Source organism: Pleurodeles waltl, chromosome 3_1, assembly GCF_031143425.1.
Source record: "Pleurodeles waltl isolate 20211129_DDA chromosome 3_1, aPleWal1.hap1.20221129, whole genome shotgun sequence".
Classification (NCBI taxonomy): domain Eukaryota; kingdom Metazoa; phylum Chordata; class Amphibia; order Caudata; family Salamandridae; genus Pleurodeles; species Pleurodeles waltl.
This window is the reverse complement of record NC_090440.1, coordinates 914,955,094-915,027,182: the sequence shown is the minus strand read 5'-3', so window position 1 is coordinate 915,027,182 and position 72,089 is coordinate 914,955,094.

Below are 72,089 nucleotides of genomic sequence, written 5' to 3'. Positions count from 1 at the left end.
CAGTATTTTCAGCATATTAATTCTGCATTGGTGATTATTTTCCATCCATTCTACTACCAGTTCAGAGTCTGGATTCTCAAGGGTTGGAATTGTGAAAATTCTTAAACCTCTGAGAATTCTTCCACATTCAATGTATTTTTGTAATGTAACTGCTTCCCACCATTTAGATTGTTCTTTCTTTGAATATTTCCACATCATATCCCATAATGCTTTACGGCTTTTACATAACCTTCCAGGATTTGTGTTTATACCTTCCTGTGTATCAATCTCTTTCTGACCTATATTTTCAAACAGCTGTTATGCAGCTGCACAACGCAGTATTTCCTTATCTGTTGCCATATTTGTTAATTAATTCAACCAGGACATCTGCCTTAAGATTTCCTCAAATCTTAATGCTCTGTTGCCCCACTTTCATACAGTTTACTCAGATTGGAACTTGTATATATATATTGTTTTTAATATATATATTTTTTTATTTTTTTTATTTTTTAATACACAAAAACACCGACATCATCCCCCACCCACCCACCCACAAAAAAACACATGTAAAAATATCATACCCTCCACCCCCTAACCCACTTATACTAACTAAACTAACAGCCTATTCTAACCTAACACTAAGCCCCCTAAACCCACTAAATATAAGAACCAGGAAAGGGGTGGGAGTGGAGGGAATGATGGCTGAGGGTCCAACAGTTATAAATTTGCCCTCTGCAGGATCTTTTTTATCCCACGCACTCTCCTGTTAATCTGGGACACCTACTACTGCAGCCTGTTCATTCTGCGCAACATCCATTGCATGTCACGTTGCATATTCCTAAATTCAACATTGTCAATGACTGTAGCAGAGGTGGTCTGTGTGCCAGTTGTGGAGGGTTTTAATGTTGCCGGTGCCATGCTTGGAGGAGGAGGTGCAGGGGTTGCTGTCAGTGGTCCATGAGCGGATGATGTTGAGGGACCTGCAGTGGTGGCTGTCATCCTTGGTGCACTTGGGTTGGAGTGGTGGTGCTGGTGGTGGCGGCTGTTGTGGACAGGGATGGGCCCCCTTGGGCAAATGCCCTCCAGACCCCTGTGGCTCTCTCATGACGATAATGCCTTGCCATATGGCAGAACCCAGAACCAACATCCAGAATGTGGCGATAACGCATCGCCCTACTCTGGAATTCGTGGATCTGATTGGCATCCATATCGGCTGCTGTTAAAAAAGATGAAGCCAAACATTAGTTACATCATTGTGTGATACAGCTACTGATGATATTCAAAACATTCATCAAAATTAGCTTAAACAGGCCAAATCACAGTACAGATCACAGATTGTCCCTGAGGACATACATGCCAAAGCAGCCTACACATGTCCTATCTAACAGCTCAGCAATGCTCTAAAAGATGTGTACCCACTTAAATGATCTAAGCATCATTGTTCTGCCATTAGTCACATAACAAATGCTGCAAGTCCTCCACATGTGACAGGCCAACTAATGACTATCTTCTGGATGACAATCAAAGGCCACAAGATCTGTGATTTGTAAATGGAATTGCCAGGATGGTATGCAGTTGGTAATCATGAGTGGGTATCCTAGGTTGGAACAAATGAATTTCTCAATTAAATGTCTGTGTACTACACTTGGATCCTCACACCTAGGTACACATATTTCATAACCCTAAGTCTGTGCCTCAGGGGGGGATGGACATGCAAGACATACTTTCAAACATCAAGGACAGCCAGGAAGCTTTGGACAGCTGTCCACGAGTTTAGTCAGTCCACCACAGGTAAGGAGGGTGTCCAACTAGGATAGACACAAACATTGTACAATCACATCCACATTTATGTTCCTAGTTGCGGGCAATTGTCAACATCATTTGACATCACAAATACCTGTCCTACAAGAAGCACATAGATGCAAGCACCCATCTGGGCTTGAGCTGCATGCACACGTATGACATTGTACTTAAGTGCCTCATAAACATAGCACAACATGTGGAGCTAGATGCTGCTAGGAAGTCAAACATACCGTCCTACATGTTCATTACTTAACAGGAAGGCTCAAGACTGTGGGTAGTACTTCGGCATCCCTGCTCTGTGTGATTCAGGGTATGACTTGCTGACTAAATCATGAAAATGGCTACCTCCAAATTTTTAATTACAAGAAATGTAACAACAAATGTCACCCTATTCACATGGCCATGCCTAAAGCGCTGCACTACAATCAAAAATGATGACTCTGCGCCACTGATTGTCCAACTCAAATATGGAAAAAAAAGTCAAACGCCAGTCAAGTCATATATCAGATCATGTGCCAGCACATCATACCTTGATATTTGTCCAACACACAGGAGTCAACAACACAACATCTGCAAACACAACACAGAACTGAAATATCAACACTTACTGGATATGTCTGGGTCCACAAATCGAGCCACTTCTCCAATTGTGTAGAGGGCAGGTCCACCTGTAAAGTATGGAAGGGTGAAATGTGCTCAATGACTGTGCACTGTACAACACTTTGAAGAAATAATTACTGTGTGTGACATTGTATCTGATAGTCCAGCCCCTCAGGCATGATGACACTCCAAGAGACATATAACTGGTTATTCCAAACATAAGAATTTGTCCTTTTTCATAGTCCTTCAGATCGCTCACAAATTGTTGTTGTTTCTTTAGTTTTAGAGTTTCCTCAACTTTTTGTAATTTTTCATTTATTCTCTCCGTTTCTTTGTCATATTCCTCAATAGAATCCTTTTCGTTTAATTCTTTCATAATGTTTTCAATTTCTACATTTAACCTGTCTCATTCTTTCCATGTGTATTTAACCAGTATTTTCAGCATATTAATTCTGCATTGGTGATTATTTTCCATCCATTCTACTACCAGTTCAGAGTCTGGATTCTCAAGGGTTGGAATTGTGAAAATTCTTAAAACTCTGGGAATTCTTCCACAGTCAATGTATTTTTGTAATGTAACTGCTTCCCACCATTTAGATTGTTCTTTCTTTCTGATTGGCATCCATATCGGCTGCTGTTAAAAAAGATGAAGCCTAACATTAGTTACATCATTGTGTGATACAGCTACTGATGATATTCAAAACATTCATCAAAATTAGCTTAAACAGGCCAAATCACAGTACAGATCACAGATTGTCCCTGAGGACATACATGCCAAAGCAGCCTACACATGTCCTATCTAACAGCACAGCAATGCTCTAAAAGATGTGTACCCACTTAAATGATCTAAGCATCATTGTTCTGCCATTAGTCACATAACAAATGCTGGCAGTCCTCCACATGTGACAGGCCAATTAATGACTATCTTCTGGATGACAATCAAAGGCCACAAGATCTGTGATTTGTAAATGGAATTGCCAGGATGGTATGCAGTTGCTAATTATGAGTGGATATCCTAGGTTGGAACAAATGAATTTCTGAATTAAATATCTGTGTACTACACTTGGATCCTCACACCTAGGTACACATATTTCATAACCCTAGGGCTGTGCCTCGGGGGGGATGGACATGCAAGACATACTTTCAAACATCAAGGACAGCCAGGAAGCTTTGGACAGCTGTCCACGAGTTTAGTCAGTCCACCACAGGTAAGGAGGGTGTCCAAATAGGATAGACACAAACATTGTACAATCACATCCACATTTATGTTCCTAGTTGCGGGCAATTGTCAACATCATTTGACATCACAAATACCTGTCCTACAAGAAGCACATAGATGCAAGCACCCATCTGGGCCTGAGCTGCATGCACACGTATGACATTGTACTTAAGTGCCTCATAAACATAGCACAACATTTGGAGCTAGATGCTGCTAGGAAGTCAAACATACCGTCCTACATGTTCATTACTTAACAGGAAGGCTCAAGTCTGTGGGTAGTACTTCGGCATCCCTGCTCTGTGTGATTCAGGGTATGACTTGCTGACTAAATCATGAAAATGGCTACCTCCAAATTTTTAATTACAAGAAATGTAACAACAAATGTCACCCTATTCACATGGCCATGCCTAAAGCGCTGCACTACAATCCCAAATGATGACTCTGCACCACTGATTGTTCAACTCAAATATGGAAATAAAAGTCAAACGCCAGTCAAGTCATATATCAGATCATGTGCCAGCACATCATACCTTGATATTTGTCCAACACACAGGAGTCAACAACACAACATCTGCAAACACAACACAGAACTGAAATATCAACACTTACTGGATATGTCTGGGTCCGCAAATCGAGCCACTTCTCCAATTGTGTAGAGGGCAGGTCCACATGTAAAGCATGGAAGGGTGAAATGTGCTCAATGTCTGTGCACTGTACAACACTTTGAAGAAATAATTACTGTGTGTGACATTATATCTGATAGTCCAGCCCCTCAGGCATGATGACACTCCAAGAGACATACCACTGCAAACGTGTATTGACCCTGTCACTCCAGTGAGTGAAAGACACACATATGCACACATGCAGTGGCCCTAACAATCATGAGCTGACAAACATGATTCCTCAATTGGTTGCAGATTCATTTGTAGAGTATACTCCATTTATTAATTTGTTGTTATGAGAGACATGTAAAGCCATGTTCCTGGTGCACTGCAATACCAGTCACTCAGGTATTGTGGCTTGTGCATGAAGGGACACTCAGTTACTGTGTGATGCTCATGTGGGTTGAGTTTAGCTCATGAATTATTATGCTTTCTATGGTCCATTATATGTGGGCCTGTGTTGTCTGTAGGTTACATATGCTACATTGACAGTGTACGCTGAGCCAGATATGCCCTCTATCACACCATAATGGCAGGGATCCTGTGTGTTACTTGATGACAATCTGATGCTAAACATGGATTGGCCATTTATCTAAATTAATACCACAAAGAAATATATGTTGACTGTGTTTATTTTGGTCATCCGTGACAGAATGCATGGGCACAGGTGTAGTCATTGCACCTGAAATGTGTTACTCATTGCCCTGTGTACCCCTATCGGGTATTGGAATTCACAGTTAGCCACATTCATCATCTTACATTAGCCAAGTTGGGTGATCTGCGGGTATACAACAAACTGACACTGTCCCATTATTGAAACATGGTTTAGCAAATGTCCTACCTTGGCAATCTTGATGATGTAGGTTTCAATTTGTTTGTACCTTGGGAATGGCATCAGTCGCAGGAATGCTGGTCTTCTGATCTTAGCATACACCCATGTCTGTGATAGCCTTCATACTGGGAAGATAGCTCTTGTACATATGCTGCATTAGATCAGCAGGGGTGTACCAAATGTAAAGTAGCAAATTATTTGGGCACTTTATATGCATGATGGAATCGGTCAGGGGTCCCTTGCACAACATCATGCAAGTAATAAATTGTGACCATGCAATCAGCAACTTCAAGCATCCCATGATGACCCGATAACTTATGAGAATTGCATGGCTATAAAGTGGCACAGATGTCAAATGCATCAGCTCTGTTCCAGCTATTGTGCCCAAGGCAAATTAAAACACACAGGAACAATGAACAGAGGGCCAGATATATTTTTTATTCTTCAATTTGTAGCATTTGCTTCATGTTTTACGCTACAGCTATGGAAAGTAGCACCAAACATTTAGATATGAACCCATGTGCATTACTTTGGCATCCATTTCTAATTTAATTGCGGCACAAACCAAGTCAAAGTATCAGCCTAAGATACTACCTGAGGTTAGAAAGAACTTTGTAGGTATGGCCAGGAATACAGTTCAGATATGTATTCCCAAAAATTGGGGACCACATTAATTCCTTGCTTTAGATTGTGAAATACATGTCTTTCATGGTACACTCACAGAACATGTATGAAACATAGGTTTGAGCCGCATTACCATCATGTATTAACATCAAAGCAGCACTAATTTACAAGATCAAGTTGTGTTTTGTAAGTTTGTGCAGCTGTTACGTCAACAAATGACAGTAATGTGTAGCAAATACTGTATAAATCAGGGCCACTGTATATTTAATTTGCATTCCACATGTCCAAAAACATTGCAAGCAGCATATCAACAAATCTTCTACTGTCACTACAGAGCATTTAAATGTGCACATTACTCTGAATTGTACTCACCAACAGGGCCACCAATCACCACACCCAGGTGGTCCAGCAGGTCTTGCTCTCTGGCAACAAGGTCAGCCCAGAGATGCTTGAGTTGGTGGTTGTTGCGCAGTGTGTTGAAAATTCTCCTCAGATGGTACAGCAACTTGGACCACCTGAGCCTCCTCGCCTCTGTGTAATACCCCTTTACCACTCTGCCATCAGCCTCAATCATTTGGGGGAGGAAGTGGCACACCAGCCAAATGAATGCCCCCCGCTTCTCTTTACCCATTTTACCCAGACATGGCCGACACAACATGACCGAAATAATAGTTATAGGAAAGGGTACAGAGGAAAATACAGGGAAAGGAGGGAGGACAATGAAAGTTAAGTAACCCACAAACAGCCGAACAATCCCCAAACTAACAATACCCACTACACACTGTCCAACAGTACAAAGACAAAATTAGACACCAAATATGACAAAAACACACTTACACTGAACAACTGAGACAATTACTAAAACAACAAATGACAAATAGGATGGCACACAGGAGACAAAAGCACAATTTGGACAGACAAAACTTTCAGCACAGCCACACAGTCTAGAAAAATCATAGACTGCAAAGTGAAAGTGAAAGTACACCCAATGTACCATTTCTGGAAACAGGATATCCTATTACATGACTTCCTGTCTCTAATGCGGTGCATTTTTATTATGATGCGTGAAAAGTTTATGATGCTTACGGGCTGTCCGTCAATTTTGTTTGCGGCAAATGCTTCAAAATTCCCCGCAATTCCCCCGCCTTCATAGTGCCATATATTTTTCATTGGTAACCAATTTCATGGGGTACAGTGTAGGAATTACCGCTCAAGCCCAATGGATGTATAATGGCTCTGAGCATCATTTTTCAACACGTTTGCGTCACATACTGTCTTTAACTGTGTTTGTGTCATTTCTCTCATTTTTAACGTACATGAAAGCTGTAACTGTACAGAGATAGGCTGTCTGCACCTGCATTGTGTGTTCCAGTGTTTGGGCACATGTGGCAGACCACATTACTGCAGACCACAATACTCATGTTGTTGTACCGGATGAGCACTCTTACCTGACGCAACAGCTACCCAAACATTTTGAATAAAAATTGGTATTACCTAGTTTGAGCAGGTGGTGCGTCAATGGAGGATAGCAAAGCTATGCAATGTAATACATTCACTTATGGCCTGTGTGTTTATGTCTGTGAATTGTCTATTTCAATTGTTGTTGGGCCTCTGAGTGAACGTCACAAGACGTGCTTTCATGAATGTGGTTGTATGCATGCGTTGTAAATGTGGATAACCATCAGATGCTATTCAGTGTGGAAATGAGTCAGGATATGTGTTTGTCATACATGTAGCATCTAATGCTGTGTGAACTTCCCTGACTTTTGGGACAAAACATCTCCCATGACAAACTATGCACAGGATAGATAGATGCCGGTTGATAATGGCAATGTTACAAGAGTAAGCCATCACATGTACTGGAATGTTGGATACCACTTCCTGGTCACTTGTTTGTATACTACCCATGAGTCAGGCATTTGAAAATGCTATGTAAGTACAGTGTTTGTGATACAGAGTCCCAAAACCAATCCAAAAATGTAATGTCACTCCACAGTTTGAGTCAAATAAATGACCTATGTTTCTCTTGTGGCAGTGGAGGACCAACAGACCAAGCTGCATGTGTTCACATATTTCCAGAGGTTAATTGCACAAAGGTGTCCAGTTCAAGTGTGTGGCCATGTGTACCCTGTGTCATTATTGGCCTCCATGTTGTCACAGTTACATGCATGTCTAGTCATGAGTCTGTGGAGCCATTCCCTGCATTAACAGAGTATCCTTCAAAGCAAAATTGACTGAACGCCAAAGAGGAATTGACAACACACATGGGGATAGTCCAGTTATGGCACTGCAGAAGTTTTATGAGGCTGACAACAGGGCAACCTTGGTGTGCTCACAAACTTAATGGATCAGTAAATAGAAACCGGCAGGTTTCATCACAACATTTGTACACAGGGTGGCCTCTAAAATTCCCACTATAATAGGGAACATCAGTGCCTCTGTGCTGATTAATCTCACAGCTAGTCACCACGCAAGCACCATCATTGGGTTTCAGCCAATGTGAATCTGTGTGTGGACCGTCAGGGCACATACATGTTTTGTCCTTTCATGCACATTAGCAAACGTTGTTTGTTGTGCTGGAGGCACCATACCCAATCCATGCATACAGCCATAGTACACTGTCATTGTTTGTCACTCATGCATACATGAAACCCAGACAAGGGATATGGCCGGGATTAGGCTATTTGAATACATGTCCCAGACCATGATACGTGAAAGTAAACTGATTACACTATACAACCTATTTGAGGATTCATCGTAGACCTACCAGACACAATACCCCAGGAGGAAATTGAGGGCATGGAAAGCAACTATGAGACAAATGTAGCCACAGGGAACCTCTATGGTAACACAAAGACAGGAACCAATCAGGCTAACAGGATGCAGGCTCTGTCAGGAACTAACATGAACAAGGCAAATGCACAGTGAGCAGACTCTGACTGGGAAAAGCTGGAACAACACTGTGGAAAATAAAATCTGTATTTGTGCTGTAGGCTGCAACGTTACACAATAACCCAAGGCCTGTGTTACACAAATGATTTATACGGCAATGCACAACAAGAACATACATAAAATGGCAGATTCTAAGCCATTCCAGGCAGCAGCAATGGCAGTGCAGGTTCAAATGGCTGGTCTGCATGGAAGTGCTCACAGGTGTGGGCAGCTTCAGTCTCTCACAAGTCCTGTAGGTGAGAATCCAGTTCAAAGGGCCAACAGTACCTTTCACATGGGAAGCAATGGACAGGTGATTACAGATCCTACAGACTACCAGGCAGTGCATTATCGGACCTGAAGTCCATGCAGACAGATGAACTAGGACTATAGCATGCCATACTTAAGAGGGAAGCACACTGGAGTCAGAATGTGAGTCTTGGTGTGTGTAGATGGAGGATTATCAGGGTACAAATAGTTCAGTTATAGGGCCCCCTAGAGAAGGGTGGGGAGAGACTGAAAACATGCCTGTGGCAGGACTTATAACCTGGGATGGCATGCACAGGGCATGTCTTGTCATACCTGGGGCACTCGTGCTATCCATTTTCAGCTTACATGGACTTCTTGTCACACATGCTCCGTGCAGTGATAGCTGATGTCACACTTACTGCTGTCAAAGGTCTGGTCTTACATTCCTGTTACCAATGCAATAGCACATCCATTGCCTCATGCATGAAGCAGTTTTTTAACTTATGATTGATGGTGTCTTAGTTGTGTGCCATATGCTGCAATGAATCAAGTAGCCAACATGGATGTGTGCCATAGCTGTACTACTCTGATATTGCCCTTCAAATGTGAAATGGACAGGGTATATGTCATTTAAAGTGTGTGTGAAGTTGGGTGTACATTCATACCCATCAAATGTGATGTGGCCTTTTCAGTATCCTAATCTGTATATCTGCAATGCTCCATGAGTCTAAACTCTGATTATGATGCCTAGGTATCATGTGATGCATAAATAATTACCCAGACCATGATTTAGTGATGAAGTGAGGTGTCTAATGACATATGGTAAGACAGTGTTGATGGTTACTAGAGTTAAAAGACGTTTTGTACAATGTGTTGTCTCCGACGCAATCCTGCTGCAGTGTTTGAATGGTCCCCCTCATGTTGATGGACAACATCCTCCTCTTCAGGCATTTGTGGCTTTGGTTCATAGAGGGGAATGTTCCTCCTTACACACATGTTGTGCAGGATGGCACAGGTCAAAATGATCTTGCCTACCATTTCAGATGAATATAAGAGGATGCCTCCGGTGATGCCGAGGCACCTGAATTGTGACTTCAGGATGCCAAAAGTCCTCTCTACTATGGTGCGTGTCCTCCCATGTGCCTCATTATAGGCACGCTCTGATGCTGTGCTTGGGTTGGCAAATTGGGTCATGATCCATGGCTGGATCCCATACCCCTGATCAGCTGAAAGAGAAAAAGTGAAAAAATGTTGATGTAGCTTGCGCCATCATTATCACTTTGCATGGCAGTTGTTATCTTGTGACTCATCTGTGTTTGTGTTATTGTGTGGAATCCTAGGCTTCTAGGATGTACCATCAGCATTGGGTTGTTTAATTATCTAAACTGGTGTTTGGCTGATTGACCAGATATCAGCGGTATTTTTGTACACTTGCAGTACATTGTATACTCCCATACATTATGTCAGGTGAAAGAAGTGTCCATGTGTCTTCACTGGGGGTGACATGATACTTCCACACACAGAATCGATTCCACAGTTGATCCCTTCCAATTCAACATATGTAATAGAATGTGAAAAACAACAGTGAGGACCTTTGATTTGGCTAGATGACAATGTACAACACATCTCCATTAGTAGGCAGCACTGAAGAGTTGACAACTGACAATGCAAAAATAACCCATGTGTGATAAGTTCTATGCAAACCTATTTTTGTGCTCTCACTGAGTTGGCTCGTATGCAAACGTGTACGTACACTACTGAACCTGCTCCAGGTAAGCTGGCTATCTTGGTTGTGGGGGTGAAGGTTTAATTGTTTAATTGTCAGAAGGTCCATATGCCTGTACATCTGTTGTGTATATGTGTAATTGTCTCAATCCATATGTGGAGCAATGTGCACTTTTCAATAATGTCACATCAATATGTGTTCTTAGCACAGTCCACTTGCTTATTGGTAGCGGGCAATGTCACCCCAGGAGTGATGTGAGATGTTGGTACTGCCTGAATGATTCCATGTTACCTTCATTAGAGTCATCATCATCATGTTATGTGTCTCATGGTGTTTGACCTACAGCGAAACACATTACACACCCCTTACACACTACATATTGCTTGAAGGGTGTGTGATTGAGTGTTATTGATGTGATATTGAAAGATTCACCTTCCGAGTTGTACTGCCAGTTAAGGCCGTGTCATTGTCACTGTGTGGTTTTAAATTGGTCCCTTGTGGCTCTGGAGTGGCATCTGTTATTTGCATCTGTCATTTGTCAATAGGTGTGTATCTCATTGGGTCAGGATATCAAACATGACAGGCAGTGTCACAACCTCAGTGTCTTCCTGGCCACGTGTCAATGTAGTGATTTATGTGTTGAGTGTCCTACAGGGTTGCTGTGCATTGTGTATATTACTGGATTTCTGTACTTACCAACAAGTAGGCCATTTCCATATCGTCCATCCTGGAAGTGCTGATTGATGGTACATTGGTGGAAGATGAATGAATCATGTACACTCCCAGGATACTTTGCCACGATGTTGGTGATCAATCCCCGGTGATCCACAATGGCCTGCACATTGATGGAGTGTGTGTGCTTCCTGTTGCTGTATATATGCTTAGTTGAAGCAGGTGGCACAATCCGTACATGTGTGCAGTCAATGGCACCTAGCTCGTGTGGGAAGCCGTTGGTTTGGTAGAACCCCTGTTTGGTCTCCTGCTGCTTCTGCTGTGTGTTGGGAAAGCTGAAGAGGCGGGGTGTGAGGGAGATGATGGCATCCAGTACCTGTGGTGAAGGGTGTTTACAAAAATAACACATCCACCTTTGCTCAAGGGTGGGCACAGCAAATGTTGGCTTCTATTTCTAAATGATCCCCCTTAAATTGGCAAAATCCAGTACTGAATTTAAAAGAGACTCCATCTCATATTCTTGGGCAAGAGTGGAAAATATAACACATACCACTGGGCAAAGCAGGGTCCAAAATGGAACAAATGCACAGCACCCCCTGGCATATAGCCTGTCAGTGTCAAACAATCCACTCGCACCGTTAGCCAAGGCTGAAAAGGGCTGCAAATACCCCTTCTAACCTGAAGCACTGCAGAAGGAGGAAGATTTCTAGCTACCACCCATCCTTGAGCAAGGGGGAGGGACAAAACAAGTTGAAATGATATTTCAAGAAAAGCAATGAAATTCCCTCAAAAACATAACTTGAGTTAAGGTAGGAAGAAGGTGGCTACAGACCAAAACTTTAAAAAAAAGGAAATTCACAAATTAGGGTTCTATTTTAACCTTGTCTTACACCCTACCATACCCATTAAAAATTCACTCCCACCCCACCCAATGCTCTTTCCAATATCAGAGATTATCATTAATACAAGTTACATAATGTGCACAAAATTCATTAACCACAATTACATATGGTGCAGCATCACACATTACACGGATGTCTTAAAGAAACTTAAAGAAGTTTGCAATAAAGTCAAAATGAAGCCCTCAATTCACAGCAAATTGGCGAACTACAAATGCATTACTATTCGCTGCAAATGCATCTTGTATCCCCACTGTGTCTTGAAAGGTGTTTGAAAGAAGCTATCACTAAGAGGGAAGGAGCTTGCTTGACAGTGGCAGGGAGTGTTATAACATCAGATTTGACAATATAACACAATGCCTTGACGCAAGGCGAAGGTGAGACCAATAAGTAGTTCACGGGGACAATGTTGATGATTACAATTCAGACAGATGAATAAGTCTGAACAAGGTAACTAGGTTTTTATGTTCACATCCACAGCAGCACGTGTTCGCTTCATCAATCATCTTTCCACCACAGAAGTAAATCAATGTTTCTGCATGCATGCATAGAACATGTGAAGAGATTTAGAAAGTGTTCGGCAGATGGTACAAAACTCTGCCATAACTTGTTTTAAATTCAGGATTCTCATATGGCTGAGAAGGGGGTCTATTTAAGGCACTGCGGTCCAGATTTATGTTAAAGTGGCGCAGCATGGTGCTGCGCCAAAAGTAGCAGCACTGCGCTATGCCACTTTAGAAATGCAGAGGTGCACCGTATTTAGGGGAATACGGCGCAACCCCTGCGTTTCCCCCTTCGATGGCGCTGAATTAAGCTGCCTAGCACCAACACAGACATCCTTGAGCCATAGTGAAAGGGTGTCTGCGTTGAGAGGATAGATTGTTTATGTGCAAGAAGGTATCCCTTCATGCACATAAACAATCTGTAATGGCGAATGCAGCACACATAGAAGTACCAATTGTCATTTTGAGTGATTGTTTATGTGCAGGAAGGTGTCGCTTCCTGCATGTAAACAATCGTCCATGGCATTTTGCTTCTTCTATGTGTGTGCAGAATGCAGCACACATAAAAAAATGCAAAAAACAAAGAGGAATAAAAGCATTCCTCCTCATTGCGCCATGCTATGGCCACTCCCCATGGAGGGCTTTAGTTTTTGGCACTGGCTCAGGTTTACGACAACTCATAAACCTGAGGCAGCGTCAAAAGCAATGGGTGTTGCGGTGGCCGCTTTGGCTTGTTAATGCTAATACTAAAAAGCAACAGCATTGCCAATAGCTTGGTACTTTAGAGGTGAGATCTATTGGCTTTGTCAATGCTTGCTTTATTCTAAATGTCTGAGTTTTCTATAAAAAATGACAATATGAGTATAAGGTACAGGCTGTGTGGCCTTAAATTCCCCTTTGCTGTTCAAAGATAGGAATCACTCACAGGGGTCTAACCACCACAGGTGCCGTTCATTCTGTTCCAGCCTGCTGTTGCTGGCACACTTGTAGAGAAAATAAGCCTGGTACTGGGGTGTTATGAGATTTGATATCTACAATACGGAAACACATGTGCAAATTGGTATTACTGCACCATTTTTGCATGTTTTCCCCAAATCCCAGCTTGTTTTCTGGGTATATGCCCACCTACTTTTTACAGGTAGCTATAACAGTTGCAAATACATTTCTACTGAGGAAGGAAGTTTTTGTATGTAAACTGAAACCAACTCTTGATGGGTTTAGCTGCTCGTCATGGTTCAAACCTGAGGCCAATGTGTGACACAAAGGGGCATATTTATACTCTGTCTGCACCAAATTTGTGTCAAAATAAGGCAAACCTAACATCATATTTATACTATGACGCCCACCCTGCGAACCTCAAAATTCCTCTGTGTGCGTCATTTTCTGGATGCGTTAAACCGCCTCGTGTTAATGACATTCAAGGCGTTCCTGTCCAAAAAATGACTTTAAGGCCTGTGCACCTTATTTATTCTCTTGTGTCATTTTGATGCACAGGAGGGGGCGGGCCTTAAAAAATGGCACACAGCCTGATGTGTGCCGTTTTTTAACGCCTGGGTGAGGGCAGGCGTTAAGGGGCCTGTGGGCTCACTTCCATGGTCTCTGACCATGAAAGCAGTCCAGAGGTGCCCTTCCCTGCCCCCAGGGACACCCCCTGCCACCCTCGCCCACCCCTGGAGGACAACCATGGATGAAGGGAACAATCCCGGGTAAGTAGAGGTAAGTAGAGGTAAGTATAATTTTTTTATTTTTCTAAAGTGGCATAGGGGGGCCTAACTTGCCCCCCCCCACATGCCACTGTGCCCAGGGGACAGAAGTCCCTTGGGCATGGCCATTGGGCAAGGGGGCACGACTGCTGTCTTTGCTAAGACAGGAGTCATTTCAATGGGGGTTGTGCATCAAAAAATGGCGCAAGCACCGTTAGAGCCATGATTTTTTACTTTAACCTGATTTGCACCATTTTTTGATGCACAACCCCCATTTCTCCCTACGCCTGCGCTGCCTGGTTAGAGTCATTTTTTTTTACTCTGACCAGCCCGCAGCACCGGCTAACGTCAATCCATAAATAAGGCGCCCACCTGGTGCGTAGGAATGGCGTTAGCCGGCGGCAAATTTTTGGACGCATACCATCGCCAGCGCTGGTTTGCATCAAAAAGTGTAAATATGGGCCAAAGGGGCATATTTATACTCTGTTTACGCCGAATTTGCATAAAAATGTTTGACGCAAATTCGGCGCAAACCTAACACCAGATTTATACTTTGGCGCTCGACCCCGCGAATGTCAAAATTCTGCAGTGTGCATCATTTTCGGGATGCGGGAAACCGCCTTGCTTTAATGACATGCAAGGTAGGCGTTCCCATCCAAAAAATGAGTTTAAGGCATGTGTGCCTTATTTATACTCCTGCGTCATTTTGACGCACAGGAGGGGGTGGGCCTTAAAAAATGGCACACAGCCTGATTTGTGCTATTGTTTAATGCATGGGTGAGGGCAGGCGTTAAGGGACCTGTGGGTTCCTTTCTGTGGTCTCTGAACATGGAAGTATTCCACAGGTGCCCTTCCCTGCCCCCTGGGACACCCCCTGCCATCCTCGCCCACCCCCGGAGGACACCCATGGATGGGGGGACCCATCCCAGGTAAGTACAGGTAAGTTGAGGTAAGTAAATTTTAAAACAAACTTGGGCCCCCCTACATGCCACTGTGCCCAATGACCATTCCCAGGGGACAGAAGTCCCCTGGCATGGCCATTGGGCAGGGGGGCATGACTCCTGTCTCTCCTAAGACAGGTGTCATTTCAATGGGGGTTGTGCGTCAAAAAATGGCACAAGTCCGGTTAAAGCCATGGTTTTTTACTCTAACCTGACTTGCACCGTTTTTTGACGCACAACCCCCATTCTTCCCTATGCCTGCGCTGCCCGGTTAGAGTAATTCTTTTTTTACTCTAACCACCCGGCAGCGCCGGCTAACATCAATCCATAAATAAGGTACCCGCCTGGCGCATTGGAATGGCATTAGCCGGCTGTAAATTTATATAAATATGGACCATAGTACTCTGTGTGTACACCTGTCCATTGCGCTGTCTTCCAAGAATTGTATATGCAATGTAAAATATATGTTTCCCTTTGAAGCCTGCGTCATGCCCGACCCATTTTAGTACTGCTATAATAAAACCAGGTAGGTTTACTTTATTTGGTCCCATTAGGTTGTAAACACATAATCACTTTTATATAAACTAAAAACAAAAAAAACAGTTGTCACTGTTGCCTCACCCTTGATGCATTAGAGTAGGTAGTATTGTACATTTATGTTATGTTTTGTTAGTCTTAATGCTCTTAAATGCTACATCCATTATGAGATCCATACATCTAATTCCCTAATTCTTAATAGTGCTTTAAAATTATTTAGTTTGCAGTTTGGGCTTTACAAAACGATATACCCACCCGAGGTCCTGTGAATAATTTAGCTGATGCCCCTTACTCTACATTGTGTTAGGGCAGTAAAAACCGTAAGAGAACAGCACGCGGAGAAAACTATAGTTGTGGCATCTTCACAATCGGTACCTTGTAAAACTTCCGACTGAGACTGCATGTACCATCAGATTTTCTTTATATATTTCATATTTTCTGTGTTTTTCTCCAAATTAGCAGTTGGCAAACGTGTGATGTCCACCCTTCAACTGCAGGTTTATTTTCCAAATCCCGACTTTTGAGACCCATCTTTGCGTCATCCTAAGAAAAGCAAGGGGCATATTTATACTCCGTTTGCGCCGAATTTGCGTCGTTTTTTTCGACGCAAATTCGACGCAAAACTAACTCCATATTTATACTTTGGCGTTAGACGCGTCTAGCGCCAAAGTTCATGGAGATAGCGTCATTTTTTTGCGTGAACACCTTCCTTGCGTTAATGAGATGCAAGGTAGGCGTTCCCGTCTTAAAAAATTACTCCCAGGCATGTGCGTGGTATTTATACTCCCGGGCAAAAATCACGCCCGGGAGTGGGCGGGGCAAAAAACCCCGCATTTGCGCCTCTTTTTAACGCCTGGGTCAGGGCAGGCGTTAAGGGACCTGTTGGCTCAGAATGAGCCCAGAGGTGCCCTCCCCTGCCCCCAGGGACACCCCCTGCCACCCTTGCCCACCCCAGGAGGACACCCAAGGATGGAGGGACCCATCCCAGGGAAGAAAAGGTAAGTTGTGGTAAGTATTTTTTTTTTTTTTTTTTGTGGCATAGGGGGGTCTGATTTGTGCCCCCCTACATGCCACTATGCCCAATGACCATGCCCAGGGGACACAAGTCCCCTGGGCATGGCCATTGGGCAAGGGGGCATGACTCCTGTCTTTGCTAAGACAGGAGTCATGTTAATGGCGTCTGGGCGCCCAAAAAAAATGCCGCAAATCAGGTTAAGACGATTTTTTGGCCTCAGCCTGACTTGCCCCATTTTGGGATGCCCAAACGCCATTTTTCCCTATGCCGGCGCTGCCTGGTGTACGTCGTTTTTTTTCACACACACCTGGCAGCGCCGGTCGGCTAACGCCGGCTAACGCCATTCAATAAATACGGCGCCCGCATGGCGCTTCAGAATGGCGTTAGCCGGCGCTAATTTTTTGGGCGCAAAACTGCGTTAGCGCAGTTTTGCGTCAAAAAGTATAAATATGGCCCTAAATGTGCCACAAATTCATATCTGCTAACGAAGAGACATTTATGCACAGTTGCTAAAAGCCAGCTGAAATGGTACAAACTCAAGTACACCAAACATTTCGGAACTTCACAGCCTAATATTTAAGTCTGTAAAAAGTTTATGGCAGGAACATTGGCTACCCGACAAAATGAAAAACCGGAGGCTTTAGAGATTTTGATATCAGCTTTTCGTGTCCTAAGAAAAAAAGAAATGTTATTTTCTTATTGCCTTCCTATGGGACAACGAAGTCAATAACCTGGTTTTCCCTTTTTTGTAGCATATGCTCTGTCTCTGCACTGTTGCCTATGAGGACAGAGCTAGCATGTGAATTTATAGCAGGAGGCTATTTCCAACTTCACAGGAACAGAAAGCACCTGAGTGATGCTATGGGTTTAAGTATAATCCCTTCTTCTTCCAGCAGGGGGGTCAGGTTTATGCCCCTGGCTGGAGGATGAAGTCTGGGATCCACTCCTTCCTGCTTCCCCTGGGAGTTCCCACCTATACTTTACAATACGCCTTCTAAGTTGTCTCTCGTAAGGGAGACCCCTTCTAGAGCTTGGCCATCTATTTCCAGCTTCCAAGGGGGTGCACAAGCTTCGGGCATATGCAGAGTTATTAGGGGTAAGCGGGTATGAAATAACCTAGCCCAACAAATAGATAATGGAAAGTCACTGCTGGACAACCAAGCGGTAAGGTGTTATGACAAAAATAGCAAACACATTTCATGAAACAATTTGAATCAGCAATCTAAGCATATTTTAATATTCATGTATAATTTATAATTAGGGTTCCTGATTTTATGGTATTTTTTAAACATTTCTGTCTACATTTATCCATATTCATTTTTTACTAATTTCACCTGTATTTATTTGTATTTATTTTGGGTTTTGTGAAAACATTAAGCTGAAACCTGTATATTTCCACCTTTATTTAACCGATCAATATGCACTCGTCGTTGAAAGTCTGACAGGTTTCAATGATATGAACACTGCACTTATATGAAAACATGCACATTTTAACATTAACCTTGTAAATATCTACTGCTGTCTAAGCCGCTTTACTAAAATTAACTTCCCCACCAGTCAATCTGTGCAGCTATTGCCCTAGCAGTCATGACTAAGAGCATTTAGAATCATTAAAACAACTCAATTAATGTTTTTGTCCACATTTAAAAATAAGTACTAGCACGAAAATACATGATTTTCAGTCTCTATCTATCTTGAAAAATCAGTAAAAACAGAGAGGCTTATTTATAATCCAGAGTGCAATTTTGGATTTATTAACTGTAATACCACTGGCCATAATATTTAGGCTGCCCTTTCGGGGTACAGGAAGGGAACTTAATGCCAGTGCTTCATTTGAAAAATAAAGAATGCCAGTGCCCACATCTCTGGTCAGTATCCCGGAGATGGAGCTATTAAATGCCTGGCCTCTTTAACTGGCAACCAGACACTGCCTTCCCCTTTAGCTCACTCTTGTTGGCCCCTGCTTTCTCCCTTAGATAAGTTTTTTCGATATAATCTCTTCCTCGTTTGCTCCTTTTTGTGTGTGTTTTCCTCTCTTGTTTTCAGTCAATATCTGAATAGGAAAAATAAGCTCTGCTTCCCAGAAATGGGTGCCAGTGGCCCCAGCACCAACCACCAGCACACATTAATCACAGCTTAAAGCATATTTGGGGCAACTCTTTGTAATACAGAAGGGCATACAGTGTCTACTGTGTTTGTACTGAATGTTGAAAACATCTCTCAGTTTGTATAACATATGCCACAATGCAGATGACAAAATGCTCTTTGCACCTCCCAGTACTCCCATTATGGAAGCATAGATTTGAACAATCAAGCTCCTGAGGGATCATGGGTTGCATTGAAAGTCCACTGGCCAAAAGGCGGTTGACAGGACTACCAATGACCTTACAGTGAAGACATGTAGGGTGTTTGTGAGCGATCTCCATTATGCTATGTTAGAAAAGGGGTCTTTAGTTGGTAGTCAGGTTACCCCCTGTCCAAACAAGGACCCTCACTCCAGTCAGGGCAAAGGAGAAACACACCTGGTTAAGCTCCACTGACCCCTTTGGTAGGTTGGCACAAGCGGGCAGGTTTAACTCAGAAGCAATGTGTAAAGTATTTGTACCAACACACACAGTAATACAGTGAAAGACGACAAAATGGACACCACACCATCTTAGAAAAATAGGTAATATTTATCTAAATCAAACAAGACCAAAACATCAAAAATCCAACATACACAAGTCAAGATATGAATTTAAAAAAGAACAAGAACCTTACTCCATAGAAAACAATGGAAACGTTGATTTTTCACAAAGTACCTGGTTAGCAATAAAAATAAAGGTGCATGGGCGAGCGTACATCGGAAAAGGCAGCAATGCTTCGCTTCCTTCCTCACAAGGGGGGCCGTGCATCACTTTCTTCTCTGGTCGGGCGGCAGTGCGTCGATTTCCAGACAGGGCACCTCGAATCCGCGTAGAGTCTGGATGATTTTGACGCCCAGGGATGATGTGAGAAAATCCTGTCACACGGTGTTAGAAAACGGTGCTGCGTGGGGTCAGCAGCCGCAAGTGGGTGTTGTGCATTATTTGTCCAGCCGCGATGCACTGATCTCCCAGTGCGATGCAGGAAGAGCGTCGATTTTAGTGCGAGGCCGGCAGCATGTCATTTATCAGCCACGTTGCAGATGGTGTGTCAAAACTTTCCCCGCATGGCGTTCTGTGCTTGGATTTTCAGCTCTTGCCTACTCACTTAACCTTTCAAGTGCCCAGGGACTGGATAGGATACCACTTGGCAGGACAGGAGTCTCAGCAAAAGGGCCAGGTGTTAGCAGAGGGAGTCTTCGATGGCCCTGAGACTTCAAAACAGAAGGCAAGCTCAGTTCAAGCCCTTGGAGATTCTTCACAAGCAGGAATACACCACAAAGTCCAGTCTATGTCCCCTTTCACAGGCAGAAGCAGCAACCACTTGATAGCCTAACAAAGCAAAGTCACAGGCAGGGGCAGCACTTCTCCTCAGCTCTTGTCCTTGGCAGAGATTCCTCTTGAATCTAGAAGTTATCTCATTTTCAGAGGTTTTAAGTCCAATACTTATACCCCTTTCTGCCCTTGAAGTAGGCCTACCTCAAAGGAGAGTCTCTGTTGTTCACAAGATCCTGCCTTGCCCAGGCCAGGCCCCAGACACACACACCAGGGGGTTGGAGACTGCATTGTGAGAGGGCAGGCACAACCCATTCAGGAGTAAGTCACCACTCCTCCTTCCACTCTAGCACAGATGGCTCATCAGGATGTGCAGGCTACACCGCAGCTCCCTTTGTCTCACTGTCTAGAGTGGATTCACAGACAGCCCAACTGTGAAACTGACCCAGAAAGGCAATCCACAAACAGGCAGAGTCACAGAATGGTTTAAGCAAGAAAATGCCTACTTTCTAAAGTGGCATTTTCAAACTAGCAATCTAAAACCAACTTCACTAAAAGATGTATTTTTAAATTGTGAATTCAGATACCCCAAACTCCATATTTCCATTCGCTCTCAAAAGGAATCTGCACTTTAAAGTTATTTAAAGGCAGCCCCCATGTTAACCTATGAGAGAGATAGGCCTTGCAACAGTGAAGATTGAATCTAGCAGTATTTCACAGTTAGGACATGTGACAACATGTAACACACATCCGTACATGTCCCTCCTTTAATATTCACTGCACCCTTCCCATGGGGCTATATAGGGCCTACTTTAGGGGTGCCTTACATGTATGAAAAGGGATGGTTTAGGCCTGGCAAGTGGGTACACTTGCCAAGTTGAACTGGCAGTTTAATACTGTACACACAGACACTGCAGTGGCAGGTCTGAACCATGTTTACAGGGCTACTCATATGGGTGGCACAAACAGTGCTGCAGGCCCACTTGTAGCATTTGATTTACAGACCCTGGGCACCTCTAGTGCACTTTACTAGTGACTTGCTAGTAAATCAAATACATTTTACCTAGGAGCACTTGCACTTTAGTACTGGTTAGCAGTGGTAAAGTGCCCAGAGTATCAAAAACAGCAAAAACAGAGTCCAGCACACATCAGCAACTTGGGAAGCAGAGGCAAAACGTTAAGAAACACCACGCCAAGGATGCCAAGTCTAACATGTGCCCCTTCCAGCAGAAAGTGGGGAGAAACTACCCAACCTCTTGGGAGTTCTCATCACTAAGGTGGAAGAATCGGGACAGACCATCAGCAATGACATGTTCCATTCCAGGGCAGTGTTCCACCATGACGTCCATCCTCTGTAGGGAAATGGACCACCTCAACAGTTTAGGGTTCTCACCCCTCATCTGCATTAACCATCTGAGGAGCCTGTGGTCTGTCTGAACCCAGAAGTGAGTCCCAAACAAGTAGGGTCTTAGCTTATTCAGAGCCCAGACCACAGCAAAAGCTTCACTCTCTATTGCACTCCACCTACGTTCCCTGGGAAGTAACCTCCTGCTATGAAGGCTACAGGTTGTTCTAGGCCCTCTTCATTTAGCTGTGATAACACTGCTGCTATACCTTGCTCTGAGGCATCAGTTTGCACAACAAACTGCTTGGAGAAATCAGGTGCCATCAGCACAGGTGCTGTGCACATAGTTGCCTTCAGAGCATCAAAAGCTGTCTGGCAAGACTCCGTCCAGATCACCTTCTTTGGTTGCTTCTTGGAAGTCAACTTGGTCAAGGGAGCAACAATGGTGCCATAACCTTTGACAGACCTCCTATAATAGCTAGTGAGGCCTAAACAGGCCCTCACCTGTGTCTGGGTCTTGGGAGGCTCCCAGGCCAGAATAGTGTCAATTTTTGGCTATAGGGGTGCCACCTGGCCACTCCCGCCCTGGTGTCCCAAGTACACCACAGTACCCTGCCCTATTTGGCACTTACTAGCTTTAATAGTCAGGCCCCCCTTTTGCAGGGCCTCCAACACTTTACAGAAGTGCTGCAAGCGTACCTCTCAATTAGAACTGAACACAGCAACATCGGGTTAACATCTTTGATACCTCTTCTTTGTTGCTAGCCCTGACCTTATTAGTCAATCTGTAATAAGGTGGACGGTTCCCAGTATCTATCTCATGTGTACACAAGTGTGTGACCTCTGGGATCAAGGAGAAAAGGGAGGCAAACTGACCCAACACCTGACAACAGTCCCTCTGTTGTTCTGGGGTCAGGGAGGGGGAGAGGTTCACACCCTCCACGGACCCATCCTTCTCTCCAGCAGACAGAAGGTCAGGAAGAGGCTCCCTCTATTCCTCCACTCCATCATCTGTTGCTAGGAGCATAGACAATGCAGTTTGTTCAAAGTGTGGCTTGAGGTGGGTCACAGGCAGGACCATCAAGGGGTTCCTGGAGGTTCACAAGCTCACCAGGTAGGTGACTTCGCTCTTACACTCCACCACCTTAAATGGCCCAGTCCACTTGTCCTGGAGCACGCTGGGCTCCACTGGCATCATCACCCACACTTTTTGGCCAGGCTGGTTCTCAACCAGAGTGGCATTCTGGCCGTACCACCCCTTTCAATTCTTCCAGACTTGCTTCCAGTTATTCTTGGGGGGGCTTCCTGAAGCAAGCTGTCTGGTTTCTAAAAGCCAGCATGTAACTGAATACATCCTGGTGGTGCTTACTGGAGGCTTTCTCCAAGCCTTCCCAAACCAGACTCAAAGGTCCCCTAACATGGTTGCCTTCCAGTAACTCAAAAGGACTAAGTACAAGCCCTTTTTGAGACCACCTCCCTGTAGACGAACAGAAGGCATGGCAAGAGGATGTCCCACTGACGCCTCAAGGACTCTGACAGGCCCATGATCATGCCTTTCAAGGTGCGGTTGAACCTTTCAACCAGACCATTGCTTTGGGGGTGGTAAGGACTGGTGAACTTATACATTATCCCACACTCCTACCACAGAGACTTCATATAAGAAGATATAAAGTAGGTACCCCTATCAGATACCACTTCCTTGAAGAACCCCATGAGGATTAAAAAAAACATCAAAGCACATCCGACCACTGGGGAGGTGATTGACCTCAGAGGAATGGCTTCTGGGTACCGGCGGCATGGTCCACCAAGACCAGGATAAACCTCTTCCCCATGGCTGTCTTGGGATCCAGAGGCCCTACAATGTCAATACCAACCCTTTCAAAGGGGGTACTAACCACTGGAAATGGTTGGAGGGGAGCCTTGTACTTCCCCCACTCTTCCCACTTGCCTGACAAGTTTGGCAAGACCTTCAATGTGCATCTGAGTGCTGGAGTATTAGGAGCAGTAAAAGGGGGTGGCAAGCTTGTCAAAGGTATTGTCCCTCCCCAAGTGTCCAGCTAAAGACATATTATGAGCCAGACTCAGAAGAAAGGCTCTAAAGCACTGGGGTACCACAAGCACAGGGGCTGACCCAGGCACAGCAACCCTAGACTCATTATACAGGAGGCCGTCCTCCCAATAGAACAGGTGTGATCCTGGTTCCTTGCCAGCCACTTGGTCTGCAGCCTGCTGCCACAAACCCTCCAAAGTAGGACATATTCTCTGTGCCTCACAGAATGCCTCCCTTGTGGGCACCCCTTCCTGCAGCCACTGTGACAGCTCAGGGACATCCCCTAGCTCAGCCACCTGTTCCCCTGTAGGCTCTGGGGTGTCACCCTCATGTTCAGACTCCTCCTGCACTGTGGGGAACTTCTGGGGCCAGTTTCCCACGACCCATGCCCTTCCTCCTTTTGTTAGACACCAGGGGTGCTGTTTCAGGCTGCCATTGACCGGGTAGATATGCATACACACCCAGACAGACCCAACATCTCTAAGTGTCACCTGTGTTCCACCTCTTTCCAGAGTGAATCCTCCAAATCATTGCCAAGCAAACACTCTACAGGCATGGTTGGACTCACAGCTGCTTTCAAGGAACCTAAGACTCCCTCCCCATTCAAAGGGAACCTGCGCCACACTGCACAGGCTCTCTGAGGTTTCCACTGCAACTACTTGGTGAGGTACACAGGGATCTATCTGCTCTTTAAACAGCAAGTGACTCCTCACTATAGTCACACTGGTTCCTGTGTCTCTCAGATCCTCCACCCTCTGCCTGTACTTCTTAGTGTTCTCAGGCACTAGGCTTTCCTGGACCATCTCACTGTCCCCTAGTGAGACAAGGGTCATCTCAGCTGGTTCCCACCCACTGGGAACCAACTCCTCCCCAATCGCTGCACTGGCCAAACTCTATGACTGAGTACCAGTGGGTGCCAGTGTACCCATGGGACATTTGGGGTCCCTCCTCACATGACCCACCTGGTCAAATGCAAAGCACCTGTGGGGACCTCCCTCTGCAGGTTTCCCTTTGGAGAACCATGGTTTCATCTCATTGGGGTGCTGTGAATCCTTACCCTGGGAACTAGGTTGGGGCCCTTTAGAGAACTCCTCCTGTTTAGCCTTACCCCCCCCCCCTTTCTTCTCAGAAGGACCATGCCCACCCTTGGCGTGGTCTCCCCCATACCTCTTCTGGACCCTGGTGCTCTCCTAATGGTTGGCTTCCTGAGCAAGCTTCCTGGGGTCAGTCAGCTTGCTGTAAATCCAGTGCTGCCACAGCTCTGGAAAACAAAGACTAAACAAGTGCTCCTAAGCAATCAAATTGTAAATCACCTCATAATTTGTTACCTTACTGCCCTTCACCCAACCATCCAGTGACCTGCAAAAGGAATCTACACATACCAACCAGGTTTGGGACTCTTTCTTTTTGTAGGATCTAAACATGTCCTTATACTGTTCAGGGGACAGACCATATCTTGTGAGTAGGGAGTTCTTCATTATTGTGTAAGTGAGTCCCTGAGGATCCCCTAAGGATGTCAGAGTTTCCCTCCCCTCTACCTCAAAGTGTTTCTACAGACCCACCCCACAATGTGCCTCAGGGGGTGGGGCCAGATGTAGCAAGATCATATGCTGAATGGTGTCTCGGACACCTTCTGCGAATCGCAAGGGGGTCACAAAGACCCACCTCATTAAAGGAAAACGAGTTGCAATACAAAATAAAAAATGAAACCCTTTGGTTTCGTTTTTTCAGAGTAGGCAGTGCCTGCTCTGAAAAAATATTTTTGGTGACATTCACAAAGGGGAAGGGGTCCCGTTGGGACCCCTTCCCTTTTGCGAATGAGTTAGCACCCACTTGACATGGGTGCTAACTGCGAATTGCTTCAAAGCAATTCTGCATTGCAGTGCGCATCGCAAATAGGAAAGGAACACCCCTTCCTATTTGCGAGTCGTAGTCCCATTTTGCGGTATCGACTCGCAAAATGGGAATGTGCATCTCGATGAGCGTTTTGCATGGCGCAAACTGCGAATTTCGCAGTTTGCGCCATGCAAAATGCTTTCTACATCTGGCCCCAGGTTCCTATGAAGAGCAGACTCATACCCCTTGAACCACAAGTATATGTCATCCTCCCTCTGATAATCTTTCAAATATACACTGAATTTTGATACTAAGAAAATTAAATTTTTAGATTAATGGATATTAGCCGAAGAAGCCCATTTAGAAGTAAGTCTTATACAAAAACCCGCTGACCACAACACTCTGCTACATTTTTCAAGTTGCCACCGAAGAACCTTTAACGAAAACCCACATTATGGCCAATTTTTACAAATTAGAAGAAATTGTAGCAACAAGGAAGACTATTTTCAGAATGCAATAGAGTTGACGAATACATTGGTTAATAGGGGTTACCCGAAAAAACTAGTTAAAACTGCTTTGAAAAGAGCCTGGTACACACCCAGAGAGTCGCTTTTAACTCCTAAACAAAAGAAAAAAGATACTCCCTTGACCTAAAGTCCTAAAATAAACGAAATAAGATCAATCATTGAGAGAAACTGGAGAATATTGAGCAGATTAAGAATTGAGAAACCCTTGTTCTCTTTTAAAAAAGCCCAAAATTTGCGAAACCTTTTGGTAAAAGCATCCTTGCCTAAGAAAAATAAAAAGAAAGATCTGGGAATGATGTTACAATTGCCCCTTTTACAAGGTCATTACAGATGTCAGAATTGTGCAGCTTGTCAATTCACGAATGATACTAATGAAATAAGGATAAATGGCCAAGTACATAGACAAAGATGTTTCTCTAACTGCAACACCAAGAACGTGATATACTGCATCAAGTGCCCGTGTGAATTGGTGTGTATTGGACAAACATCCCAAGCAGTGAAAACGAGAATTATGCAGCACAGATCAAGAATTAAATGCGGAATCAGAGGCGCACCTTTGGTGGAACATTATGAAGAACTGAATCATAAACCAGATGAAATCTGGTGGACAGTCTTGCAAGTGAAATACCCTACTGAGGTTGGTCAAGGACTTAATAGAAATTTGAGTACTATGGAGGCAAGATTTATTGAGAAATATGGTACAGCAAGACGTGGCCTAAAGGACCAGGATGAACTATGGTCTTCAATTTAATTTTAAAATGTTGTCACTGTGGCGGTAAAAGTGTTATATTGATTAATATGCACCTGCACACAGATGGTAAATATGTAAGCCTGGCCTCGTGGTTTCAATGAGGTATATAGATTTAGGTTGTTTACTTCATACTTAACAAGGGACCTAGGAAATAATTAATATTTTAGTACATGTTAACAGTTCGTCATTACTTAGATCCTTGTACCATAAATTGGTGTTTAAGTAATGTATGCTTATAGAGATCTTGCCTATGCAGAAAATAATAGGTTAAAGAAATAGTCGAAAGAGAAAATGACTATATACCCAGATGTCTGGTTTTGTCTTTGATCTATGAGTTACCATGCCATGTCAGTGGTAATCAGTTCCCTTAGTTTAGGAGTATCTAATTTTTCAGTAACGTAAAACACCTTTTTGTGTAAAAATAGGTATATGGTAAGTCATCGAGAGGATTCTCGTACTCTGTTGTTGAAGTTAAAAAAATAGAGCGAATAACTATGTTGTAACTAAATACAAATCCAATGACCAATTCAGAAGCTCATTGTGTGCAAATTAGCTCTCAGATTTGTCCCTACTATTGTACCACTTCCTGTTTACATATTGTTCTTATTCTACCCAGGTATAGTAGGGTTATTAGGGTAGGCCCCTTCTTTTGTATACTGTTACTATTATTAAGGCAGAATTATGTGTGAACTCTGCCAAAAGGACTGGGAATGCAAGGATGGAGCCTTGTGAAGGACAGCAGACTCACTTTCCTGCATTCCAAACTTCAAAATGCTGGTTTTATTATTTGGTTGTAGCTACTGTCCCTGGCAGGGCAAAATGCACTCTGTGAAACTCATGTCAGAACACTCCTGGACCTGTGAGGAATAAGAAGAAGGAATGCCTCCCTCTCTGAAGAAATTAAAGGAAGACTGGACATCTTTCATCTGAACTGAAGCAAAGTAGCAACCTATTGGTGTTGAGGCATACTCGGGCACAGTGTGGGCACTTCTCCCACAACATACTTTTGTGCTTTCATTAATGGCTGCATCGTGACCCGGCTCTTCAGCAAGCTGCTGTCCTCTCACCCCACATCAGATCCAGCTTGCAGTTTACTCTGCTGATAACTTGCTGACAACCCCTTTTTCCCAATAAAGGTTTATAAGTCTGAAGGTAAACTTTCCACTAGAATAAACCTAGTCCCTGCATCTGACCAGTGCTCCAGAGCGATCTGCCTTAACTTTTGATGTTGACCCAGTCTAGTATGATCAGATAGCCATGGGTAGTGCTTTGTGCTTTTTGGTACTATTGTTTATTAAAACTTAAAAATGTATATCTGCAGTTTTACTTTTGGATTATTTTTTCGTTTTGATGTCAATTTATTTATTAAAATATTTTCTATTTGTATGAATTTATTTGAGATTTTTCTTGTGCTGTGTTTTCACTTTATTAGTCTTTGACTGTCGTATTAATACTTTACATAATGTCACTAAGTTAGAACTAGCTGTTTTGTTCCAAGCTACCAAAGGGTTAAGCGCAGGTTTATTTAGGAACTTTAGTAGTCCACCCACAAAAGTATTGTTATAATTATTTGAGGTGGGTCCTCATCCCCCCGGAACTAATATTCCAATTTCTTATGCTATGCACCTGTCTCTGTGAGTTCCACTTTGGGAGAATTCCAAAGTTAGTTTTGTGGCTTCCAAAGTGAGACAGGGTGTGGGTGATGTTCAGAGCAAATCAATCTCTGATTTTGATAGTGAGCCTATGCCTGGATTAATATCAGTGGGAGTGCAGATCTGGATGACCTTCAGGTTGTACCTAGAACTGTGTGAACTAGAGGGCATCTAGCACTGCGTGACATCCATGGTGAGTCTAGCTCTTTGTGACTTCTATTTTAAACTTAGCTCAGTTTGAACTCCAAGATGAGCCCAACAGAAGATGACTACTATAGTGTGTGCCACGCTTGGAGCCCTCTGTGTGGTAAAGCTTCAAGTGACCATCATGGACAGATTAGATCTGTGAAACCATTAGTGCAGGCCAAGCCCATGGTGGCTTTGTTGAGGAACGCAAGCTCTAGATGCCCTCTAGATTGACTTTGAATTTGTGTAGGTGCAAACAGGACTGGGTCCACAATGGACAGTAGTGAATCAAAAAGAGATCGCTGTGCCTTCCGAAATAGATATAATTTTAAAATCAAACTGAAGCTTTGCACGCCGGTGCACAGAGCTTGTTCGTAAGACGTACAATAAAAAACACAGTCAACCAATCGATTGAATTTAACACCATGTCTCAGTGAATCTGGGTCTCGCTTGTAAAACACATTGCTAATTAATAAAAGATGCCTGCCGGTATAATTATGTGTCTTTCAACCCTCTTGGCAATTCTTTGTACATGTATCCAGAGACACAAAGGATCAATAAAGGAGTTCATAAATTACTCCAGCACATTCCCTCGATAAGCATCAGACAATAAAGAGGCGCCTGCCAAACAAGCGGGGCATTCTGTGGTGATCTCAGTCTCAGCTTTTAGGAATCCTTCTCTGCGCCCATCATTCCCTTGGACATGCAGTCTCCAGGCTGCAACAAACACAGACGCTCAAGGTCACAGGCTTCTATCAAAACTTTATAGGAAGGACTTTTGAATTAGGATGGCTAAATCGAAGATAATTTTCTATGTATTACTCTTATTGCACGGAATGAGCTGCACTTTGTCCACCAGATGCTGCAACGAGCTGATATTGTGATATGTTAAAAATATTCATTTTTGTTTTTTTCACATACCGCCTAGTGCTTAGAGCACGGAGACCACAACTATATTATCTGTGTTTCAAACTTCTTAATTGACGTTGTATAAATGCTGTCACAAAATAGCTCATCTCTACTAACCCATGCTGACAGGTCGGTTTTACTGGAAGCCAACGTTCCCCAAACCAAAGAATGTGTCTAAATCATTGAATTTATTACGTTTTACGGGCGTCCTGCCTGTTTGGCTCTGTATTACATTGGTAGTTGTTTAGATATACAGCCATGTATAGTAATGATTATCGAGGTCAATAAGGGTGATCTATAATTTTATTGCATTCAGTGTGCTGTCTACCAAAACATCATTATGTAAAGTATATTTGTATTATTATTACTTTTGCCTTTACATCGTCTATCCCTGTTAACGATTGTATTCACCTAGTAAACATTTGTATACTTACCTTGTGATGTAGTGGTCTGATAGTGTTAAAAGAGAAGGTATTACGACTTCAAAATAGTATGGCTACACAGTGATAAGTATCGGTCCCCATATTATCCCAAAAGTGTGTTATATAGTGCAGTATTGGATATTTAAGGCCATATCTGCATGTCCTGAAGTTGTCCTACGCAACAAAGGCTCAGTCATCACAATGTAACATAGCCTAAACATGTGATACTAGTACCTGGATATTGACATCTATTTCTGCCCATTTCAGACTGTGTTTATGCATTTGAGGTTATGTCAGTGCAAGGTATAGCTTCAAGGGGAATTGAACAAGAACCATAGGTGTGATTCACAAAGGTAAACTTACACTTCTGAGTAAGTTAAAAATGTTTGCTATTCACAAACTCTGATTTAATAGAAAGTTTATGACTGCAAAGACTCTGCAGTTGGCGAGGAAGACTCAGCACATAAAAGTATTGACCCGGCCTATCTTTTTATGTGTGGAGCTCTCCGCCCCGACTGCGGAGTATCTTCAGCTATATACTTATTACTAAATTGTTGTTAGACATGTCAGCCTGAGGGTGATCTTCTCCTAAACATTTTGCCTGATTGCCTCATACGTTTGCTGATTCTTTTTGGTCGACTTAGGACTCTTAGCACTTTACCACTGGTGACCAGTGCTAAACAGCATGTGCTTCTCCCCAAACATTGTACCATTGTTTTATACACAATTAGCATATTTAATTTAATTGTATGTCCCCTGTAAAGTGGTATACCATATACCCAGGTCCTATAAATTAAATGCTACTTTAAGCTCTAAACTCCTCTTTTATTACACAAAAGTCACCCCTACAGTAGGCTCTAGGTAGACCATTGGGCAGGGTGCTGTGTAAATGAAAGGCAGGAAATGTACTTTTAAGTTTTGCATGTCCTGGTAGTGAAAAACACCTGAAATATTTTTTTCACTATTGTGAGGCCTACTACTCTCATAGGGTAACATTGGGAATTCCTTAATACACTTCTAAACTATAATTCCTGATAAGAAAGGGGTTATTGTCTCATGTTTCATATCTTTGGAATGGTAATGATAAATCCTCTTTAGTGGTAAATTCGGATTTAACATCACTGTTTTAGAAATCGCACTTTTTAAAAATAGGGATTTCTCCGCTCTTATAGCTCAGTGTGCCTTCAGCTTGTCTCCAATACATGTCTGGGGTGGGTGACAGGTGCACTTTGTGCATTCCCTCGAGACAGCAACAAACACAGGAAGGTTATATTTGTCTGAGTGCTCATCTGCATTCTGAAGTCTCTTCCTGAGCAGGAAAGGCAGAAGGGAATCACACTCCTTGATAGGCAGTACCCGTCCCCACACAAAGGGCTGATTACCTGCTAATGATAGTCTGGAGGCTGGGCTGAGGAGGAAAAGATCCCCACTTCAAAGGCACATTTGGGTATAAGTATTCAATCTCTGACCCCACCAAATCATACACTTATGGACCTACAACCTGACTTTGTTAGAAAAACTGCTGTGCCTCATCAGGGACTGTCACCCTGCTGGACTGCTGACCTGGAACGACTGCTTTTCTGCTGTGCTACCCTGATGCTCTGTGACCTTGCTGAGGGAGAGCTGGACTCTGCCTTGCACCCCAAAGTGATCTCCATGGGCTTGTTGGCTTGCCTCCTGTTTCTTGAGACTCAGAGATATCAAAGTCTGTACCCATGCTCCTGTTCCTGGTTCCCTGGAAGTGTACTCAGACGCTTGCTCCAGTGGGAATTGACGCATACCCTACTGAGAGAGGTAGATCTGACTCTGTTGCAGGAGTAGTACGGGCACATCAGCTTCAGAACCACAGCATCACCATTGCATCAGAACCGCCACATTGCCCCACTCCTGAAGGAAGATCTATAAATCCCTTGGACGAATGTATCACCAGCACTGTGTGAGGCATATTAACACATCCTGTGCTTGCAACTAGGATCAGGGACTCTGATCCACAGGCCTGAATGGCTTCTGTACCCACCTGCGCTCCATTGCAGTCGACTTGAGCTGTTGACTTTGCCCTGATCCAGTGCAACCTCAAGTAACCCCTAAAGCGCTATTTCCATCAAAGCACTAGAACTCTTTTTATTCTTTAAAAAATCATAACTCAACTTCTACTTATTGGATTTTTGGTCTTGATTTATTTATAAAATTACTGTCTATTTTTCTAAACAAGTATTTTTGTGGTGTTTTCATTGTGTTACTGTGTGTGTGTGTTGCACAAGCTCTTTACACGTTGCCTCTGTAGATAAGCCTGACTGCTGTATGCCAAGCTACCAGAGGGTGAGCGCAGGTTACCTTTTGGTGTGAATCTGACTTACTCTGACTAGAGTGGTGGACCCTACTTGGACTAGGCATATAGCCTTGCGGACTAGAGACCCCATTTCTAACAATGGGAGTTTGTGAATAGCAACAAAAATGGTAAACTTACACAAAAGAGTACATTTACCTTTGTGAATCAGGCCCAGAGTATTTAAGGCTAAACCACCCCATTTAAGGCTCCATTTAGGAATTGTGACTCCATTTGTGAATATGATGCTATGCCTGGTCATAAGTTGATTGTAATTAGAATAAGATGGCTGTACGGACTGTGCCCAGCCTTACGATGATTATTTCTGTGCATATGCTGGGTTGTACCTTAGCATTTCACACTACCACGTCTTGACATTGCAAATTCTTTTCAGGTTATTGGCATTCTAATTTAGCAAATGAGGTTGTCCCTGTGCATTTGGCTGTGCTGTGCTTAAGCATTAGGTCTATGCCAAGGCATATGCTTGTGTCTTAGCAGCAGAGGTTGTGCCTGCTGATTTGAGATTTCAGTTTGAAGTTGTATCTGGGTATGTACCAGAATGCCTGCCATCATCAAGCTTGTGTCTATGCATTTGCAGTTGATAATTGGCACCTGTTACTATGCCTAGCAATTTTAAACTGTACCTGGGCACATAAAGGTGTACCTGAAAATTGTAGGCAATGTTTGTATCTTTATAGCTGTACCTGCCCATATCAAAACTGTGACTGTATGAGAATCTGAGGCTTGATCTGGTTATTTAAGTCTTTTCTGATGTGTGCAGTGACTCTGGGTCGGCAGTTGGCTATGTAATTGGCTACATGGGATGCCATTTGAACTTTGCAGGATGTGCATGGGCGTATTATGATTTTATGTTTGTATGTGAAGGAGGTACCACTGACATATCGCGACTGCATCCCATGGCATTTTATGGCGGCACCCCTGATGTAGCATGACATCATCTTAGTTAATACAGGAAGTTAACCTCAATAAGTGTTTATTTTCGTTAGTTATGTTGCCGCTTTTACTGTATTGATCTTTTACCTGCAGTATTTAAACTTCCTTAATTTCACTTTCTGTGATGGCTCCAAGCCTACATTATATCTCCTCCATACAACTTGCCAGGGTTCCAGGCCATACCTTGTTGCTTCTTGTGATGTTATGTGGGGTCAAAAGCATTTTACATTTTTCTTTTTGTGAAAAGTGATTTTTGTTGGGAAGAGTACGTGTGTGAGAGAGAGAGACTGTATGTGAGGTCGTTTGCAATTACCACTGTATGATACAAACATGAAACTTTGCCTAAGAAACAAATGCCTCTCTCTCACCGCCCAATGCGTCTTTTTGTCTCTTTGAAGGGCACCATCGCTCCTACTGACTCTAATTGGGGAAATGGCCACGAGCGTCAATCTGGAAGTCAAAAAAGTACAAAGCTAAATTAAAAATAAAAAAAAATTGTAAATAATCAGAATGGAGCTAGTGCAATTATTCACATGACCCAGTATATCAACTTAGTAGGACTACTACAGGTGAGGATAGTTTTTCAACAAACATTAACTACTTTCTCTCCCTTTCCCTTTCTCTCTCTCTTTGGTGTGTGCGTGCACACGCTCACACATTCAAACTTGCTGCCTTCACTTGGCAGTTGAAAATTTCCATAACTTTGGAAAAACACAGTAATACTCACAAGACAGTCAGTCATACTATCAAAAACATTGGGAGGAGTCACATAGGTCCCACAATATCTTTTAACAGTGCATAGTAACTTGCAGTAGACTAAGAGTTCAATGGCAACCTCTGAACTTTGAAAATTATGGGACATAAATACTTGGCCTGAATTGCACCCAGGGGACAAGGAAAGCACACTGAAGTAAGTTTCACTTGAGGAATTTGAGTGCTCATGGATGAAAGGATTCCCCCCAAACAGATGAAAGGAACCAAGCAGCATTTTTAAAGCTAAATCTTCACATAAAACCTAAAACTCCATTTGCGTTTTGGGGAGTCACACTTCACAAGAAAACAAATGGGTCAAATTTGTTTTTTCGGGCACCCTTCCCTGGGAGGGCAGTGACATTAGACACTTTACCCTACACTTAGCACTTTGTATGTGGGAGACCCCATATTGCATCCAAGTTACAACCTCCATTAAAAGGTGCATTGAGGATAGTCCTCCGCTATGAGATGTTATTTCTTCTACTGTAATATCAAAATGTGTCCCACTGTTCCTGAGGGTGGAAGGAGAAAGACCTTAATTGAAAGGAGCAGAACTCTAAGCAATTGAGGTCTGCTCTGTTTTTGCAGATGCAAACCTGGCGCATTGTTCTGCCAGCCAAAAAAGTTCTCTACAAGGTACCGCCATCTTTTAGTCTTTGGTAGTAACAAAAATTACCACCCAGTAGCGTGTTCTGACCTTTTGTATAATGATCGTCTCAATTTTTGTTCAGTGAAGATAATCTTGAAATGGAATTGCTAAATATCAATCTGTAACATTAGTACTTCAAAGCGGCTGAGCAAGTTGCAATACTCATTGAGTTGACTTGCTAAAATAAACCAGTGGAAAAGCCGACCGAGCACTCATGACAGCATTATGAAATACGAACGGATTTCTGTTGAGCGTCAGTGGAAAAACAAAATATAATTATCAAAGCAATTACATATGCAAACAAAAGTAATATAATACTTATTAAGAGTTGTTAGTAATCTGTCAAGTTTAAATGGTCATGGAATCAAGAAAAAAGGCATGTATCTGGTTGCCAAGAGCACCAAGAAAGAGGAGGGACTATTCATAAACTTCCAGTAAATATTCCCCTAATGGGACACCTGTGACACTATGCTGTAGTTGAGTCCCGGATTAAGCTGAGAGTTGAAGCTTTTTCTGTAACTAATTTTTCTATCTTTCTTGCTCAGTTTCTTGTCACTTTGAGTTTAAAAGGATAAGACTTTCCTACACAAAAACTTTGGTACTTCTACAATTGCATTAATTTATATAAAATGAGCTAATTTACGGAATGCGTGGTTACCATAAAACTCTTACATTGGGCACGCTTGAATGTTAAAAATATAAACAGTAAAAATCAGATGGCCAAACAAACTTGTACCCTGAGGTACAGAATGAAGTTATCAAGGATGACATAAACAGCTGTACTTGAAGGAAAATGTAGTTAATGTTGATATTTCTATGTACAGAATAGTAGGCATGTATCAAAGTAAAGGAATGTCCTGCATGATAGCATGGGTAATAGAACACTCAGAATGCTGTCTTAAAAATACATGTGTGGGTAATTTGTGAGGAAGCTCTGAGATAGCTAAAATGTCTTGGACTTTTGCGAAGTATTAAATAGACCAGAGTTAAACACAAATATCAAACATATAGATGGATGCTCATTTCATGCCAGCTTGCCCTTACTAGACTATGGCCACTGGAAACTCTATTAAAGGCGGTATAGGTGAAGGAAGCTGAATTCTCTACCAAGTGCTAAGGACTTGGATGAAGATTAGTAGATAGGTGAAGATTAACAAGCTTTTGTTGTGGAGGCTGCTTACTTTGCTAAGCAGAGCATATAGTAATGTAGAATTATTAGTGTATTTCTGAAAGTGTTTGTTCATTATTGAGAATATCTTGAAGCCGATCACAGACAGCCTTGCCAATGAGTCTTATTGGTTAACTGGATCACCTCTTTTATTGTCACCTTAATAGGCGAAGATCAGAGTTGGTTTATATTTTAAAAAGCAGCTGTAATGTTGCAAGGTCTTCCTGTGACAGTGAAAAGGCATACAGGTGTTGAGCATGCCCCTTTGGTAGTTGAATATTTCTTCCCAGTTCACTTCATCAGATGTTGCCTTATATATTCACTCTAATGTGGGGTTAGTTGACAATGGCTTATTTGTATGACAATCAATAAAACAATTTGCATACTATAAGGTTTGCCTGTTATGGCCACTTCCTTTGTGCTGCTTAACAAACTGTTTGCAGCCTGTATTAATAAGAGGCAGGACATTGAGTGCAGTGTTGCAGATCCTAGCATGTCGAAATTAGTCTATATACGGTTGATGTAGTTTTCGGTTTAAAATCCAAATACAGGAGTTCACTTGCATTGCTAGAGGATATAGCGAATATTTTCTGTTATATGGCTATAGAAAAAACAAGAGCATGTTTCCAATAGGTGCCTGGGATGAAGTGGTGACCGCTTCACTGATGAACAAAGAGGACGGCTTCTCACTGATATCAAATAAACAAAGTGAGTTGAAGTTCGAGTTGTCGTTGTCTGCACTCAAAACCCTGATGTGAGAAACATCCATGTTATTCACTTCTGTACCCATGTTTAATTTTGTATTGTGTATGGTCGCCAAAATCCTCTGCCCCACTTTCAATTGTTACTCTCGAACAATGAAGTAATGGAGAGACATACACAAAATTCCTTCCCCTCCATGTCCCAATTGCAAAAAAAATGGCCTCCAGCCTTTGAAGCCACCACTGTCTGTGCCATTCTACCCCTCCAAAAAACTTGGCATTGCACTGACAGTTGTCAGAAAGGCCTGTCAAAGCATTCTGGATTTTTTTTATGAGATACCATCACCGGGTACCGATTTTTGTTACCTACTCTTGATCCATCATAGCAATGAATAAATACCCAAAATAGATTTCATTTTCAAACTAGTGACTTTCAGAAACAATCGTACAAAGCTAAATTATTTGATCTGCAATTTGCACTATATAATTGAGATGTCCCACGTCCAGGGTAGGGGCATTTGCAAGATCACACGATTCCAAGATAGCAAAACATTGTTTGATTGCCAATTAGGTTTTTGATACTTAGTTATGAATTATAATGTCATTGTGCGCCCATGGCAGTTTACAAAATTCCTGTGTATCATACCCTGGTGTTTTGGTGTTGGATTTTGGAGTGTAAAATAGAACACAGCATGTACAATTTTATAAAATAATATTTTTGAATGGTATCACAATGCTTTTCTTTCCAGGCCTGTATTGTGATGTAAACACTATTTTCAGCCTTGCTGATATCCATGTATTGAAAGGTAATTTATTTTCAGTCACAATAAACAATGTCGACATCATTTGTCCTGTTTATAAATCTAGAATTGTTGGTATGCCAGTAATACTTGCTACATTCACTTCCACATGTCCAACTCTATCTGGTCATTCCTGCTTTGCAGATGTGCTACAGTAAATCATGTACAACATAGTACAGCAGATTTGTCAACGTGAGTTACAAACAGAAATTATGTTGTTTTTTCACTTTGTGGAGTATGAATATTCACACATTTTGATCTCACAGTAGTTAAAGTAATGACTCTTTAACAAGGGCTTCCTGGTTGGTTGGGTTAAGGTTCACTATAGCAAAATGTTTATTCCCTATTTGCAAACTTTCACATCAGATGAATGGACCTGCATTGTCTTGTGAGATGAAGCAATAACCGCCTTTGTGTTTAGTGTGTTGGTGAAAAACGTTCGACACCACCAATATACTTTGCTTTTTTCATGTATTTATACTAGGACGAGTAGCCTTTCGCACACCTTTAAATCATAGCGTTTCTCACACTCCGCACCCTGCCCTGGCGTGCGTCAGTGTCTCGCTTTGTTGCAATGGCGTAGACTTTTGGACATCAGGAGAGGGGTTTAGGCTCTCACTTGCCCCAGGTGCACCATAAGTGTGCTTAGAGAGCACTATATTTACTATTATGGGTCCTTGCGAATAGAGATCACTCAAATCCAACAAAAATGCCAACATGAAAAATTAAAGGAGAGCACATGAAAACGGTGGTAGGGCAGCTACACAGTCAGCTGGCACCTTTCATCTTTAGCGTTATGTTGTCAGTTTTCAGTGAAAGTTAATATCCTGTTTATTCTGACTTTACACTTAATTCCATTCTCAGATCAAAGGCAGAAGTTTTAGTTTTCTAAGGCTTCAGCCAACCACTTGCCAAAAAATGAGATCTTTTAGCTTAGTTTCTCTACATTACCTTGCTAACTCATTGTCATAGAAGCATGGTTTTCAAAAGGACACATTTTGCAGGAATAAATTCCACCTGTGCTGAAAATTGATTCTTTTCCACTCCATCTTCAGGCACAGCTGAAACCTCTAACGAGGATGTGCCTTTTCCATCAGACTCTGTAGTTAATAGATTGAAAAGTAAATTATATGGTTATAAATGATAAGAATCCTCTCTTTGTGGGCAAAAGCCGAGATAGAAAAAACATTCAAATCTTTTAAGAACAACTTTTAGACTTTACTACTTCAGTGAAAGATAGCTACTTCTGCAGTTGCCGAGATGGTATAGTAATTGACCCTGTTTGTTTAGTTTACTACCCATTGCCTATTATATTTACATTGACAGTGTGTGGTTGTATTTTAACACATATGAGCTCAAAGTTACAAGTCTAAACATTTCAAATAAAATAGGTTGCAGATATTCCTTCGAACTGAAAACGTGTTTTTGTGCAGTTACTGCCTTAAATATTTTTTTTAAACTGTCAATCAGGATTTTCCTTAACCAAATGTTTCTTCTCATCACCACCCTAACGAATTGCCATCAGCTATGGAGTTATTTCGTTATTGCAGCCTACTTAATTTTCCCACTAGGGGGCATATTTATACTTGTTTTGTGCCGAATTTGCGTCACTTTTTTTACATAAATTTGGTGCAAAATTCACTCCATATTTATACTTTGGCGCCAGACCCGTCTAGCACCAAAGTTATGGAATTAAAGTAATTTTTTTGACATGGAAACCTACCTTGCGTCAATGAGATGCAAGGTAGGCATTCCTGTGCAAAAAATAACTCTATGGCCTTAGCGCCATATTTATCCCCTGCGCTAAAATCATGCATGGGGGTGGAAGGGCCAAATAATGGTGCAAAGCTTGCTTTGCACCTTTAATAATGCCTGGGTCAGGGCAGGCGTTAGGGGACCTGTGGGGCTATTTCCATGGTGGAACACCATGGAATAACCCCACAGGTGCCCTCCCCAGGCCCCAGGAACACCCCCACCTACACCAGAGGGACAGGGGAGGATGGGGAAACCCATCCCAGGTAAGTATAGGTAAGTACAGGAAAGTATTTTATTTTATTTTTTAAAGTGCCACTGGGGGCCCTGAAATGGGCCCCCTTACATGGCACTGGGTGCAATGGCCATGCCCAGGGGACACTGGTCCCCTTTGCTGGCCATTAGAGTGGTGGGCATGACTCTTGTCTTTTCTCAGACAGAGGTCATGTGGTATGGATGGTTTTGCATGAGAAAATGATGCTAGGCAGGTTAGAGTCCTTTTTTTTTTACTCTAACCTGCCTAATGTCATTTATTGGTGCAAAACCCCTATTTCCCATACCGCTACCCCCACCCGGCTAGTGTGATTTTTTTTTTATGCTAGCCCACCCTTTTGCTCCAGCTTACAACATTCCATAAATATGGTGCCAGGCTGGCGCTCAGGAATAATGCAAGCCAGTCCACAATTTTTTTATGCAAAACTGCGTTAGTGCAGTTTTGCACCAAAAAGTATAAATATGCCCCTACCTGCGTGGCTCTTGGCATTCTTAGTTCTTGTGCAAAATAGAAAATATTTTTATCTTTTAAGCTACATGTCTAACCCTCTCCTGACACTCACTAACCCTGCTGCACTCTGCTCATGACCACAGTTAATATACTTTTTTATGCACTTCCACAATCCGCTCAGCTAAGCATTCCCTTATGAGCAGGGCTGCTTTGCTCACACTGAAAGAACTTTGGTTATCAGTTAAGAGGGTTGGAAGACCAACTCAACTAATAAACACAAACCTTGTCAGGGTGAACCACAAAAGTCAGTAAATAAACTTGTGCTTAATCCTCTGCTAGATTGTCACAAAAGCAGTCAGGCTTAAATTAGAGGCAATGTGTAAAGTATTTATGCAGCACTCAAACAGTAGTAAAGTGAAAACACAACATAAGAAAAAATCCCAAAACAATTCAGGAAAATAGAGTACATTTTAATTAATAAAATGGAATGAAAATGAAACAACTCTAATCAGTAGAAATGGAGATATGAGTTTTTACATTTTTAGGTGAAAATAGTGCCAAAACCACAAAGTGCCACTTGCGGTTATCTGGTCACTCTGTACTGGGGGCAAGTGACAAGTTCAGGCTGACCACAATGAAGCATGGGTACAATATAGGGACCAGATTAGTCATGCTGAAGAGTTATCTTCTCAAGTCCTGTGTGAAGAGTGTAGTTCCCGTTGGAGGAGGCTGTAAGGAGGAGGTTGTTGGTGCAACGAACAGGTCAGGCGCCAGAAGGATTCGCTGCTATAGCACAAAGTGCTCGTCATCCCTAGAGATTTGCATTGGAGGCTGAGGCTGTCCGCTGCTGCTGGTGCAAACTGCAGGTCTTGGGTTGGCAGTCAGTGTGAGTTAGCACTGTCAGCACAAAGAGCAGGTCCCACTGGAGCCTCACATTTGTGGTCACCTTGGGCAATCAATTCTTGGCATGAAGAAGTTACTTTGAGGTCATGAGGAGGCCAAAACTGCTCCATCTTCACCTTTCTGTCAGGAGGAGTACACTCTGATACCAACCAAAGGTCCAATACCTTTTCAGCACCTCTTGGGGCTAAAGGCTCAGGACTCACTCCAGCAGAGACCAAGAGCAGGGCTTAGGCAAGTCCAGATAGGTCCAGTCGGTGCTGGTCAGTTGCAACACAGGCCACTGGAAGCGTGTTGTGTCCCCGTAACTCAAACAGAAAGTCAGCCAACTGACTCTTGGAATCACTTCTGGGGAGCCTGGGCTCAAAACAAGCCAGTCCACACTTACGTCTTCAGACAGCAAGGCAGTCCTTTTTCTACATCTTCCACAGCTACAGGAGTGTTATGACGATAGGGTCTGAAGGTCCTACTTTTACAGCTGATGCCAGCTTTTATGTGGGGGAATTCCCTTGCTGGTCATTGCTGTAGCTTCACGTTCTCAGACAACGTGGTCTGTCATGCTGTAGCATAAGGCACAGATCTTGCATTGCTGGTCATCTCCGACAGTCATAAACAGTCTCTGTCAGTGCTAAGATAAAGTCTCACTGGAGGTTATCATGCGCAGCTGAGTTTTGGTTTGAACAGGGCCGTTCACAGTCACGAAGAGTCAAACATTAGGATTTTCTCTTTTTTCTATAGGTGGATTTCTCATTGATGCCAGCCCAGAGTCCAGGACCTGGGAGGCACCTCGTGGGGATCAAGACTCATTCACTAGATGCCAGCAGCAGGGCTCAGGCAGTCCAGGCAGGTCCAGGCAGGTCCAGGCATGTCCAGTTGAAGCGGGTAAGCAGGACAGGTGCAGGGAGGCCTCGGGAAGTTTAGTGTGTCACTGCAGCTCACACAAGGCAACCAGGTCCCACCTTCCTTCTTCACATATCAAGACCGTCCTTCAAGCAGCAGAGCAGTCCTTCTGGTGGCAAGCAGTCCTTCTTCTGAATCTTTCACAGATCCAGGAGTGTTTGGAAGAGTGGTTCTGTAGGCCCTGTTTTTTCTACCTCATGCCAGCCTTTGAGTGAGGGATTTCCCTAACCTACTCCCAAGAATGGTTCTGATCAGTAATTCCACTTCCCCTGGGACTGGCTCCAAATTGTCTAGGATGAAAAGGTCAAGGTCAGGCCTGGTGTCAGATTCATTTGTGACTGCTGCAGGCAGGGCTCTTTGAAGTGTAATCAGGGCGGGGTACAACTACTCCCCAGCCCACAACTCCTCCCCAGCCATCCTGTCAGGAAGGCCAACTCCCCTCTTACTTAATGCTCTTTTATCTCAATGTATGGAAGCAATACAGACCCTACCAGAAGAGAGACCTTCACAGTCATATGGCCCAGGACACTTGAGAAAGGCACAGTAGGTTTGGGCAATAAATGGCCGCTTTCTAAAAGTGGCATTTTCCAAAATGTAATTTAAAATCTGACCTCATCTTTAAAAAGGTTATTAAATTACAATTAATCTGAGTAGAAACATAATTTCTCTATCTGAAAAATGACTTTAGGAGTGAACTTAAAAACACATGTCCTACTCATTGAATATCATGTACCCCGCCCTGTAAGCCTTTATGGCCAAACATAGGGGTGAAATAAAAGCATTAAAAAGGAAGGTTTAGGCCTGTCAAAAGGTGTATTTTGCCAGCTTGAAATGACAGTTTAAAACTGCAGTACATGCTACAGTGACAGGTCTGACACATGTTATACAGTACTACTTTAGTGCGTGACATAAATGGAGCTGGAGAATTGAAATGTACAGTCCCTGGGTGCAGGCAGTACCATGTTCTAGGGGTCTGTAAGTAAATTGAATGGGCCTCCTGGGTCTATGATGATTTCACCATGTTTACAGGAGAGAGCACAAGTACTTTGCAAGCAGAGGGACAGTGCAGAGTTGTAATGCCAGCAAAAATTAGTTCAGCAAAAATCAGGGGGTGAAGGCAAAAAGTCTGGGGGAATCCCACACTAAGAAAGCCAACTTTAACACAGTAGAAGAGTAACTATCATTATGCATCTATTAATTATTATAACTTTCCTTTTGTTGTTGCTTTGCAAGACCACTTGTGTTAATGCTGGGCATATCATCTGTGTAATTATGTGTGCCTCTTGTAAAATGAGGTATTTACACAACTGATAAAATCCTCGACTAATTTGTATATATTTATTGTGTGGTAATTATCACTGTTATGCACTTTTAGAGAATAATATGTAGATTTTTGAGCTTACCACAACGAATTCTACCTGTCCAACACCAAGCCTTTTTCATATTTTACATTTCCGCAATATTTGCCCTGTGTAAATTTCATGCAGAGCGCAAAGTTTATCACACCAGATAATTAGTGGGTGTGATAATCATTGCACCACCACTTATAGTTGTGATTCCTCTGTGAACAGGTGTTTGTGCAGTGGTTTAAAGGGGCATTTGTAATCAGGCCATATGACGCCTGAGGACCTGGTCTGGAAGTTCTGGCTGGACTGATCACATTGGAACAGGGTCAAGATTGATCTGCGTATGGCTGGGTCCAAACTAAGGTGGTATGATATGCAAAATAATGATGGACTGGGATGCAGTCTGAGTAATTACCTGTGGCTGAGATTATTTCAAGCATTCCATCCATCACTTTTTTTGCATTCTTTATTGTGTCATCCTAAGTGGGATGGCTATGCCCAGACATGGGTCCCGTGCACACTCTAACTAAAACCAAGCTATACTTGGCTGATGAGTCCTAAATAGGACCTGGACTCTGCCAACCATGGGTCTTGCCCTGCTAAGTGGCGCCAAACCTTGGTCCTTGGAAGTGGGTATAAATGCTGCCCCAGCAAGAATCGATGCATCACCGCAGTTGCGAGCGACAGAACTGGCACATCACCTTTTGGGTGGATTGGAACCAGTTCATTGCCTGTACTGCTGGGATCAACTCCGACACATTGCCGCTGCTAAGTGGGAAAAATGTATGCATTTCCTCTGTGGAGGGGACCAAAACTGATGCATCACCTCCTCTCTGCTCTCTGCATGTCCATTGATGCAAAAAAGATTAGGGTTCTTTTGTTGGACGGGTCTCGCTGGGTCTCTTCAGCTGTCCCATGCTCCATCACGGTCAGCATTAACTCTTGAGTTTGTCCCAGTCCACTGAAAGCAGATATCCCAAGTAAGCGCTTATTGCTTCTGAGTACTAGTCCACTGTTTATTCTTTAAAAATTCATAACTCAAGTTCCACTTGTTGAGTTTGTGTCATTTTTGTTTTGTTTCATTTATTAAATCGAGTTCTATTTTTCTAATCAGGTGTGTTTTTCTTGTGTGGTGTTTTTACTATTATAATGTTTGAAGTGTTGCACAAATACTTAACACATTGCCTATTAAGCTAAGCCTAACTGCTCAGTGGCAAGTAACCAGAGGGTGAGCACATATTAACGGAGGGTGTGTTTGTGACTTACACCGACTAGGATTCTGGTTCCTGCTTGGACTGGGTACATACCTCCTCCAACCAGAAATCCAGCAGCATATTTAAGAAAAGTGATACCCACTCTGTGCCCTCTAATGCCACCAATGGTGCATCTTATTTAAAATGCAGTGCACCATGGCGGTAGTTAAAGGACTAGCGTCAGAATTTTTGATCCTGTCCGGAGCTTTGCAGGATTATGTTAAAAAATGTTGACACTAATCCTGCAAAGCTCATTGAGGCCCATTGTAATCAATGGGTTTGCCTCATTTTAATGCCTGTTCCGAGCCGGAGTTAAAAGTGCTGAAAAAATGACGAAAAGAAATCTCTTAGATTTCGTTGCACCATTGTTTCGGTCCCCCTAACGGGGAAACGCCCTCTTTGCATACATTATGCCTGATGCAGGCATAATGTTGCGTGAAGGCTTGCACAGAGTGGCAATGTTTGCATTGTGCCACTTTGTAAATATGGCACGGGGATTTTGGTCTCATTGGGCCACATTAGCATAAAAGAAAAAATGTTGCTAATGGTGCAAGGAGGCACTAGCAGCTCTTAAATATGCCCACCAATTTCTAGCAGGTGAATAGAGGTATCACTCAACAGCGCAATGCCTCAAAACAGCTGGTAGCATTTTTTCCATACATGCAAGCTAAAGAACTGTGGGGTATATTTAAGAAAGGTGGTGCTGCACACAGTGCAGCGCCACTTTTGTTTAACCCCTTAGCGCTCCCCTAATGCCACCATGTGTGTGCCGTATTTAAAATACGGTGCACCATGGTGGTAGTGAGGGGACTAGTGTGAAAAAAATGTACGCTAGTCCAGAGCATTGCACGATAAGGGTAAAAAAGATTGACGCTAATCCTGCTAAGCTCATTGAGGCCCATTGTAATCAATGGTGTGCCTCCTTTTAACGCCTGCTCTAAGCAGGCATTAAAAGTGCCAAAAAAATGGATGCAAAGACATCTCTTAGATTTCTTTGTGCCATTTTTTGACCCCCGCCTAACAGGGGAACGCCACCTGCGCATACATTATGCCTCGTGCAGGAATAATGTAGCACAAAGGGTTACAAAGTGGCACAATACATGCATTGTGCCACTTTGTAAATATGACGCAGGGATTTTGACCTCGTTGGGCCACATTAGCATTTAAAAAAATGACGTTAATGTGGCGCAAGGAGGCTCTAGGGACTCATAAATATGCCCCTGTATGTTGTAAGAAATTGGGTTATTAGTTAAGAAGGGTGGAAACCATACTCAAATTCAAACACAATCCTTATTAGGTGACCCACAAAGATCACGTAATTAACATGTGCAAAACCACCTGGTAGCTTGGCACAAAAATAGTCATGCTTCACTTATGAGCCATGTGTAAATTATTTATGTAGCACACAAACAATAATAAAGTTAAAACACAAGAAAAGAAAATCCCAAATAAGTTTAAAAAATAGAGTCCATTTTAATAAATAAATTGATACCACTATGACAAAACCCAAATCAGTAGAACTAGAGATATTATTTTAAACTTTTATGTAAAAATACCTGAAAGAAGCACAGAGCCCCACTTACAGTTATCTGGTCATGCAATGCCAGGGGATGACTGCAAAGAACTGCATTTTGAATACAGGGACCAGGTTAGTCTCACTGAAGAGTCACCTTCTCAAGTCAGACATGAAGAATTTTGTTTGCCTTTAAGTGAGGAATAAGCTACTGTAGCGAGAAGCAGCTCAACCATCATGGACAGCTGTTTATTTGGCGCAAAGCACCAGTCGTCTCTGAAGTTTCACATTGGCTGATTATCCAGGAAAGTCGCTGTCAACACAAAGTGCAGGTCTCACACTGTCTGTCATTGCAGATGGTCTCAGTCAGCACAAAGAGCAGGTCCAGCTGGAGCTTCGTGTTGATGTTTGTTTAAAGTGGTTGATTCCCATCATGAAGATGTCATTTTGCGGTTGCCTGAAGCCCAAACTTCAGATTTTCACATGTGTTTGAGGAGGAGTTCACACTGATGCCAGCCAAGAGTCCTGGGCCTGGAAGACACCTATTGGGGATCAGGACTCACTCCACAATCAACCAGGAAGGGATCTATGGCTGTTCCAGTTGGTACTGTTCAGCTTGACAGTTGCTGGGAGTCCTCTGAAAGCTTTTTGTGTCCCTGTAGCTCACCCAGGAGGACAGAAAAAGTACAATTGGGGTCACACTGTGTACCCTGGGATTAAGGCAAGCAGGTGCAATTTTTCTTCTTCAGACTTCAAGGCATTAGAATAGTATTTTCAATAGCAGGGCAGTCCCTCTTCTGAATCTTCCACAGGTCCATAAAAGAGACTGGACTTTGTGTGCATTTCATCTTGTGAAGATCTCCAAGGGCTTGATTTAGAGCCTGCCTCCAGTTGTTTGAAGTCTCAGGGACAGTAAAGACTTCTCTCTGCCAACACCTGGAGTGTCTGGAGAGACTCCGACTCTGCTTTGTGGTTCCCATCCAGCTCCTGGGACCCTTAAAGGAGAAGCTGACAGCCTAAGAGGAAGAAATCCACGCACAGAAAGCTGTGCGGGTAAAAGATCGACACAACTCTGATCTGCGGCTGAAAAATCGACGTGCCACCGGCTTCGTGGTTGAATATCGATGCTCGCCTGCAACGCGACCTGAAGATCGAGGCACGGAGCAGGGGAACAACGAGCAGCATCGCTGACAGTTCGCAACCCACGCTGCGTGGTTTTCAGATTATAGTGTGCCTGGATTTCCGAAGCAAGTACCACTGGGCGTGTAAAAACAACACAAGGCCTGCCCGGACCTGAGAGTGCTGACAGGATCAACGCATCGCTCTCCTGCAGAGAGAAGAAACGACGCGCCCTGACCCGATGAAGGAGAAATGATGCAAGGTCTTGCTCGTGAGTGAAATCGACGCATCACAAGCCCTTTTTGATGCACACTCACCCGTGCTGGGTTATTTTTGACGCACATAAGGTACATTTTCACGCTAACAATGTTAGTGTGTGTTTAAAACTACCTGAAGACTCTTTTTGCTTTTTAATTGATAACTTGACATGTGTATTGTGGATTTTTGTCATTTTGGTCTTGTTTTGTTTAGATAAATATTTTCTATTCTTCTAAATACCTGTGTTGTGTCATTTTGTAGTGTTTTCATTAAGTTATTGTGTGTGTTGGTACAAATACACCTAGCACTCTGAAATTAAGCCTACTGCTCGTGCCAAGCTACCAAGGGGTTAAGCAGGGGTTAGCTGAGGTTGATTCTCTATTACCCTGACTAGAGTCAGGGTCCTTGCTTGGACAAGGGGTTAACCTGACTGCCAACCAAAGACCCCATTTCTAACAAAACCATTGATCAAACATTTCTAGATTTGGGTCAGATGCTTGCTCCAGTATAATGCCATTCTTGTAGACAGATATTGTTACTTCTGCTTCGAATAGGTGGGAGAAAGAAATAGACAGTTTCAGCCCATGCAGAATTTTGGTAGCTTTAGATACCTGTAGAACTGTGTGTATAATTTTTCTCCACCTTGCTGTGTATCACAGAAGGACTTGGTTTTTATGCTTTACATGTCATGAGAGTGAAAAGTCCTATGTCATTTTTCACTATTGTGTGGCGTATCGGCCCATGTACTTCAACTGGGTTCCCCTATTGCCTTTAACAAGTGCTATCTTCAAATTAGGAGCAGATAGAGAAATTATGTTTACACTCAAATGCATTGTAATTTAAATCCTTTTTAATGATGAAGTTGCATTTTAAGTAACTGCTTTGAAAATGCCACTTATTGAAAGTTGGCATTTACTTGCCTTACCCAGCAGTGCCTTTCTGCCAGTGTCCTGGGCCACATGACTGTGAATGGATCTGCTGCTGTGGGTTGTGCATTGCTTCTAGACAGTGAAACAAAGGAAGCCTAGGAGTGAGGGAATGCGATCTTGCTGTACTCCCACCAATTACACATTAAAGGGCTTTGCCTGCAGCACACACAAAGGAACCTGACAACAGGCCTGCCCCGTTTAGTATCACCCTAAACAGTTTGCAGCAAAACCAAGGAGAAGGGAAAGGACTGACAAGAACCCACTTAGGGGTGAGTGAGGATTTCCCAACATAGCCCTCTTACTCTGGCAGAAGCAGCAACTGCATGATAACTCCACAAAGCACAGTCACAGGCAGGGCAGCTCTTCTTCCTCAGCTCTTCAGCTCTTCTCCACGCAGAGGTTCCTCTTGGTTTCCAGAAGTGTTCTAAAGTCTGTGGTTTTGGGTGCCCTTCTAATACCCATTTTCTCCTTTGAAGTAGGCCTATTTCAAAGCAAAGTCTCTCTTGATTGTGAAATCCTGCCTTGCCCAGGCCAGCCCCCAGACACTCACCAGGGGGTTGGAGACTGCATTGTGTGAGGGCAGGCACAGCCCTTTCAGGTGTGAGTGACCACTCCTCCCCTCCCTCCCAGCACAGATGGCTCATCAGGAAATGCAGCTCCCTTTGTGTCACTGTCTACTGTGAGGTGCAACCAGCCCAAATGTCAAACTGACCCAGACAGGGAATCCACAAACAGGCAGAGTCACAGAAATGGTATAAGCAAGAAAATGCTCACTTTCTAAAAGTGGCATTTTCAAACACACAACCTTAAAATCAACTTTACTAAAAGATGTATTTTTAAATTGTGGGCTCAGAGACCCCAAACTCCACATGTCCATCCGCTCCCAAAGAGATTCTACACTTTAATCAGATTTAAAGGTAGCCCCAATGTTAACCAATGAGAGGGACAGGCCTTGCAACAGTGAAAAATGAATTTAGCTATATTTCACTGTCAGGACATATAAAACACATTATTATGGGGGTCATTCTGACCCCGGAGGTCATGGACCGCCGGGGCCAGGGTTGGCGGGAGCACCGCCAACAGGCTGGTGGTGCCCCGCAGGGCATTCTGACCGCGGCGCTTTGGCCGCGGTCAGAAGAGGAAAACCGGCGGTCTCCCGCCGGTTTTCCGCTGCCCATAAGAATCCTCCATGGCGGCGCAGCTCGCTGCGCCGCAGAGCCGCCAGGAACAGGATGGCGGTATGGGGTGTCGTGGGGCCCCTGGGGGCCCCTGCAGTACCCATGCCAATGGCATGGGCACTGCAGGGGCCCCCGTAAGAGGGCCCCACTTTGTATTTCAGTGTCTGCTTTGCAGACACTGAAATACGCGACGGGTGCAACAGCACCCGTCGCACCTTCCCACTCCGCCGGCTCCATTCAGAGCCGGCGTCCTCACGGGAAGGTTGATTTCCACTGGGCTGGCGGGCGGCCTTTTGGCGGTCGCCCGCCAGCCCAGTGGAAATCCCAGAATCACCGCAGCGGTCTGACGACCGCGGTGCGGTGTTCTGGCGGGGGTACTTTGACGGGCGGCCTCCGCCGCCCGCCAAGGTAAGAATCAGGCCCTATATGTCCTACCTTAACCATACATAGCTCCTTGCCCTTGGGGCAACCTAGGGCCTACCTTAGGGGTGCCTTACATGTAAAAAAAGGGAAGGTTTAGACCTGGCAAATGGGTACACTTGCCAAGTCGAATTTACAGTTAAGACTGCACACACAGACACTGCAGTGGCAGATATGAGACATGATTACAGAGCTACTTATGTGGGTGGCACAACCAGTGCTGCAGGCCCACTAGTGGCATTTGATTTACAGGCCCTGGGCACCTCTAGTGCACTCTCCTAGGGTCTTACTAGTAAACCAAATATGTCGATCATGGATAAGCCAATTCCACACACATTTTGTAAAGGAGCACTTGCACTTTAGCACTGGTGAGCAGTGGTAAACTGTCCAGAGTACCAAAAACAGCAAAAACAGAGTTCAGCACACATCAACAACATGGGAAACAGAGGCAAAAAGGTAAGGGAGACCACGTTAAGGAAGAAACGTCTAACAGATTTCCTAAGCTAAGAGCACACACAAGAGTGCCTCCATCCCTGGACACGTCCCAAGACACACAGACTTATGAAGAACTTCACAGAAGCGAAAGCACATAAGAAAAAGACCCAAACCAAAATGGTTTGTTCCACACCACACGACACACTGATTGTAATGCAACCACATTTGATCTACAACGCATGCAACCAAAACCCTAACCCAGATGTTTTTCACAGTCCCACTTACCCCACCATAAGAAACTTGACAATTCTATAACAATGACAAAAACAAAGCAGGACCATAGTCAAACACCAGCTCTATACAATCTGGTTACCATCTCTCCGAGGCCTCCTCATATGTTTACACCAACTAATGTAGAAGAATGCTGAGTAGATGTGATAACTAAATACAAGTCAGGGATAACCGAAAGGAGCAAAAACCAACACCCCTTCGGAACAAAAGCATTCACTGACACCCAAATGGGGATGTCCATAATAACACAAAAATGACACTTCCCTTCCCTCAGTAGCTCCACTGGTTAAAATCCTAGCTCAGGAGGTCTTGCCCTCAATAGGTCTACTGGTTGCACTCCTAGATCAGGATATCAGGAGATTCTAAGATGCGCACACGCCAAAATTGAATCTCCAGTAAAGACTCACTACAATGACCAAAACAATGCACTGAATGAGCACACAAGGTTACCTACAATAAGGCAAAGGCCAAACCTCCATTTTTATAGTGCACACACCCAGATCAATCTTTAGAGATTAGCAATAGAATGAATCACACTCCATAGAATGCTCAAAAGGTGAAATGATTAGCAGACGCAATCTGAATACCTACTGGAATACCCAGCTATGCAAACTGGAAAATATAATTGATAACTTAATTAAGGGATTAAATATAGCAAATAAGAACATCAAGGAAACCGCAATAACTGTCCAAGAGAATAAGTCATTTGTACAAGATGCATCATCCCTACAAGGCTAACAACATTTCTCATTCAGTCACTAAGCTATGCCACCTACCCTTGGCCATCTATTTTTCAACCTGGGTGAGCTCCTAATTATCTGTCCGCAACAGATATCAAAGCCTTGCTACTATACTACAAGGACTCCTCACCCGAGGCCAACCACCAACTTTCAACATACCGACTGCCGACGTCAAGGAAAGAGGAAGGCCTCAGGATATAATTTGAAGCATAAACCAGAAGAACCTAATTGAGATCATGTTAACACCAAATCTTAATCCCACATGCCTCTCAAAACCAACACCAAAATGAATGCTTCAAAACTGCATATCCACGATCAAGCATGTCACAGACTTTGCCAAAACTATCCTACACCACAGATTAGATATTTAGACATTCTTTTCCTGACAGAAACTTGGCTAAATCAATGGTGCACACCCATGCTTGAAAAAGTTGTTCCTCCAAACTACACCATTGAGCACCCGGACCAACAACAACTTAAAGGGAGGAGAGATCATAATCATTCATAAAACTTCACTATTAGTCAGAACCTTTCCTGTAGACAGTCTCACATCATGTGAATACGCGGGTTCAGAAATCTCTAAAGCAGAGAAATCACTAACGAAAATGCACCTCTTTTTCTAACCTCCTGGTGGCAACTAGCGGTTCATTGAACATATAATGGAATAAATTACAATACACTCCATGCTACACCCCAATGCCATTTGTTTCAGAGACTTCAACCTGCACTGGAACGATAAACATGACAAGCAGGTTTCTACCCTTAAACAATTAATCGCTGACCAAAAGCCCAACACATAACAAGGGTTCAGCACTCGACCTAATCATATCCAGAGTAGGAACACTAATAATCGACTCAATCACACCCAATGACTGGTTTGATCATCACTCAATCCCAATTCACCTAAATACACACACATATACAAATAAAGGACAAGAAATGAAACATGCTGGGTCAGAGACACTAACATCATGGACAGGGTGCTATTGACTGCACTTTACAAGGCAAACCTCACTCCTCCTACTACAACCCTTGATGCTCTTGAATTAACTGAGCACTACAACCGAATATTATCAAACATAATAGAGGAAGTAGCCCCGCTGAGACTCAAAACACAAAAAAGCAAAACCTCCCAACTTTGGTACAATCAAAACCTAAATGAGGAAAGGAGGACTCTGGGACATACCGAGCTAATGTGGAGACTGGTACCCTCAACATTGCTTCTAATCAAACTACGTGAACAACGGAACAACAACAAAAAACACATTTTGAAAACAAAGACATTGTACTTCGGATCCCAACTCAACAATAAAAGGAATCACCCAAGAAGGCTGTTTGAAATTGTCAACCAGCAAACCGGGGCAAACATTGTAACCAAGATGGGCAATAACTCAGATGAAAAATTTGCAGATTTCTCTTCATTTTTCAACAGCAAAATCCTTGAAATAGAAAACGAAATTGTAACTGACAAAGAAAGACTGCGAACCACCGCAAACAACTATCATCATCCCAACTGTGAATCAACAGCCCCCGCGGAGGATCATGCGATGAACCACATATCCATTTTCTTTTTATATCTGTTTTATTATTTTCAGCCCTTGCAATCGTTTGTTAATGCAGTCCGCACAGCAACAGGATAACAACATTATATAATGTCCAGACATCAAAATAACTAACAAAATCTGGATCCAAACTGTAAACTCTCCATCCTGCAAGAACTCAGTAACACATTTAGTTGCTGATGCATTATACAATCCTTCACATGGGAGATTCTGTAACCTCCTACATCACACCTCCATATATTAATACACTGTAGTACAATGTCATATATCATGAGTCCCTTTTGATTGCTTAAGCATCTTGTGGAAGTCATTTTTGCTATCATCCTCATAACTCATTTCAGTTTCACAGCCTGGTACTAATATATGTGCAGGTACGTTGTTATCATTGCAACGTCATTCAAGACGAAAGTATAGCCAGCTAATCTTAGCCATCCTTTGCTAGCCTTCCATAACGTTTTGTGTCATTGCACTCCCAAATTCACAGTGGCCGCTCATCATTCTTAATTTCCAGTCTAGTGACAAATGCCTCCCATGTGTCACAGCCCATGTGCTTCTGTCCCCTATCGCGTAGTGTTCGCAGCACTCAGGCCTCTGTCCGTGCCCATCGCAACGTCATGGTTCCCAACGTCTGGAGCTCTGGTGCCCTAGGAGCCTTCCAATTCATGGCAATCAGCCTTTTGTACATTATGAAAGCCAGATCTGCAAACCTGTTAGTGTGAGTGTGTTGTTTGTTTCTGGTCCCAATACCCAACAGGCACGATCTCGGCTCTAACAGAAACAGTTGTTCTGTAACATCGACAATGTCTGCCACTACATCATGCCAAGCTTCCGCCAGAGGCCTACACTCCCACACCATATGATAAAAGTGTGCCCACAGAGAGCCACAACGAGGACACACCGGGCTAGACGCAGGGAATATTCGCTTAAGACGAGATGGGGAAAGATATGTCTAATGTGTCAAATTAAATTGGGTGTACCGAAACGTGGGGTTCCGCGATACACGTTGAACCTGGCCAAGGGCAAGGGACCATTCCTCAGGAGACAGAGGAGTTGGGAGAACTGCAATCCATCGTACTCTTGCGTTCTCCAGTCCGTTGCTGGGTGCTTCATTCAAGGCTTTGTACAGATTTGTGATCACTTTTGTGTGGCCATTATCTGATAAAATGTAGTGTAGTGTAGGGGAAATATTGGGTTCCTGGTCCCCCTTCGCCCAAGCTTTTTTAATTAAATAACATATAGAATAATACAACATAAATTTTCCCAACCCCACCAATGTAAGGTCTTTAATGGCCTCGAATGACATCAAGGCCCCGTCCTCAAAGCAGTCCCCCACTGTTGATATTCCCGCCTCCGCCCATGTGGCGACGGAATAAGTTCTTGTCGAGGTCACGCTCACTGGTATCTGCCCTAAAGGGATGAGGGGCGAGTAAGGGGATCCCGCACCACTTTTTTGTACGTATCGTCTCCAACAGGCATGAGCTGCTATCAGTAAGGGGTTGCCAGTGTTATACTGCACCGTGCAGTTTGTCAACCACGTATATACCGATACTCCTTGTATTTGTGTGCTAACCCTCCAAGCCTCCACCAATTTAAGCCTATGTAGCCAGTTCAGTGCCCATTGCAATTGTGCCGCAGCATCATAATGCTCGAAGTTAGGGGCACCCAGCCCTCCTTCACTTAGTGGGCATTGGAGAGTGGCGAGGGCCACTCGTTCTCTACCATTCCCCCATATTAGCCTTAACAGTAATCTATTCAGTTCACTGAAGAAGCTCCTAGGCATCACAATGGGCAATGCTGCAAAGTAATAAAGCAGTCGTGGGAGCAACAGCATATTTGCCACTGCTACTCTGCCCAGTGGAGATAAAGGGAGCGAGCACCAAAAACACAGAGGGGGTCATTCTGACCCTGGCGGTCATGGACCGCCAGGGCCAACGACCGCGGAAGCACCGCCAACAGGCTGGCGGTGCTTCTGTGGCCATTCTGACCGCAGCGGTAAAGCCGCGGTCAGAAAAGGGAAACCGGCGGTTTTCCGCCGGTTTCCTGCTGCCCCAGGGAATCCTCCACAGCGGCGCTGCAAGCAGCGCCACCATGGGGATTCCGATCCCCTTCCTGCCATCCTGTTTCTGGTGGTTTTCACCGCCAGAAACAGGATGGCGGGAACGGGTGTCGTGGGGCCCCCTAACGGGCCCCATTAAGATTTTCAGTGTCTGCTTGGCAGACACTGAAAATCGCGACGGATGCAACTGTACCCGTCGCACACCAGCAACTCCGCCGGCTCCATTTGGAGCCGGCTTCCTCGTTGCTGGGGCTTTCCCGCTGGGCGGCCGGGCGGCCTTTTGGCGGTCGCCCGCCAGCCCAGCGGGAAAGTCAGAATGACCGTGCAGTCTTTTGACCGCGGTACGGTTTTCTGGCGGTTCCCGCCAGGCGGGCGGCTTCTGCCGCCTGCGGGGGTCAGAATGACCCCCCGAGAGCCCTTCATGGAACCCAGTGCCCTACCCTGGTTACCATCCCTCAGGTCCTCAGATTTATGATATGAATGAACACCCAAGTATGTAAATGTGCCAAAACACCACTTCAACCTTCCCACCGGGAGATTCTCTCTTACACTCATGGGTAAAGCAGCCAGAGGAAACAAACAGGATTTGTCTCAGTTGACCCTCAGTCCTGAGATCTCACCATAGGCATCCAGCAGGGACATCACCGAAGGCATCACCTCACAACCTCTTTCCGGGTAGACCATTGCATCATCAGCATAGAGCGATATAATACGATAGGTACCCATTCTGCACATCCCCCACTGCTCGCCCATCACACGCAGCCGTGTCGCCAGCGGCTCCATCGCGATGGCAAACAGCGAAGGCGACAGAGTACAACCCTGTCTAGTACCCCTACCAATGGGGAAGCTATCTGATATTACACCTCCCGTTTTCACTCTGGCCAAGGGTTCAGCATATAGGGTTTTTACCCCGCGTATGAAGCTTGGGCCAAACCCCATATTGTGCATAGTAACAAACAAAAAATCCCAGCCCAACGTATCAAATGCCTTCGATGTCTAGTGATATTGCCACATTATCATGTGCCTCAGTCGGAGTGTCTTCAATAGTACTAAAGAGTCTGCGTATATGCAGGAACGTGTTCCGTTTTGGTATAAAGCAGTTCTGGTCTTCGTGTATTAAGGTGTGTATTATAGGGGCTGGTCTATTTGCCAGCACCTTTCCTACAATTTTGTAATCTAAATTAAGTAAAGAGAGTGGTCTGTACGATCTCACATCTGTGGGGTCCTGACCCTGCTTTGGAAGGTCCACCACCAATGCCTCCCTCTGCAACGGGGAAAGTATCCCTCGCATCCATGCTGCTTCAAACACTGCCAACAAGGGACCTTTCCGGTGTTGTGCATAAGTGATGTAATACTCTATTGGCAACCCATCCATCCCCGGTGTCTTATTGTGGGATATTTGGATCATGGCCGCCTCTAACTCCTCCACCATGAGGGGTGCCTCCAATGCTATCCTATTCGTTGCTGACATCCGCAAAAGCGGAGTCCCACTAAGGAAGGTTTTTAGTTGCTGAGTGTCACATGTCGCTTGCCCACGGTACAGCCCTGTGTAGTATTCCTTGAATGCATTATTAATTGCTTCCTGTGTATTGGCTAAAGTTCCATCGCTTAGACAGATTGCAACAATAGGGTTCTGCTGACGGTCCTCTCTCAGAAGCCATGCTAGCAATCTTTCCGACCGATTCCCCTCCGTCTGTAATCGCATTAGATGGTATCTATAATCATGCCAACGGAGACGTTGGTCCACCTCCTCGTAAACCACCCGCTCACCCCGGAGTGTTTCAAATGGCACCTTATTTTGTGCTACTGCCACCTCTAAGTTTCTCAATTCTCTTTCCAAAGTAACAACTTCCGTGTGTAGTGTGCGACGTGTTCCCCAGGAGGCTGAAAGACAGTGTCCCCTCACAACAACCTTGTGTGCATCCCACTCCAACGCTCTCGACCCCATAGAGCCCTTGTTTAACTCCCAATATTGTTTTATACAAGTGTTGAGTTCTTTTCTGAAGAGTTGGTCTAGCAGTGCCTCTCCCTGTAGACGCCAAGCAGGGACTGAGGACTGCCTTCTTCCCCACTGCAGCATCAACAGCAACAGGGAATGATCAGAGAGCATCCTGGTCAAATATCCAGAATCTTTGACTACGGGTCATATGGATGGGGTCCCCCACAGCATATCTATTCTAGTGTGCACTTTATGAGGTGCGGGATAAAACGAGTAAACTCTGTGCCCCGGGTGGCCAACACGCCATATATCATACAACCCAATGTCTCTTGCCCAACCCGCCAACATGCTAGAGCTGTGTCTACTGGCTGGCCCCGGCGGGGAAACACTGAGCGATCCAGCGATACGTCTGGGATCCAATTAAAGTCTCCACCCCATATGGCAGGCGCAGCGGGATCAGCCAGCAGTGCGGGGATCAGTTTTCGGAGGAATTCAGAAAATGCCCATTATAGCAAATGGTCTTCCATCAGGCTGTCCTTCTGACACTATGTATCTGCCCCCGCATCTATCTTATAAGCATGTTGAACATCCATCACCCCTGGTGCTATCCACACTAACACGCCCCTCGCATAGGCCGAGAATGAGGTGCCACAAATCTGTCCTTACCACCACCCTCTTAGTGCCTGTAGATCACCCTCTGACAAATGTGTTTCCTGTAAAATTGCAAAGTGTGCTTTCTGGCGCTTGAGATAGGCTTATATTTGGTGACTCTTACCCAGTGCGGCCATACCTCATACATTCCATGTAATTACATTATACTCCTGCATAATGTAGAGTACTTAGGGGGTTATTCTAACTTTGGAGGAGTGTTAATCCGTCCCAAAAGTGACGGTAAAGTGACGGATATACCACCAGCCGTATTACGAGTTCCATAGGATATAATGGACTTGTAATACGGCTGGTGGTAAATCCGTCACTTTTCCGTCACTTTTGGGACGGGTTAACACCTCCTCCAAAGTTAGAATAACCCCCTTAGTGTTCCCTATCTTAGTGTGCAGTGTTTTTACTCTTGCTATGTTATGGGTTTCAGTGCCCCATTACATTATGCATCTACAGTTCTGAAGGCCGCAACTAACTAGCGGTTGTGGAAGTGTACATCGTGATCCATTAAACATAATAAACATAACCCCACCCCCACTCCCAACCCCTCTTTTAACCCCCACAAACTTTAAATCAGCTGGAATTCTCTGATTATCATCCAGATTAACAAAAAGCACAGCATACTTCTTATATCAGAGAACTGTATCCATTTGGATACCACTTGGGGGGTCATGGTAGATATTGATGGGAACCCTTATAAGGGGCCCCCAACATTAAACAGAATAAAAAAATAAATAAGTGATGGTCTCATCGGGCTCAGCCACATTGTCACACAATCCCCCAGCCCATACGTTTCAAAAAGGATATCAGTCCGTGTCCAGCACCCAAGGGCAGTTTAGTTCCAAGATTATTCAATCAGGTGCCCTCGAAGTGCCAGTCCATTTCTGATGAGGGGTCTTCCGGATAACATAGTTCATCTGCTGTCCTAGGTGTGATCACCGGTCCTATTGGCGTTTCCGTGACAGTCGAGTCGGAACCACCAGACTCCGAGTCCGTTTGCTCACTCGGGGTATCCTGCAATGCTCCTTATAGAGTTGTGTGTATGCAACAATGCGTCTTTTAACGCCCTTGCCCTCTCAGCAGCCACCTGTGTTTTCGTGGGTTTTACCTTTAATTGTTTCCTGGATCTTCTGCGTGCCGGCGAAGTCAGCCACTCACCTCCATCTCCTTCTACCCCCTGTGTCTGTGCAATGCCCTTGGCATGCATCCATGTCCAGGCATATGCTGGTGTGGTAAAACATGGGTGCGATCATCCGCGATTACCCTGAGCTTAGCAGGGAACATCAAAGCATATTTAATATGGTGTTCTCGGAGACGCTGTTTAATTTTTATATATGAATAATGTTGGTGCTGCACTTCTGGTGTAAAGTCTGGATAAGCAGTTATAGAGGTCCCCTTGTAACATATCGGTTCTTTGCTCTGAAAGTATTGTAGTATCGCATCGCTATCTCTGTAATTGAGGAAACAGGCAATCAGCGGTCTAGGCGGCAGGCCCGGTGCCGGTAGCCTTCCCGGGACTCTATGTGCTCTTTCTTCAGAGAAGAACTTTGATGGCACACCATTCACCACTTCCTTAAAAACAGTTCCGAATTGTGCCCGTCCGTCCTCTCTGGAAACCCCAAGAAACTGACATTATTCCGGCATGATCTGCCTTCTGCGTCTTCTGCGCATCTCTGGAGGGCTTTTACTTAGGTGTCCAAATGCTGGATTTGCTTCTGATTTTTAGAAACCAGAGGGTTCATTGCGCCTAGCATAGTTTCTACCGTTCCAACTCTTTCAGCCAAATTGCGATGATCCACTCTGAGCAAATTAAGGTCTTGTGACACCATGTCTATTCTATTTTCAAGTGACAATTTAGTGTCCATAATTGCCTGTAAAATTCTTTCAAATTGGCCCAAATGGGACTGCAGTGTAGTTTCTAAGGTGTGCAGAGTCGGCATTGCTGGAGGCCCATCAGGGGGAGCCACGTGGGCAGGGCGCTCTTGGGCCTTAGACGCCTTTGTTTTCCCCATCATACTGTCCGCTCAAATCTGTGTCCCTGTGCGTTGAGCTGTCTATCTGGTGTATGTTTACTCCTCCAGGCCCTGACTGGACAATCCACGCAGGCCGCTGGCGATGAACAGCACAGGATCCGAACTATGATAAAGTGGGCGGCTGTGATTAGCAGCAGTCACAGCTGAGGGCCAGCACAGACACCGGGAGCCACCGCCCTATAAATCAGCAGTACCCATTTGCAAGTCCAGAAAGTTCATTGGCACAAAAGAAAACAAGACGACCGCAGCGCTTATTATGTTGCTCAGGCCACCACAATGCACAACACTGTTAAGCACGCCTGCGTTCCAGCCAGTTCCATCTTAGGTGTTTCGTCACTGTTTGCCTGGTCACCGTGTATGTATCTTCCTTAACTCCCCCATTGAGCGGAGTATCATGCAAATGTTGTTGTTCCCCCATCTCCAGGGAGCGTATTTTTCACCGGCAGAGGGGTCTTGCACTCAGGCACTTAGGCCATAAAGCCATCTTGTTAGACGATAGAACACGCTTATGCTCCTTTTCCCCGTGCAGCGCGATGACACCGGCGGTCGGGGCAGCGCAATGTGCGGGGGGCCGAAGGGCTCCCTTGTAGTCACCAGTACAACACGCCAATAGTCCCCAGTCACCTACCGCACCCACCGGCTTTCATCCCAACCAGTCTCGGCACAGCAGCTCGCCGCTCTGCCACGCCCCTCACATATGTGAGTTCCGGGTCTCGGTCGCACAGAAGGCCCTCCATGCGTCGGTAGTTCGTGCTTCCGCACCGCCCCCTCCACAGCTCATCCGATCACACCATACGCCTCTGGGGCATCTCCGCTGTTGTTTCGCTTTGTGGCTGGCTTTCCGGGAGCACCGATCAGGATATTTTATTGGGCCCGAAACGGATCTTAGTTTCAAGCAACCGCCATGGCTGCCATCTTAGCCACACACCCTGAACCACACATCCATGACCAAAAACAAAGCAGTCACTTCTGAGGAGGAGGTCCACAAGACCTTACTATCCATGAAACCACTGTCTCACTTCTATGATCCTATCCCCTTCACAATGCTGAAGGAACTCAGTCATCTTTTCTCACCTATACTGACTAAGATTGTAAACTCCTTGCTAAAACATGGCATCATCCCTGAATGTCTGAAGACTGGATGAGTAACACCCCTCTTGAAAAAAGTAGAAGCAGACCATACAATCCTGAGCAACTTTTGCCTGGTGATGAATATCCCCTTTCAGGCCAAATTGTTGGAAAAATGTGTGCATAACCAACTGAGTCAGCTCATTGACCAATTCAATCTACTAGACAAATTTCAATCAGGATTTAGGCCAGGGCACAGCACCAAATCAGTCATTGGTCACATCATGAACAACACCCTTAAAGTGCTAGACAGCAACAACTCCTGTCTACTCATCCTCCTAGAACTCTCCTTCAGCATTTGACTTGGTCAATCACAACAACCTATTAAAATTGCTAGAAAACAGATAGGGACTATTCACGAAAGTGCACGCCTGGTTTGCATCCTTCCTGAAGAACTGCCAACAACAAATCAAACTAGGCAATTCATTCTCAGATGCCTCAACAGTGATATGCAGAGTGCCAACAGGGTCAATCATTTCCCCTACACTCTTCAACCTATACATAGAGCCACTAACATAAATTCTCAAACAATTGAACATTGCATATCACATATAGGTAGACAACACACACAACTATACTTTAAGGTATCCTCCCTAGAAGACGTCATCCAACTAAATAACAATCTAGTCAAAACGTAGTCCTGGCTAGCTCAAAACAACCTCAAGCTGAACTCCCTGAAAGCACAATTCCTAGTTTTCTCCCCTCAGAATAGCTACTCATGCAACCTAACATTGGCTGATTCACCTAGATGCTCTCAAATGCAAACCTACCATTATTGATTCCACTAATTCCTTGAAATAATACTAGACAAGATTTTGAACATGCTAGCCCATATCAGTGCAACAACATGCAGCACGTCATTCCTACCTAATCTGTTAAAGAAAGTGAAACCGTTCCTGCCTCCCTCAGACTTCAAACAAGCAGTACAGTCAGTAGTGGTCTCCAGACTAGAATACGGATCTGCAACCCTCTCAGTTCTCCCCAAGACAAGTACAGCTCCACTCAAAGTGACTCTCAGTGCAGCAACAATACTGTTAACCGCCATTAGACACATGTGACCACATTATCCCATCACTTAGGGATCTAAACTGGCTCCCTCTCGAAGACAGAACTCAACTGAAAATTGCTTGCCTCACACACAGAGCCTTGCATTTTAATAAACCAAGGTACCTGGCAGGAGAGATTTGAATTTCAAGAGGCAGCTGCTCCCTCAGAAGCAAAAACTCTCTCAGTCTTGAACCCCTGAGATTCAGTAAACATAAAACCTACTCACGCTCCTTTTTAGGGGCAGCACCAAGGATTTGAAACTCCCTACCACCCGAGGTGCGATCAAACCATCAACCCACTTGTTCAAAAAAGAAGTGAAAAAGATCCTAATGAATAGATTCCTCTCATAATGAATAGATTCCTCTCATAATTTCTAGTTGAGCCTATCGCCTGTGTTCAGTGAGCACCACATTGACAATATTATCCATACATCCTTACCAGTAGAGCATCACTCAATCTCTGCTCCCTGTGTATCTAGAACTGTACAACCTCTGAATAGTCTCAGAAAACCACCCAGAAGATTCTATCCAGTGGCCTAAGAATGGAATGACAGACATATTGTTAAATTATTATCTCTGTAACAACATGCCATATCTTACTTGAGTTTGTTTGTTGTGATGTATCTGTTTTTGTGTATCTGCTTTGTATATCATCCTCATGTACAGCGCTCTGATAACCTTGGGTCATGTTCACACTTCATAAAACACTCTAAATAAATAAATACAATAAAAACATGTGTTACCTTTTAAATTGCATACACCCTGGCCTGGTGTTTGTTATTGCATACTTTAGGGGTAACTTATACCTTTTTAAAAGGAATGTTTAGGCCTGACAAAAGGTTTATTTTGCCACATCGAAATTACACTTAAAACTTCACTATAGGCTGCAGTGTTACTTTGGTAGGTGCCACAATGACTACTGCTACCCACTAGTTGCATTTAATTTACAGGCCCTGGGTACATGAAGTACCATTACCAGGGTATAATCATTAAATTACATATGCCAATTAGGTGTAGTCAAATATTACCAGGTTTAGGTAGAGAGCACAAATACTTTGGCACTGTTATTCAGGGGTGAAGTGCACAGAGTTCTAATGCGAACAAAAATGAGTTCAGCAAAAATTAGGAAGTGAAGGTAAATGTTTGGGGAATATCATGCCCAAGATGTCAGGTTTAACATTTGTGAATTCGAAAATATAAAACGTGATTTATTTATCCACCTCAATTTCCTGGAATGGTACACTGCAGTAGATGTGGGGGTGAACTCCGCTCACGGTGTTTACAGAGTTTTTCCCACTCCTTCCTCCACTTAGAGTGCAGAGTTTTTAAAAACTCTGTGGAACAGAGCGGAGTTTATTTCTCACTTGGGCTTGCCAATGTTATTTGGCAAGCACGAGCAAGGAAAATATTACTCCAGACCACCTCCCAGCGAGATTTCTCATTGCGGGTGGTCAAGGATGATCGATACCGCTCACGTTGGGAAAGGCTCTGTTCGCCTTGAGGAAGCTGCTGCTTGAGTAGAAAATCTGCTTGAGTGACAGAAAAGAAGCATTGTCCTCTTGCGCTGCACGTGGTGTTGTTCGCACTGATTTTACAGCAAGGAAGAAACAGCCAGCACTAAAAATCATCAGAGCGAATAGCGTGACCCAAGTCACTACACTGCTTTGCACTCCACCCAGGCCTATCCAGAAGTCATCCAGGCTGCTTTTAGCACTCTATATCATCACAAGAAGGGTTTCTGTTTTATCATATTCCTTTTTTAATATTTTGATTAGTATTTATGGTAGTCCATTTTTTGCTCATTTCATCAGTATTCATCCTTCTTTGATTTGTGGAAAATTAAGATGCAACTGATGTACATCCATGTCTATTTAATGGATACGTGTGTCTTGGATGCCTATTGGGGATCAGCACTATAAGCAGTCATATAAAACACAATACACTAAGGCTCGCAGTACAGAGCTAATTTAGGATCCCCTTGCAAACAATTTTGGCCACAGGAATCGGAATTATGAGTTATGTAATAATTACCACACCCTCACAGTTTTCTCCTGATGTAGTAAAGGGATAGGGCCTGTGAAAAAAGGCTGAACTTGCAGAATAATCTGTGTTAAATATCAATTGAACATCTTCTGACTCATTTGCAAAATAAAAATTCAGAATAGGAGGAATTTACCACACATGGGAAATACCTCACACCGAGCTAATGGTATTAACCACCTGTATTAACTACCTCACCTTACTCCACTTAACTTGTAATGAGGGCTTGAGACGAAAACAGCAATTTAGTAAGCAGTTTTGTACATTTATTGTTATTAAAGGAAAACTGATCCGTTTTTGACTGCTAGTGAAACCAGTCTGCAGAAGTATTTCCCAGGTAGTACTGATTGCCAGCACGTAGAGTTACTGAAATGAAAACTTAACATCTGTATTTTTCCATTTTCAAATATATACACCTACAAGAAACTCATTGTTTTATATCTGTATTTACGTGCAGAAATCGGCAAAAACGATAACAAGATACCTTTGTCAGAATATAATATCGTGTATAATTTAGTTCAAACTCTTGGAATTCATCTTTAGTTGTATCTACTGTCAAATGAGAAAGTTCTGGAGCACAGACAGTGAGCTGTTGCTTTCCTTACTTGTATTATGGGTGCCTAATTTTATGTTCACATTCCATCAGTCTTACCTTTATTGCACTTTGTTTATTCGGGCTGGATGGGGCCACGTTTAATTCTTGCGGGTTCAAGCTGATACCTGCATCAGTGTAATTTCCAAACAGTCTGCTCCATATCCTAACTAATGCATCTCGTTGTAAGGAGATGAATCCGCCAGGGCCCGGTTTGAGGGCATTGAGATCAGTGCAGAGGCATCTGGAGATGAGCTGAGGTTGTGTGGGTTGGGGTGCACTATGGTCAGAAATAACGTATGGGTTTAAACGCATCTCCTACAGAATTCCTTGTGTGTCCAGCAGTTTTCAGGCAACAATTAAATGCCAAAATAAAGCTGGTGATAAATGTACCCTGCTGAAGGAGATCGGAGAATTGTCTATTGGCAGTTTTGACTTATCATTAACTAGTGCAGAGGATTAGTATGGTTTCTGCAAAGAACGTGTACCATACAGATCACAGAACTATATTTAGACTGATAGCTCAGTGGGTTGCTGCTTTTGTCACAGAGGCCTTTTTATTACTTGCAGTTCATAAATTACAATCCTAATATGGCACAGTGACATATGTAGTTGCATCAAACTGCTATATGCAAACTGCATGGCATAGGTTAGAACTATTTTATTGTCCTACTGCTACTAAAATGGGTTTATTTGGGTAGAATTGCATTCTTATTATTAAAGCCACCGCAGCCACTGTAGTACGTTTTAAATCCTGAATGTGTGCTTCCCCAAACCAAGCACTGTTAAAAGGTACTTGCTACTAGTATGCATGACGTGTGATTCCTACCCTTAGTAATCCTCGTTGTTTTAAGAAACATTTCCTATAGACTGATTTACACACGTGATTCATAGTCTCTTAGATAATGTGCGTGTAATATAACACACATTAACATTGAAGTCCCATTGTGCGTGACAGGATATGCCTACATGTGTGAGTATCATGGGTGATATAATAGCGGAGTTACAGCCCCTGTTCCCCACATAGGGCAGAAATGATAAGTTTCCGCAGTCGCTCAACTATTTCTATTTCAGTCTCGTTTTATTAAAGCTGCAGAAGGGAATATGATTAATCTTTTGGAAGAATACCACTAAATCAACCCTGTGGTAAAAGCTTTGAGGATGCAGTTTCAGGATCTTGAGTTCTATTTGTGTGAAAGTTACTACTGCGTGGGGATATTTTAAACGTTGTATTTAAAGAATGCACATTTCTAAATGGCAACAATATACTCACAAGCTTTCCTCTTTTGTAATTTTGAGCCCCGGGCCTGAAGTGCGAGCCTGTAACAAAGAGTTGAGGGGGCATAGATTCCTCTTCTGCTAAGGTATAATAGAAAACATCAGGTATTGCCTTTGTTCTACCTCTGACATCATAAGTCATGCTTCGCCTGCTTCACCCTGCACTTCCACACGAGTGTTGGAGATTATACCCGTGGTCACCATACAACGTCACCACCCTCTCAATAACTTCACTGCCTCTTGTCTCCTGCTACAACAGGGCACAAGTCAAGGGTACACCTGGGTACACGGCATCTCCCCATTATTTTCATATGGAGGATGCTGTCTACCCTGCCAAACGTTCAAGTCCCACAGAAATATGTTAAAGTTGTCCAGTTGTAAATTTCCTACACCGGGACACATTCAACAGCCTCTGCAAGTTGTCTGCTTTCAATCTGAGTAACAAAGTGTAGAGGACTTCTGCTGGCCCCATTACAAAGTCTGAAGTTAAAGGGCCATCAGACCTCCTTTTATTGAGGTGCCCTGGCTTGGAGCTATCTGAAGCCTCACTGCTAAATGCAATGGAGGCACAACAAAGGCACACAGCTTATCACTTCACAGATACTTCAAAGAGGCATGCTTTTGCCTTTGATCAGTCCCTGTGTATAAGAGATATCCTTGCAAGGTAAGAATGTAAGACGTGTGGTTCTGTCTCAGAATTTACACAAATCACAATTTAAATGCCACTATTTTGTTTTATTTCTTTTATAGCGCTACTCATCCCGATGCATGGTGTCACAGTACTTTACTACACATTGACGATAAATCATATGTGTGTAAATCAATGAACAGGATGTGTTACATAAGACAGTGAGAGTTACAATGTGTAGGGGGCACATTTCCTTCATAGCTCATGGAGCTACATTAGAAGGATCACAATGTATGCACTACTAGGAACAAAAGGACCTCTGTGTTAAAAGTAATAACCCACTTACCTAGTTGCAAAAAAATAAAAATCTGTCATCTGTGCTTTAGACAATGTGCTTTGCAAGAGACATATTAACCCTCCATGCTACTTTGATTCAAAACTGGGACTAGACAAAATACAGCTCTCTCCAGCAAATAAGTTTTCTTCCGTAGTTACCTTACGGTTGTTACTATACCCTGAGATTTAGGCCCTCATTACAACCCTGGCAGTCGGTGTTAAAGCGGCGGTAAAAAAAATGGAATCACGACCATGGTGGAAACCGCCAACATAGACAGCCACTTTAACACTCCGACCGCCATGGCGGTTCAAACAAACAGCATGGTGGTCACCGCCAACAGACAGGCAGAAGACAATGTACTGCCCACACTATTACGAGAGGCCAATCTGCCACCTTTTCCGGGGTGGATTCAATGCGAACAAAAACACGGAGGAAACAGGACTTGGAAGGGGAAACACTCACCTTTACACAAACCACGAGGAACCAGGACGCCATGGAGCCAGAATTCCAAATACTCCCTGCAATAGTATTCCTGCTCCTCTACCAGGAGCACGAAAGACGGCGGCGACAACCACGGTGAGTACTGCACCTACAACACATGGGAGGGGGGAGGGAAAAGAGAGTGACACACACACGCAACACCCCCACCCACAACAACACACACACCAATACATGCTGCAACATTACATTTACATCCCCCAACCCCCCCGGAAGAACGCAATGACAAAAGGAAATGATTGTAATCAATAAAAATCCATTAGTCAAAACTTTAAATACAGTATAAACAATTATGTACACCAACTATACAAGTCCGGATAGTGCACCATTCAAAGTCCGTGGACCACTGGGCCCGAAATACATGGGCGAGGCCCACACTCGATACCAGACTGCAAACGGAGAGAACACTGCTGGGGCATCAGATCGAAATGAAACAGGCACCTCAGGGGGAAGAGAAGGGGGGGCACCTCAGCCGGATGAGTGCACGACACCAGCTCCAATGAGGGGGCTTCATGCCCATTGATGTATCCTGGGGAGTGCAAAGCCACAGTCTCTCAAGTCTTTTCAGTGGGTGGTTTGCCCACTGCTTTATCCTGGGGAGTGCAAAGCCACAGTCTCTCAAGTCTTTTCAGTGGGTGGGTTGCCCACTGCTTTATCCTGGGGAGTGCAAAGCCACAGTCTCACAAGTCTTTTCAGTGGGTGGTTTGCCCACTGCTTTATCCTGGGGAGTGCAAAGCCACAGTCTCTCAAGTGGATGCCTTTCTCCACTGGTTCTGGAGGGGGCTTTGTGCCCAGAGTGCTTCATCCTGCCAAGGACAGAGGTAGTGAATGTGATACTCCACTGGTTCTGGAGGTAGCTTTGTGCCCAGATTCCTTCATCCTGCCAACAACTGAGGTAGTGGATGCCTTTCTCCACTGGTTCTGGAGGGGGCTTTGTGCACAGAATGTTTCAACCTGCCAAGGACAGAGGTAGTGGATGTGATACTCCACTGGTTCTGGAGGGGGCTTTGTGCCCAGAGTGCTTCATCCGGCCAAGGACTGAGGTAGTAGATGTGACACTCCACTGATGGTGGTGCAACATGCAAGCTGGCCAGGCTCCTGGAACTGACCACCAGCCTCGTACGACTGACCACTGGGGATGGCAGCCAGTGGTGCCACTGACTCAGGATGTTGCGGGCCGCTCCGGTGCTGGCGGCGGTGTCAGTAGCGGCGGTGCTTGCGGCGGTGTCAGTAGCAGCAGTGCTTGCGGCGGACTCTGTGGCATCAGTGCTGGCGGCTGACTCTGTGGCATCGGAGCAGGCGGCGGGCTCTGTGGCATTGGTGCAGGCGGCGGGCTCTGTGGCATCAGTGCTGGCGGCAGGCTAAGTGGAAATGGTGCTGGTGGTGGGCTCACTGACTGCGGTGCTAGCGGCGGTGTCAGTAGCGGCGGTGCTGGTGGCGGGCTCACAGACTGCGGTGCTGATGAAGGGCTCAGTGTCTGCGGTGCTGGCGGCGGTGCTGGTGACGGGCTCACTGACTGCGGTGCTGGTGAAGGGCCCTGTGTCTGTGGTGCTGGCGGCGGTGCTGGTGGCGGGCTCACTGACTGCAGTGCTGGTGGTGGGCTCACTGACTGCGGTGCTGGCAGCGGCAGTGCAGGTGGCGGTCTTGTCCGCCATGCAGGTTGGCGTCGACGTGGACCTGCCTTTGATTTTTTGGCCCTTTCCCACCTTGAATGGTGGCGCAGCTGTCTTCCCACTTTCCACTTTTCTTTTGCCTGAGCCCTTGGTGGCAGGTTTTTGCGCCTTGTTGCTCCAGGATGTGGGCAACTTTTTCTGTTTGGGAGGTGGGGGAATGTCCTTGCCCTCGCTCCTTCGGACACCGGCAGCAGTGTTGCTTGGCGCACTCCAGAATCCTGCTATTGCTGGCACCACTGTGCCCGGTGATGTGGTGGCTGAGGTGCTGGGTTGGGACCTGGAAATGCGGGCCCTAGGGGACGGACAGGGGGAGGTGTAGGGAAGAGGTCAACATTTGATAGGAAAAGCTTTTTAGACACACTGGGACAGGCAGATGGAGGGGGTTTGGGAGAGGAGGAAGAGGTAGTGGATGTAGGAGGTATACGTTTGCTGACTTTGGGTGAAGGTACATGGGCTGGAGGCTGTTGTGAGCTGGATGGCTGTTGGGTGGGTGTGTGACTGCGTTTGTGTAGTTTGGGAGGAGGGCTCACAGACACACTGGGAGAGGACACAGGGGATGTGTGAATGGTAGTGGGGGAGGTGCGTGCACGTGAGCAGTGTGTGATGATGGGCGTGCTGGTGATGGAGGTAGTGGATGAAGATGTAGTGCATGCAGGTGTGACTGTAGATGAGACAGGGAGGGAGGAGGAAGACGTGGAGGAGGTGGACACAGTGGAGGCAGTGGATGTTGGTATATCTGCATGGATATGGTGCTTGTGTGAGTGCCTGTGGGATGTGTGGTGCTTATGTTTGCCTGAGTCACTTTTGTGTGTTGATGTGTGTGCATGCTGGTCTGATGGTGTGCTTGGGATAGGCTGAGGTACAGGGAATTGGGTCTGGGTGGAGGAGGTTGGAGGGGGGAGGCTGGACACAGGGACAATGGCTGCCATCAGTGCTGACACCAGAGCCTGAAATGCTCGCTGTTGGGCTGCCTGGCCAGAATGAATGCCCTCCAGGTATGCATTTGTTTGTTGCAACGGCCTCTCTACACCCTGGATGGTAGACTGCCCAACAGTGAGGGATCTCAGGAGGTCAATAGCCTCCTCACTGAGGTCAGCAGAGCTGACTGGGGCAGGGGCTGAGGTGCCTGGGGCGAAGGAGATGCCCACCCTCCTGGGTGAGCGTGCACGGGACACATGCTGAGGGGCTGCTGGGAGGGCAGAGGGCGGTGCTGGTAGGGGGTGTGGCGGCTGTATCTGTAGATGCGGTGGGCACAGAGGGGCCGGCCACCGCAAGGGAGCTCCCATCAGAGGAGGAGTCGGTGTCGCTTGTCTCTGCTCCTGTCCCCGCCGTGGAGCTCCTCTCGCCCTCCGTCCCACTGGTGACTTTAGGCGCCATTGTCTCACCCTCTAGGGCCATGTGGGATACAGCTCCCTCCTGCTCCTGTGGCACTGCTCCTCCACCTGATGATGCTAATGCACACAAGAACAGGGAGACCACAAAAAGGGGGGGGGGAGAAGAAAGACATGTTCAGTGCATGCAATACCGCTACCGTTGGTGGACACTACAGACACAGCAGCCCTCTGCACTACGCCATGCACTTAGAGTTCCCTAATTAATCACAGGGCCATGGGGTACAAGGCCTATGCCCGATTGCTGCACACATGGAAGTCACGGGAGCCTGACTAGGTATAGCTGGCTCTTCCACTGGTGGGGTTGGGGTGCCACATAGCCTGCCTCACAAAGGGTCCTTGCCTACAAAGCTCGCCCTGGCCTAGGGTAACCCACTGCCCACCTCCCCCACCCAGACACCTCGTAATGCGCACAGAGTCAGATGGATGTGACGGTACTCACCCCCTTGTGGCTGCTGTGATGCCCTCAAGCGCCCATCCAACTCCGGATACGCCACTGCCAGAATCCGAAACATCAGAGGGACCATGGTGCGACGGGCACCCATCCATCGTTGGGAGGCCATCCCCAGCTGGGCCTCTGCCGTCTTCTTGCTCCTGCGGCGAATGTCCTCCCATCTTTTCCGGCAGTGGGTGCTCCGTCTGTGGTGGATCACCAGGGTCCGGACGTCCTTGGCGATGGCACGCCAAATATCCTTCTTCTGGTGGCCGCTGACCTAGAGGAATAGTACAGGGGAAAAGGAAAAACTTTAACCATCCGGACCGCCATAGTCATTGGCCCACGTTCCCACCCTTGCCCTGATGCACATACACTCACCGTCCACTCAAGCAGGCCTCAGCCTCCCCCCTTGTATCTTCCATCCATACCACTTCAAACAGGCATTGCCCATACAGCATGCTCACAGTGTACTCACCTGTTTGTCTGGAGGACCGTAGAGTAGCGTGTACTGGGGGAGGACCCCATCCACTAACTTCTCCAACTCCTCCGAAGTGAAGGCAGGGGCCCTTTCCTCAGACACATGAGCCATTGTCGCTTCCAGACACAGGTCACAGCAGCACTTGCAGTGTAGGTCCTCTCCTGTCGAAGGTCAGGTATCAAGTGAGTGACCAGAGAGAAAATGGCGGTCATGTCCCCGGCGGTGCATACCATCACCGCCGGTGACAATCGTCATTGGCTCCTCGGACCCATAAGGCCCAATGTTAACCAATGCAGGATTGCGCAGCGGTCTTCGACCACCTACTGCGATGGTGTACAACGCCAGCGCAGTTACCTCATATCCCCTTGTCCCACATTACAGGTCAGGCAGCCGCCATTTCAGGTGGTCACATGGCATTATTTTAAAATGCGTCACACATATCTAGGCCTTGCAAACACACAGTGACAGGCACATAGCGGATTGACAAATGTGTGCAATAAATTCTTTTTTTACTACCTCAGTGTTGGCTGACTCTGTGCTCGATGTTCTCGTCCATAGGGCTCGTCCACTGGGGCAGGTGAGGACATTGCTATGTTTCTTAGTTATTGCAAATACACATTTGTGAAAGCACAGACTGACTCCAGTTTATTTTGTGATTCAAGGGTGTTTATTTAAGTGCAAATTTGTCGAGGGAGTTGGAAAATGGTCAGGGGTGATGGTGGAGGAATGTCCATGGCAGAGTCCAGTTATATGTCTCACAGGTGCATAGTCGAAAGGGGCAAAGGAAGTGGAGCTAGGGCATCCTCCGGTGAACAGTCCTCTGGTGGACCTGTCGACAATGGAAGACAGACACATCATTATCACTTACAGACTTGATCGTGCACCAATCCTGGAACTGTGTGCCCAGTTGGAGCCAGACTTGATTTCAGCTATCTGCCATCCCACAGGAATACCCCCTCTAGTGCAGGTCCTGTCAGTACTCCATTTCCTGGCAAGTGGGTCTTTTCAAACAACAGTGGCCATTGCATCAGGGATGTCCTAGCCTATGTTATCAAACGTGTTGTCCAGAGTGTTGTCTGCCCTGCTGAAACACATACGCAGCTACATCGTTTTCCCTCAGATGGAGGATTTGCCCTCAGTGAAAGGTGACTTTTATGCCCTGGGTCATTTCCCCAACATCATAGGTGCCATTGATGGGACACATGCGGCCTTGGTACCCCCTCCCCCACAGGAG